This window comes from Hevea brasiliensis, chromosome 5, assembly GCF_030052815.1.
Source record: "Hevea brasiliensis isolate MT/VB/25A 57/8 chromosome 5, ASM3005281v1, whole genome shotgun sequence".
In the NCBI taxonomy this organism is placed as follows: Eukaryota; Viridiplantae; Streptophyta; class Magnoliopsida; order Malpighiales; family Euphorbiaceae; genus Hevea; species Hevea brasiliensis.
Window position 1 is genome coordinate 114090050 of NC_079497.1, and position 72089 is coordinate 114162138.

At 34.3% G+C, this 72089-nt stretch overlaps 4 protein-coding genes and 2 long non-coding RNA genes across 6 annotated transcripts; 4 read left to right on the top strand and 2 right to left on the bottom strand.

Moving 5' to 3' along the window:
* Positions 1 to 1536: 1536 nt before the first annotated feature.
* On the bottom strand, positions 1537 to 3212 carry LOC131179988 (uncharacterized). Its single transcript, XR_009148998.1, has 3 exons — positions 3110 to 3212; positions 2311 to 2367; positions 1537 to 1730 (listed from the first exon to the last, which is right to left on the bottom strand). It is a non-coding gene; the product is annotated as an uncharacterized LOC131179988 (long non-coding RNA).
* A 12741-nt stretch (positions 3213 to 15953) lies between these two features.
* LOC110665887 (60S ribosomal protein L12) lies at positions 15954 to 16749 on the top strand. Its single transcript, XM_021826187.2, has one exon. It carries the CDS (start codon positions 16116 to 16118, stop codon positions 16614 to 16616), a length of 501 nt encoding a protein of 166 aa, XP_021681879.1. The 5' UTR covers positions 15954 to 16115; the 3' UTR covers positions 16617 to 16749.
* Positions 16750 to 25272: 8523 nt separating this feature from the next.
* On the top strand, positions 25273 to 26844 carry LOC110665889 (aquaporin PIP2-4). Its single transcript, XM_021826188.2, has 4 exons — positions 25273 to 25722; positions 25824 to 26119; positions 26210 to 26350; positions 26443 to 26844. Exons 1-4 carry the CDS (start codon positions 25413 to 25415, stop codon positions 26560 to 26562), a joined length of 867 nt encoding a protein of 288 aa, XP_021681880.1. The 5' UTR covers positions 25273 to 25412; the 3' UTR covers positions 26563 to 26844.
* Positions 26845 to 30861: 4017 nt separating this feature from the next.
* On the top strand, positions 30862 to 33647 carry LOC110665890 (serine/threonine-protein kinase-like protein CCR1). The gene has a single exon (XM_021826189.2). It carries the CDS (start codon positions 31103 to 31105, stop codon positions 33398 to 33400), a length of 2298 nt encoding a protein of 765 aa, XP_021681881.2. The 5' UTR covers positions 30862 to 31102; the 3' UTR covers positions 33401 to 33647.
* A 17212-nt stretch (positions 33648 to 50859) lies between these two features.
* LOC110665892 (uncharacterized) lies at positions 50860 to 54374 on the top strand. Its single transcript, XR_009148999.1, has 4 exons — positions 50860 to 51664; positions 51767 to 52550; positions 52759 to 54147; positions 54243 to 54374. It is a non-coding gene; the product is annotated as an uncharacterized LOC110665892 (long non-coding RNA).
* On the bottom strand, positions 52472 to 54737 carry LOC110665891 (putative serine/threonine-protein kinase). Its single transcript, XM_058147516.1, has 6 exons — positions 54598 to 54737; positions 54327 to 54442; positions 53867 to 54083; positions 53463 to 53700; positions 53213 to 53363; positions 52472 to 53086 (listed from the first exon to the last, which is right to left on the bottom strand). The coding sequence occupies exons 1-6, from the start codon at positions 54683 to 54685 to the stop codon at positions 52769 to 52771; spliced, it is 1128 nt and encodes a 375-aa protein (XP_058003499.1). The 5' UTR covers positions 54686 to 54737; the 3' UTR covers positions 52472 to 52768.
* Between the last annotated feature and the right edge of the window lie 17352 nt (positions 54738 to 72089).

Here is a 72089-nt window from a genome sequence, read left to right on the forward strand (position 1 = left end):
CGGGCACCCAAACCCGTCATCCAATTCAAAGGATTTACATCCATCGTGATCTGATTATATATGATTCCTATAATGAAACTTGTATCCTCTGCGGGATACCCGAGCCAACTACTCTCTACCACACTCTACAGTCCCATCCAGTACTATTTGGTTGGTCACCATTATTAGTAATAACTTTCGATCCCTTCTGAAAAGATAGGACTACACCCTAACTTGCTGCAACAAAGGTACTACATTTACCACCTTGCCCAAACCATGTCAAATTAATGACTCTACTATCATATCATATCTCTGTGAATCATCAATTCATAGTTTTGACCTTCCCTAGGTAGTAGGGTTGCACTTTACACCTTGCTAATACACACAAGGTATCCTATTCTCACTAAGTTCTAAGCAAAACGTCTGTCATTCTGCAAAAATCATCCAAAATTCCATACCGAAGACTAGATGGTCTCACTCTATAGGTGTCACTTTTACTTTGCAACTAGTCCGAAACCTCTGGTCTAATGGCAACTCTTAATGCAACTCTAGCTCATGCTAGGGTAACCGAGTCATTGACTCTAGTTACTACCTAACTGTAACCTTTCGATATTCTAGCTCTAGACTCTTAACCAGGAGTTCCCAACTCCTCTGCAGATATAGAACTCTGTTCTGGTATTGCTGTACCAAAACAGAGGCCATCAGTAAACACCCTCATTATGGAGCACCACGGGGATGCACGCAGCTCTACACAATAATCTCATGTCGATACTGTAATCTGCAGCTTACAGAGCAGACATTGAGAACATTGTATAGTTACTACGATAAGTCCTGACAGACTAGGTCTCCTAATCTCTTATCTCTCTTGAATATTCTATTATCACAAACCTATTCTAACTGGGTCATCCACTGATGACTGCCAGCAGTGGTATCCTCATCCTTATCTAGGGCAATTGTACTTTCAAGACTCACTTTTATGTACTCGTGCCTTGCACGAAATGGGCACACCATTTAAACCCATACTGACAAAAATATAGTATTTATTGGAGTACGTATCCTCATGATGGACCTCACATGTCTACTAACTCTATTTCACCTTTCTATGCACTCCACGAAAATCAAGACACTAACTGAGGCACTTTTATAGTTCCTGAGGTATAACGCAGAATCTAGAAACAAGGAATTACAGAAAAAGACGAAACAGAATCCTATACTCCGCATGTAACATCCTAACAAGACTCCTTTTACACTCCCAATTATATTATTTCCCATGAATCTAGAGCCTAAGCTCTGATACCAACTTTGTCACGACCCAACCTATGGGCCGGACCGGCACTAGGACCTGGGCCAGCTTAAAGCCCCCGAGGCCCGTAGTAAGCCTAACTATTCCTCAAATCCATAACCAGGCCCACAATTTAGACCCAATATGCATATAAGATAATTTAAATTAAACTGTTATAATTTCATTTTGGATCAACTTAGCCCAGAACTTTTCAGAAAACTAAAATCAGGGGAGCCCAGCTCAACCCTATTACCTCATTTATAACCATTTAAAACTCATAAAAATTTTTTCTTTTCATTTATTAATATGAAAACTTGAATTCATACAGTCTCTGATAGGCTTAATGCTACTACTAGCACATGCGGAGTCCTAAATTACAAATTTAGAGAATAATAATACAATTAAGTAATCTTTTCATAACCTGAGAGGAAAGGGACAGGTTATTCTGAAAAATGTCTCCTCCTGTAGCCTGGAAAAATATGGTGAACAGGAGTGAGCGTTCGACTCAGAGAGTAAAATATCAATTTTAACCATAATCTCTATAACTATCTAAAACTAATGCACCCTGTAGAGTGAAATGCAACATCAACATCATTTTCACATCATAACATAAAAAAGGTAATTTGGAGCACTCACGCACCCTGTAGCATCAATCATAACATATGGGAGCTGATCCCCTATACAGCTCTCTTAAATCCAACCTGGTGCCAGCGAATTACTCAAGCTCGGACTTCCACTTAATAACCAAATCGAGGGTCCCAGCGAATTACTCAAGCCGTGACTACCCCTCGAAGGATCGGGTCCCAGTGAATTACTGAAGCCGTGACTACCCCGTCCTATCCATAGTCCACACCACATCACACGCACGCCAACGCACGCACACTGCTCCAAATTACCACAACAACATCCATGGCACATCAACAGTTATGAATGCAACATAAATCGTGCCTAGAGTTTAACTACATAAATATATGCATATAAGTGATGCATGGGCATGCTTGAACATATAATAATATCGAAATTACAATTAAAATTAATATTCTACTCACAGTACACCGTCGACTATTGTGGCTGCTGGATGCAGGAAAATAGTTGATCTCGATCACCTAATAATTAAATTATAAATTTATTAGTACTAACTCAAAATAAAACTCTAAAGAGGCAATAGACAGCCTAATTCATGCCGGAAATCCGGCAGAGTTTCCCCTATACCTGGGACCTACCCAACCTGCAAAGAGGCTCAAATAACACTTCTAAATTCTCAATTTCCACAATCACATCTCATTAATATCACATGGCCCCTCCTGGGCCCTCCAAATCAGACTATACTCAAAATCTTAAAAATTACGTTTTAGTCCCTATAATTGATATTTTTCAAAAACCCACTCAAACAAGCTCTAAAAATTTTAAAATTTTGCCCCGCGGTCTTTAATAATATTTTAAGGCTATTGCAAAAGGAATTATAATTTTTTAATCACCCATGATTATTTTATTCAAGAATTTTACTCGATTCCATAAGTTTCCAACATCTAACGTATTCTTAATCCAACCCAATTAAATATTTACATATTTAAACTTCCATCCTCAAGCTTCAACCAATTATATAAAATTTAATTATCTTAATTTCAAATAATCTTATATGCCCATATGCTAAAATCTAACTAAAATCTATCTATATTTTTCAAAAATATTCTACAATCACTCAAAAATTCAACAAATACCATAGAATATCTCCAAATAATTTTACTTTCATCATATATTTTTATTAGAATTTTTCTCCAATTTTTCCTGTTTAAGAAACACTGTATTTATGCTCCACAGACAGAGAAATAATGAAAATTGTCTTACCCGAAGTTTATCTGTGTCTCAAAAATTCCAAAAATTTATGAGGAAGCCTCTGGAAGTTGAACAATCTCCATAGCTCACCGGAGCCACCGCCGGCACCGCCACGGTGTGGCCGGCCGATCATGGCGACATTTGCCGGGTCTGATCATACCACCATGTTCCTCTTCTCTTCCTCAGTCCATATGTGGTCTCGGATCGTCGATCCAACGGTTGGATCGTCGTAGATCTGACGAAAAAGCTTGAAAAACCCGAAACTTCTCTCCTCCATATCTCACTCATCCGACCTCCATTTGCTTCAAAATTGGTATCAAAAGAAAGCTCTCGGAACAAGCTTTCCAACGCCACCGGAATCGCCTCGATCGGACGACGGATGAAGCCGGAATCGCGCCGGAAAGCCGCTGCCCACTGTGCTCGCGTTTTCTCTCTCCTCTCCCTCTCTTGCGCGTTCGTGGTCCGGTGGTCGCCGGAGGGTCGCCGGCCGGTGGGGAGCTGCTTGGGACGTCGCCGGCCGGTCACCGGAGAAAGGAAGAAGAAGAAGAGAGGGAAGGAAAGGGAGAGAAGAAAATTGGGGGGGGGGGGGGTTCCTCCTCCCGTTTTTGATTTTGATTTTTTTTTTTTTAAAAGCTGCTGTGACAGTGGGAAACCCACTGTTACACGCCAATCCCATTTTTCATTTTTTTTTTTTTAAATTTTCTGGGTTGTTACAGAAGCTGTAACTTGGGACTTCTTTCTTTCAGAATTTAAGAAGAAATATGTGGGTACTGTATATCTGGAAGAGAGAAGAAGAGAGTTTATTAACCTGAGGCAAAGACAGCTGTCAGTGGCCGAATATGAGAAGGAGTTTGTTCGATTAAGCCTTTATGGAAGGGAGATAGTCCCTAATGAAGCTGAAAGGTGCAAGAGATTTGAAGAGGGACTGAATGACAATATCAAGATACAGCTCACTGCCTTGGGAATCACAGAATTTACCAAGTTAGTAGAAGCTGCAATAAAGGTGGAAAAAGTGAAAATCAGTGAGCAGACCAGAAGGGATAGACAGCAGAAGAGGGGCCCGGGTCAGTCTAGTTCAGCTCCTGCATTTGGGAAGAAGTTCAAGGGTCCTCCTGCACGAGTTCGGCTCGACCACGAGTCGAGTCGATCTCGGGGCCCAGCCACGATTCACCCCTAGGAGAGGTCGGTCCACACCATCGGTGGGCGCTCTCGAGGATGGGTTCGAGGACCAGCCCCAACATCTTACGCATGTCCACATTGCACGAAATGGCACAAGGGGAGTGTTGGAGTAATCGGTGCTGTTTGAGATGTGGGTCGACAGAGCATCGGTGAAACCGCCCACGCAGAACTACTACAAGCTGCTCCAACACAAGCGATGGACACTGCTCTGCACTACGAGAGGTAGAAAATCTGGTAAATCTGGTGTTTGACCATCACAGAGGCTGCATCGAGCTAGCGAGAGGCGGATAATGGACCACTGCCGAAATTATGCCACGAGCTCGGGAGGAGCAAGATGCCGGGCGTCATCGAGTGCGTTCTCCCTCTACACTACACCTGTGCATGCATTGGTGGATCCAGGATCCACTCATTCATACATCTGCATCAACTTACCCGTAGAAAGGGGGATACTAGTCGGGGAGAGTGACCAAGACATTCTGGTCACTAATCCATTGGGCCACAGTGTGGTAGTGAACAAAGTGTACAAGGGTTGCCCGTTAAGGATTCAGGGGTATGAATTCTTGGCAGACTTGATTGAGTTGCCCTTTCATGAGTTTGACGTGATTTTGGGAATGGACTGGTTGTCACGTCATCAGGCAATGGTTGATTGCAAATTGAAGAGAATTTCTTTGAAAACTCCTGAGGGTAATGAAATTACAGTTGTGGGGGAAAGGACAGATTTCTTGTCCAATGTCATCTCAGCCACAGTTGCAAGAAGAATGATGAGAAAAGGCTGTGAAGCCTACTAAGCACATGTAGTGGATACTAGGCAGGCTAAGCCAAACCTGAGTGACATACCCACAGTGAGAGACTTCCCAGAGGTATTTCCTGAAGAGTTGCCTGGTTTGCCACCAGAAAGGGAAGTTGAATTTGCTATTGAGACACTGCCGGGTACAGCACCCATTTCCATTGCTCCTTATAGGATGGCACCCACTGAATTGAGGGAGTTGAAAACTCAGTTGCAAGAGTTGCTTGATAAGGGGTTCATACGCCCCAGTGTGTCACCATGGGGAGCTCCAGTGCTGTTTGTGAAAAAGAAGGATGGGACCTTGAGGCTATGCATTGATTACCGGCAGTTGAATAAAGTGACAGTGAAGAACAAATATCCGTTGCCTAGAATTGATAATCTGTTTGATCAGTTGAAGGGAGCAGGAGTATTTTCTAAGATTGATCTCAGATCAGGGTATCATCAGTTGAGGGTGAAGGATGTAGATGTGCCCAAGACTGCATTCAGGACCCGGTATGGGCATTATGAGTTTCTAGTGATGCCCTTTGGCCTAACAAATGCACCAGCGACATTCATGGACCTTATGAACCGTATCTTCCATCCATACTTAGATCGGTTCGTAGTGGTCTTTATTGATGATATTTTGGTGTATTCCAAGACCAAGGAAGAACATGATGAGCATTTGAGGATTGTTTTGCAAACCCTGAGAGAAAAGAAGCTGTATGCTAAGTTGTCCAAGTGTGACTTTTGGTTGAGTAAGATTGCATTCCTTGGACACATAGTGTCAGCTGATGGGATTAGGGTGGATCCCAAGAAAATAGAAGCAGTGATGGAATGGAAGCCTCCCAGAAATACAACTGAGGTCAGAAGCTTCTTGGGGCTAGCTGGGTATTACAGAAGATTTGTGAAGGGATTTTCCTTAATAGCTGCTCCAATGACCAAGCTGTTACACAAGAATGTCAGATTTGACTGGAATGACAAGTGTCAGACCAGTTTTGAGAAGTTGAAGGATATGTTGACAGAGGCACCAGTGTTAACACAGCTAGTATCAGGAAAGGACTTTGTGGTCTATAGTGATGCTTCTCGTAATGGGTTAGGGTGTGTACTGATGCAAGAGGGGAAGGTGGTCGCTTATGCTTCCAGACAGCTAAGGCCACATGAACAGAACTACCCTACCCATGATCTAGAGCTTACAGCAATTATCTTCACACTGAAGATATGGAGGCATTACTTGTATGATGAAAAGTGCTACATTTACACAGACCACAAGAGTCTAAAATATTTACCAACCCAGAAGGAGCTCAACCTTAGACAGAGGCGATGGATTGAATTCTTGAAGGACTATGATTGTGTAATTGACTACCATCCTGGAAAGGCAAATGTAGTTGCTGATGCTTTGAGCAGAAAGTCCATCACAGCTTTGAGATCATTGAATGCCCGTCTCACTTTGATTCGAGATGGAGCTATTTTGGCTGAGTTGCAAGTGAGGCCAAACACCTCTGGCAGATTTTAGATGGGCGAAGGTAGATGAGAAGCTAATGGCTATTATGAGCAAAATCTCGGAGGAAAAGCAGCGACTATGAGGTGAAAGCAGATGGGTGTCTGTATTACAAAGGAAGACTGTGTGTACCAGATAATGGGGAATTGAAAGCCAGTATTCTAAAAGAGGCACACACCAGTGTATATGCTATGCACCCAGGAAGTACAAAGATGTATCATGATCTGAAGCTCCAGTATTGGTGGCCTGGTATGAAGAAGGACATAGCTGACTATGTGACTAAATGCTTGACATGTCAGCAAGTCAAGGCAGAACATCAAGTTCCATCAGGTTTGCTCTGACCTATACGCATACCGAATGGAAATGGGATCGGGTCACCATGGATTTTGTAAGTGGTCTACCTCTCACCGGAAGAAACATGATGCGGCATGGGTGATAGTGGATGATTGTGAAGTCAGCACACTTTCTGCCAGTTAGGACTGACTACTCACTGGAGAAGTTAGCAGAATTGTATATCAGTGAGATAGTTAGACTGCATGGAATTCCACTTTCCATCATATCTGATCGAGACCCAAGGTTCACATCGAGATTTTGGAGGAAGTTGCATGAATCCTTGGGTACACAACTCCATTTCAGCACAGCTTTCCATCCTCAGACGGATGGGCAATCAAAAAGAGTAATCCAGGTAAACAATTGAACCAATTGAATTAATACAAATATTGAACTGAAATGATAACAATAACATGAAATATATGTCAGGTCCTTGAGGATATGCTGAGGAGTTGTGTCATTGAATTTGAAGGAAGTTGGGATAGATACCTCCCACTGGCAGAATTTGCATACAACAATAGCTACCAAGCTAGCATCCAAATGGCCCCATATGAAGCACTGTATGGGAGAAAATATAGAACTCCAGTGTGCTGGACTGAATTGGGCGAAAACAAACTGGTAGGGCCAGACCTGGTGGAACAGGCTGAAGAGAAGGTAAAATCAATCAAAGCCAACTTAAAGGTTGCCTCAGACAGACAGAAATCTTATGCCGACCTGAAGAGAAAAGAAATAGAATATGTGGTTGGCGACAAAGTGTTCCTCAAGGTGTCACCATGGAAGAAGGTATTGAGGTTTGGAAGGAAAGGTAAGTTGAGCCCTAGGTTCATTGGCCCATATGAAATCATCGAACGTGTGGGTCCAGTGGCCTATAGGCTAGCTTTACCACCAGAGCTGGACAAGATCCACAATGTGTTCCACGTGTCTATGCTCAGAAGATACCGCTCAGATCCTTCACATGTCATCTCCAGAGAAGAAATTGAAATACAACCAGATTTGACATATGAAGAAGAACCTCTACGGATCCTAGCTCGGGAAGTAAAAGAATTGAGGAACAAGCAGATTCCCCTAGTGAAAGTGCTTTGGAGGCACCACAACACTGAGGAGGCAACTTGGGAAAGTGAAGAGACGATGAGGCAACAGTTCCCTCAACTGTTTGCATCAGGTAAATTTCGAGGACGAAATTTAAATTAGAGGAGAAGAGTTGTAACACCCTCCCTTTAGCAATTCCGTACATTCTACTGTTCCGGTGACCGGTGTCAGTACGGACAGCTAGAAAGTCCGGAAAAATATTTAAACTAAAGTGAGGAACCATAATTAACTCAAATATTGATAAGAAAAATTTAGTAAAAATTTTAGAAATAAAATACAAACAAGTTAAACGAGCCGGTGCCCTAGCGATGGGTAACCAGAGGGAAGTTGCGGTTCTCGCAACGAGGAGCCCTAGACCCGGGGAAAAATTCATAAAATAATTTTTGGAACTCCAAAGAAGGGTTATTGAGGTTCCCATGGCATTAGAATGCCAAGAAAATACCTAAAAAAATTTTTCAATCGGTACAGACAATTTTGACCCGTTCAGCCAAACGGAGGGCATTTTGGTCATTTCGCCTTCAGAGGTGATTTTTGGCCGACTTGTCCAGTTGAGTAAATAATTATTATGACATAAAATATGAAGAAATATTGCTAGAAATTAAATTGAAAATGAGTAGTGAAAGAAAAGAAAAGAAAATGCAAAATAATGCAAATAATGACATAGTATGATGTCATTCAAAGTTTCCAACCAATCACCATTAAGCTACCATTTGACTAAACTATTAAAAGACATAAAAGAAGACCAAAATAAGAAAGAAATTGCAGCAGCCATCCTCCCCAAAAGACCAGCCGAAACTCATCTCCATAGCCACCTTCCATTCAAGCTTTTTCATGCTTTAGATTTCCACCATTTTCACTATATTTCTCTAACCTCTCTTCATTAAAACTTTACCCCAAATCTTAAACAAGCTTTGGCAGCCAACAAGAGGAAAGAAAGTGAAGTTTAGGGCTTTGGAAATTCTACCCAATCAAGGTTAGTGCTACACTTTTATTCTCACTCTTGTAATCTTAGTTAGAACATCATTTTGAGCTAAGAGATTTTAAGAAATTGAAGTAAATTACATGTGTTAAGGGTACCTTCAATTTTTGGAAGCCCTATGGAAGATTGAGTTTGATTGTTGAATAAACTTAGAGTGGCTGGAAATGAGGGTTAAGGTATTAATATGCATGGATATTGAACTAAGTATGTTAATTAAGGTTTATGAGTAAATTGATTTGGACATTAGGGTTTGGAAAGGTGAAAATGTGACTTGGCTTAGGAAATTGTTAGAGAACTTGTTAATGGTCAATTAGTGACTATTTTAGGTATGTTGAGCACAATTTGGACTAAAAAATGGGATTGCAAATAGAAGGAGTAAGCTGCCCTAGGACAGCAGAAATGGACTGAAATTTCAGTCCAATTACACAGCCATAACTTTGGCTGTGTTAGTCCAATTGATGTTTGGCCAATTGGACATGAAACTAGGTTTATAATGGCACATTTTTGCTGAAGAAACCATGCCCAAAAGACCAAAGCAAGAGGACCAAAACTTGGCCCCAATCCGGACACCCTGCACTGATTCTGCAGAATTGACCAAATGAACAGTATTTGGCCATAACTCACTGTAGATTTGGTCAATTGACCTGAAATTTTTACAGCAACAAGTTGAGACATAGACAAACAACTTTCATGAAGGAACCTACCCTAAATTATGGCCAGAACCTAACCCAAATGGCTATGGCAGTCACTATTCATGCTACTGTAGATATGGTATTTTCTGCAGAATGCAAATCCGGCCAGCTTGGGTTTTTAGACCATATCTAGAGCTACAAAACTCCAAATGGAGTGATTCAAAAAAGGAAATTCAACTAGACAAAATAAGAAAAAACTTTCATGTTTTACATTTCTTCAAATTCCCACAGCAACAGTGTCCAATGGAACAGTGAAGTTGACTCACAAAAACTGAAAAATCTGCTCCTTTGGTTTAATGCTTAGAAATGGTATTAACACTTAATGCCAACAAGTTTTGAATGCCAAATGTGGTATATTGGGAGTGCCAAAGTCAATGTACATATTTTCTATCCAAAAGTCAACATTTTAGTTGACCATAGAGATGAATAGTAACACCGAAACTTGAAATTTAAAGATTGAAGAATTTAAAAGTTTCAAATGCCCTAGTATACCTAACATGATTGGTTTGGATAGTTTGGCATGCCAATAGGGTTCAGTTAGCAGTACTGCACATGGCAAAAATGTCATTCTGTGATTTCATGGCTTTTAGCCATTCTGACTTTGCATTGAGACTTGGCCTTGTGCCTGAGATTATTTACTGACTTGGTAGTCGTTACACTGCCGGGTGATGCATATGCGATCGATGGTGTGACGGCCCGATGTATTAGATACCCAGTGCGGTTACCGTTATCCATCCGATGCGTCTAGTGTAGGTTACTTGGGGCAACCAAATGAATAAAAGTGGACAAAGTAAATAATATACAAATACCAAGCAAATGAAACATATACATTCACTACACATTTAAATTCTTGCTATTTTCTTTTATTATATTATTGCACCACTAAGCATTATTGCTTAGCGCGTTGCTTTTGTCACGCGTAGGTACTGGAGATACCGATCGTGAGCCCAGTAGACCACAGACTGGGTGAGTCCATCCGACAGTTCTGCTCAGTATCCGTGTTACCTCAATGTCTGCTGTGCATTGGTAGGACACTAGGTGTCATTTTGACATTTTGTAACTTAATTTTGTTTTCTCATATGTAATTAAACTTGTGTAATGTACATTTATGTTTATGTAAATTATGAAAATTGTGTTTGTGAATGGAAATGTAAATGTTTACTTGTGATTTATATGTGATCATCACATGTGATGGATGATTGAGAACTGGAATTGAAATGTTGTTGAGATCTTAATGTTGAGAATTTGTTGATAAATTGAGGTTGGGATTGTTGGAAATTATTTGGAAGTGTTGGAAATTATTTGGAAGTGTTTTTAAACAGGTTCCGAAGAACTGTTTTCTCCATTTTTAGCCGGTACTCCGCCGGATTTCCTTTAAAATTTTCGGAACCCCAAATAAATAATAATTTCAATAAATGGCTTAAATAAATCATATTTCATAAATTAGCTTCAAAAGCATGACACAAATTAAGTAAGGTATATTAGAGTGTGCCAGTACACCGTGTGGCATTACTTACTCGGGTATACTATACACGGGTAAGGGGTGTCACAGATCGTGAAAAAACTTAATGGAAATAGCATACTGGCAAAGCAAACCACAAAGATCAAAACCAATTTGATGGCTGGTGATCAAGAATTCAGCTAATTGGAGAAGGAAAGAGCAAACAATGGGCAGTGTGTTTATGAGTGGTGAGTTGAACAAAAAGAAAAAGAAAGGGAGAGAAAGGAAGACGAAGGTCTCTTTAAATAATGAGTATGGAAATTGAAAAGATAACTTTGCAATAATTAAGAGGTTTGCAATAATTACAATTTTATGAGAATTATGATTTGTAGTGATTAGAGTTCTATAAGAAATTAAACTCTTATGAAATATAGTTAGCTTAAATTTCAAATTCCTAAAAAGATCATAACGGATACTATATTATTTTTTAATTTTAAAAAGTAAAGAAACGAGTTAAAATCCGTCATTGTTCACCCAAAATGGCTTAGTCAGCCAATTCAGGCGTAGGGGGCAATTGTTTACATTAAAAATAATAATTTATTTATTAATTATTTATGGGCCTAAGAATTAATTAAATTATTTTTGTGAAATTAATTTAATTAATTTTATTTTATTAGTTTAATTAATCTATAACATGAGATAATTAATAATTAAATATTTGGTGGTTATTTGATGGTTATCTGAAAGAAGAGAGTTGGTAGCAGTTCTAAGTGATTCCAAGCAGTTCCAAGGAATGAACAGGTAACTACTGCAAAACATAATAAAATATCTTTTAGAGTATTCTAGGTACCTTCAAGAAAAGATATAAGAATTAGATACATTGCAATGCGAAAAGCCCCTAACGCATCAAATAAACAACAACAACTCAATCAAACTTTAGAAGTTTTTTATCTTTATTTTATCAATCTTTTATTTTTTTCACAGCTCTTGTATTTAATTTTAAACCTTATACTTTCCTTTTAAGCAATCAAGACATTCAATTATAGTTCACTTACCGTTAATTACTCATCACTCGTAAGATTGATGAAGCTGCATACAGTAGAGTTTGTTCCCATAATCGTTTGATCCGATAAGTTAAAGTGCAATCCTATATGATATACTTAGTATCTGGTACATCGTGCAATTGTAAGCTATGAGACAGCCAAATTATTTTCCAAAAAGAAAACACCAACTTATACTTAATTTCAACTAAATATAAAATTTGATAAGAATTAATCCACTGAAACAAGAAATTAATAAGTAAAAAAATAAAAAAATATAATTAATTTATAATATATCTATAATCTATAGACTGTGTAAAAGTAGAAGGGAGGAACATTAGAAATGCTAATAAAACCCTTCATTATTTATATTATTTGCAATTACATAAATTTTTTATTATTTAAATAATTTTAGAGGCAAATATATAATTTTTTTATTATTTAAATTAATTTTAGAGTTATTATAAATTTAAAATTCTCACTCTACTTTTATTTAGATTCTACTTAATTCAAATTAAAAATTTGAGAAAGAAATTCATATTTTCTAAACACAATTGTGTATAGAAATTTAAAAAATAATTAAAAAAATAATAAGTTTTATGTTTATATATATATATTTTGAATTGAAATAACTATGTTATAAAAATAAGGTTATTTATTATTCTATTTTATAAAATATAACTATTACAAAATAATAATATAATATTATAAAATGATTTTTGTAGGATACATATTTAAAAATACAAAATATTTTAAACATAATAAGAATATTCTTAAATTAGGGGTAAAATATAATAATTATAATTTAATAATATAATAATAAAATATTAAATTTAATTGATAATTAATAATAAATATATTATGATAATATTATATTATATATATTAATATATGTGTGTACGTTTAGTAAAAACTAATATATATAAATATATGAAGGGGATATTAGTTTTGCTAAAAACGATCTTAAACCTTTATATTATTTATGATTTATAATTTTGATTATTTAAATTTTATTTTTTTAGGGTTTAAATCAATTTAAAATTGTTATTTACTCCTATTTGTATTTAGCTTCATCTTAATTAAATATTTTATTGTAATTCGAAATAAAAATTTTGTAAAAAAATTAAGTGAAATCTGTAATTTAAAAAAAAAAAGTATATATTACTCTATTTTAAACTGTTAAAATATTGGAAGAATATTATGAGTATGAATAATAAGAATATCAATAGCTGTGCATATATCATAAGAACTTGAGTAAGCCTTTGCAAATTTATTATTTCTAAACTTTTAAAATAAATAAATTTTACTAAAATAAGAGTCATAGATTAATTTGTATTAATAATAAAATTAAATATAATTAAAAATAAATATAACAATTTATTTAAAATGGAAAAAGACTATTTTGAATTTAGTGCAACCACAACTAATTATTTTTAATGCAGTGCAATTATTTAACAAATTATTTATAATTGATTGGAATTTAATCAATGTACCATACAAAAATTTTATTTATTTGTATTGAACCCTTTATTTATAAAAGTTGAGATTTACATTGAAATAACAAAAAAAAAAAAAATTTAAAACAAAGTAGGGAAATATTTTAAAAATTAAATTCTCAATAATTTAAAACTGATATCAATGAGAATTATAAATTTAAGATATAAAGAATGAATTAAATATAATAAATATAAAAAATGAAATTGATCAACTTGTTAGAATAAAAGCTTAGAAAATATATTTTCAATTCTCCCCACCACAAAAATTAAATTTTCAATTACCATATTATATTATTAGTTTAATTAAATAAAAAAAATTAATAAACCCACATTCTAATAATTTGAAAATTTTTTATTAGATCAACTTATTTAAAAAATTGATATTAAAAATTAAAATATGAATTCATTAATTTTTTATTTAATTAATTAGATTAATAAAAAATTTTAAAATTATTAAAATATTGACCCATTAAATTTTTTATTTTATTAACTAAATAAAAAAATTAATTAATAATAATTATAATATTTAGATATATTTTCAGAAATTACTAAATAATCACAAATAATTTAATAAGTCTAGCATTAATTTAACATTAGTCCATTAAGAACATATTTACTATTGGGCTAACTAGCCAATTGCTATAATAAAATTATTTATAAAATGTTATCAAAATTTACACCGGTAATTATAGGTCAATAAAAAAAAATCAGTTAATAAATATTAATCTGTTAAATATATAATTTATAAAAGTAAATGAAAATTACTATTGACCAATTTTAATAACGATTTTGGGCCAATTTTTTTAAAAAATGTCTAAATATTGTATTTAATTATTATACTTAGATATAAATATCAGTGATAAAATTTATTTTTTTAATTAGGTGAATATTTTACTTTTGAATTATTAAAATACTAATCCATTAAATATTCTATTAAATTAATGATGTGAGGTTATTAAAGTCAAATTTATTATATAGTGTATGAATCTAAAAAATATTATGTAAAATATATTTCAAAATATTCTTTTAATATAATTAGCCCAACATTATTATTGGCCATAACATTGGTTCTATATTAAATAATACAACCAATTAGCCATATATTTTTTTTATATAGTTTTTAATAAAACTAACTCATAATTGACTTAGGTCTGTTATAAAAAAAATTCTTGGACCAATAACAAATTCAACATCAATTACTTAAAAATAATTTCATAAATTTAGCCACTAAAAAATTTCAAAACAAAATGTATATTAGTTTTTGGTGCAGGTTTTAATTTCATATTTGAACAATATAAAATTAAAAATCAGCCCATATGTTAACTCAATATGGCTCACATTGTAAAATACCATATAATAACCTAATTGAATATTTGAAATTATCTATAATAATCACAATAATATTTCAGATAAAAAAATATCAATGTAAAATTAAAAATCTTATTTTTCAATTTTAATTGGTCTCAATTAAATTAAATTAGTAAAAAAAAAATATTCTTTATAAATTACTAGGTAGATATTTAATAATATTTTAATTTTTTAAAAAACTTGAAAAAAATTATGAGTAAAATACTCTAAATTTTTAAATTATACAAATCGTGTATATTGGACTATAAATTTATTGGGTTAGTATTTAGTAATTAATACTAAGTGGATTTTATATTATCCCTAAGTTATTGGTATGTATTTTTAAGTCCATATATTATATTTAGATTAATCTTTTTAAAATAAATTTACATATTGTATAATTTTTAATACTAAAATAGATAATTTCTTTACTTAATAAAATCTTATGGGGTTAATGAGTGTGGTCCATATATCAACCTTATGTTTAATTTTTATATCTAATAATTATAAATACATGAAATCACTTTACAATTATTAATTATAAATGTTTTAATATATTACATATATGTTTAATTTTTAATTAATAATTATTTCCTAAAAATTCTTAATTATATATATTATAATTGTAAAATATATAACTAAAAATAATTTAAAAGATATATTTATATATTTAATTATATTAACAACTAATTTTAAAATTTAAATAATAATAGAGATATAATTTTCACAATAATAATTATATAAAATTATTTTAAATATTGAAATTCAAATAAAATTAAATTGAATGAAAATCTAAATACTAATAATTAAATTAAATTAAATTAAAATCATAATATTAAAAATTAAATTAAAATACTATAAATTTAATTTGATTTTAATTTTTAAATAAATTAAAATAAAAATCAAAATAAAAAAAGAAAAGAAAAGAAAGTACAGGGATTGAACTGAGCAGATAGTAATAAGGCCGTAGCTCCTGAAGAAACCATCGAAAAACCCCAGGATAACTTTGTCATTTTGCATTATCCGCAAACCAAAACCCTAGCTCAATCAGCTTATATGTTAAAGAAACTCTCTCTCCCATTTTGCTGCGCCTCCACTCTATAACCACCTTCGTTTTTGTAGCTGTCTTTATCCCCTTAACACCCAATCTCAGGCCTAACCATGCCGCCAAAGTTCGACCCAAGTCAGGTGGTGGACGTTTTCGTCAGGGTCACCGGAGGTGAGGTCGGAGCAGCATCATCTCTCGCTCCAAAGATTGGTCCTCTTGGTCTCTCTCCCAAGAAGATTGGTGAAGATATTGCCAAGGAAACGGCCAAGGACTGGAAGGGTTTACGTGTCACCGTCAAGCTTACTGTCCAGAACCGTCAAGCTAAGGTCACGGTGGTTCCTTCCGCTGCTGCTCTTGTGATCAAGGCATTGAAGGAGCCTGAGCGTGATAGGAAGAAGACGAAGAATATTAAGCACAGTGGGAACATTTCGCTGGATGATGTGATCGAGATTGCTAAGGTAATGCGGCCCAGATCGATGGCTAAGGACTTGAGCGGGACCGTCAAGGAGATATTGGGCACTTGCGTGTCTGTTGGGTGTACAGTTGATGGGAAGAACCCGAAAGATCTTCAGCAGGAGATTACTGATGGTGAGGTCGAGATTCCTCTTGATTGAGTGGACTAAAGAAATGGATATTTGTGCTTTTTTTTTTTATGCTTCTCCAGATTCTGGGTTTTTGTTTATGGGCCTTATCAAGTTCTATGAATTATTGAAGTTTTACATGAATGAGGAGATGTAATGTTTATTATTTTAGCCTTTTTTTGGATAATGCTTTGGATTTTAGCTTTATATTGCATTTTCTTATGCAATAGAATGAATGATTTTGATTTTGTGGCTAAGGCTTTTAATTAGTTTGTGATTTGATTACTCTAGCCTGTTTGATGTATTGTCGGGCATTCTAGGATTACTAGAATTTGACGAGGATCTTACTGTAGTTTTTAAGGTGTTTCCCTGCTCAACCTGTGTGATATAATTAGTAATTTCTGATGTGCAATGATAATGTTCATTTTCTGGATAATCCAAGTCTAACAGGTTTTTGATTTGTTGATTTTGAATTGATGCTGGAAATCATATTAATATCCTGTTTTGCTGTTGTTTGTAGGATTTTATTGAATGTTTATGAAATTAAGATCTTATAAATATATTATTAGCTTTGGATACACATGAAACGGTGCTGATGAAATATGATTTTATATTCTGTTCTATCTTATTCCTTGCTTATTATAGGTTTTACTAAGTATGCATGCCATCAGATTCTTGCGGTTGGTTCTGGTGGGTTCTTATTCTGTTTGCCTGGTTGTAATGATTTGGTTGAGAAGGTTTAGGTTATCATTAATGGTTCCTTTTTTTTTTTTTAATAGTGGGGGTGGGGAATTCATTGATGGTCCAACTTTGTTATTATATTTTTTTTTTTGGACAAAGGTTAGTGGATTGTTTGGGATTGTGGTTTAAATGTTATTAGTGGAGTGTTTGTCAAATTTGAAAATGTAGAGATTATGGTTTATGCTAGTGTTTCGGAGGTTGATTAGGGTTTTGGGTGTTCAATTCATGATATGATTCCATTCAATGATTTACTCGGTGTCTTTTTATGTGAATGACGTAGTCTTTCTTGTAATTGTGTATATACAAATTTAGTATATTAAATATGTTGCAATCAGTGTCAAAATGAAGATGACCATAAGGCATAATAATCTGTTGTGTATTACAATACATTATGATTATGTTATCTGTGTTACTTTCTCAGAACTCTTTAGTAAGAACTAGTTCACTTGTTTGCCTCAGAAATTAGTGTTATGGCATGTTTGATAAATTAGATTTTTTACCTTTTTCTTTTATGAAATATTCTGTTACGGAAAATCTTTAAGGAGTAATGAATACTTATTGTGGAAGAATCAATTTTGGGTTTTGATTAGGTGTTGGCATAAATATTGTTGTTGTTTGGCAGGATCGCAAAATAATTTTGAAGCATATTTTGTTTCCTGGTGTTGAATCATAGTTCTTGGATAGATCTCTGTTTGATTGGTGCTGTAAGGCAGTGCACACGGCTTGCCAAAGCTGAATTGAGTGTCACTTTAGGCTCTTGAAATGCTATATATATGGTTTTGCACAAATTATACTACATATACAAACATGCTATTATTTTTGTAAAAAAACTGCGAGATAATTATAAATTTTTGAGATCCACATATGTTCACTTTTTAGAACCCATAACACTCCCTCCCCGTTTGTTTTGATTCCTAGTGCCCTCTCCCTGTCCGTTCTTCCCTTTTGGCCAAAGGATCAACACGGGTCAGCCTTTGACCTTCTCCAGCAATGATCGGTGACTCTAAATGCTAGAAGCAACAAGGTAGCCATCGTTGATTGTGAATTCTTCCTTCACAAATCCTACTGTCTTGAGATACCGTGAGAAATACAACATCCATTTCACCTGCAACGCGCCCTTCTTGTCTGCAACTACGAAAGAATGCGCAAAACACATGAAGTTCCTTTCAGCTCCAGAGTTTACTTGTTCTGCTCTAACAATTCCTCATCTATCCGCTTCTAGTTGTGAGCGTCATTTTGACCACACAACAGAGATGGCAAAATTTCCCGATCCCGTAGGGACCCGTCCCATTCCGATTGGGGCAGGTTTTTCAGCGTTTGACCAGGCTTTGGATCCGGTTAAAAATAGTTTATTGGGACGGTGCAGTCGGTATTTAAGCACTCCGTCTCAAAACTCGCCTAAAATATATATATATATATATATATATATATATATATATATAAAAAATAAAATAATAATAAAGATATGAAAAACAAAAATTAAAAGAAAAGGGGTTGGCGGAGACGGGGATTTGTTTCAATGAGACAGGGCTGGGTAACGATTTTATTGCTTCGACGGAGTATGGAGCGGAGTCAGAAACACATTTATTAGTAATGGAATGGAGACAAAGATGGTAAAAATCGCTATCGATCTGTCTGTTGCCATTCCTACCACACAGCACAAGTTCTCGAATTTAGTGCGTTTTAATTGCTGGTTGGATTTTCACAAATATTAAAGATAAGTTATTGAAAAAAATATTTTTTAAATATATTAATTTGAGAATTAAAAATTAATTAAGAAATGTCCCCTGCAAGGCTTTATAACATACCAATAATTCTATCCTTGGTCATATGGATTCTCCGGCCACCGTCAGTTTTCTCTTTTCCAATTTAGATATTTTTCTGTTTCCCGTTCGTGATATTTTTAGTGCCCCTTCCCCGACAAAAATAATAACCCTCACATTTCTTGTCTCAACCAACTAGGTTTCTGCTCTCTTCTTCCATAACATATTAAGGAAGAAGGGGGAAGTCATAGCAATAGCTTTCAGAATTTTGTTTTAGGTCAGAAACCATAAAAAAGCTTCAATGGCAACGAAGATCACAAATTTCCATTCTTGGATTGAAGTAGCTCCAGCTCCCATCATTTACCCTCATAAGGCTTCAAATTCTCCTGCCCTGGAGACCATCGCTGAAGAGGGCACCGATGAATATGAAGATGATTCATCATCTCAGGTGTTTTTTATTTTCAATGCTGGATTCCATTCATTGTCTCTGCAGCCTGTATTGCCACTGCCATGTTAAAATATCAGAAGGCAAAAAGCTTCACTAGGGATCGCTTGTAAATGAGATGATAGATGTAGCAACTTCTTTATCTCTAACTTAGATATCCTGATGTTGTAGATCGATTTGTGTTTCTTTTTTATGTAAATATAATTGAATATATATACATTAAAAACAGAAAAAACTTCTTTTTTACTGTGAGAGTATCACACAAATCCTTTTAATTTTGGTCGTTACTTTCTTGAATGTAATGTCAAATTACGAAGACATTGATAACTGTCTTTTCTTTTTTTTTTTTTTTAATAATACATTGATAACTTTAGAGACCTTAAATGATTTTATTCTAATCACTAATCATGATAAACATATTATAATTAATAATTCTAATGATAAATCATATTAGTCTTAATAATTCTAATGAAACCATTATAAATACATTAATTTCTCACAATGACTTCTTTCATTCAATATCTCTCTCAAGAAATTAATATCTTATTGTCATACTTATTCGATAAATTATTGTATACATCACCTTATTTATAAATAAATAAGCTCTATATGAAAGAAAGCTAGTGAATTTCATATCATATGAATGTGATCCAGGATACTTACCCATCAGACACATTGAATAATTTCCCCGTATGCTTCCAATCATGCGTAGGAAAGTGTGTGGTGAGCTACTTTTACACGTCTCACACGATTTTCCCACTCCATCTTTCCCACGTGTGTTTAGCTTTTAGACCAGTGACCAAACTTATGAATTCAGCAAACAAATATTTAGGAATACTGTTAAGATCCAACTATCAAGGCCTTATAAAAGGGAAGCTCCACTGAATTCTCTTCCATTCCCACTCCCACCACCATAGCCAAGGTCCTACGGTGTACTGCATAATCTCCCATTCAACTCTCTTTCTTGAAGCAGCAGCAACTACCATCTTCATTTGGAACTTTGCTTGTCTTCTTGGTCTTGAAAGTGTAGCAGGGAAGGACTCTGTTTCTGAAATGGCAAAGCAGATTAAAGATTTGAATTGTTGGGTTGAAGTTGCACCAGCCCTTTTCATATCTCTGCACAAGACTGCTAATTCTCCTGGGCTGGAGACCATTACAGAAGAGGAGATTGAAGATAGGGAAGATGACTCAGAATCTTAGTGCTCCTCTGTCCCTATCCTTCTCAGACTTTTATTTTGGGGGGGGGGGGGGGGGGGTTCACTTCATTGGTATTGGCTATGAAATGATGTCTGATCCATTGAGTCATGTAATAGCTAGGCCTTCAATTAACAAATCGTTCATATGTTTTGTGCAATCAAATTAAATGGAACTTTGATTGTATTTCTTCCAATTTCCTTTGGTTGAACATTTAACTACCGGCATATGTAATATCCTTTGAAAACAACTAAATAATAACTAATTAATTGAAAATTAAAATGATTGTAAAGTGTTGTCTACCGGGAAAACGTGTAAACTGTAAAGAAATAAAGCAAACACATAAAACACTAATATTTTATGTAGTTCACCCTCTCAACATAGGGCTAAATCCACGAGCATGTCATCTTTCACTATCAACAATAAATAAATCATCGTTACAAACTCATAACTATACTATATATCAATCCAATCACACCCAAGAAAACTCATACAATATCAAACTGCTCATAATAAATATATTATTTAGTCTCTCTCAATCTCTTCTAGACATAACTCAATATATTTACTATTACAACGCTACGGCACAAAAGATGCTTTTAATTATATGAGCAAGAGCCCTCTTACAAATGGACAAGAATTCATTCCTCTTGAATTCTATGTCTTTATTTTACCTTAGTTGAAGCATCTCTCTACTGTAATGGACAAGTGCCCCTCATCAATGGGCAGAGCCAAATAATCAGTAATTGAGCTGAAAGCCAAATAACCTTTTTCACTATTCTTCTATTTATAATGTTAATTCCCTCAATCCCAATCTAATTAGGAGTCCCACTCAATTTAAAAATAAAACTAAAATAAGAGTTTTTATCTATATAGAAAATATTCTTTTATCCTATTGAGAAATATTTCTCTCACTCAAATTAGAAAAAAATCTCTCCAAATCCCATTAAAATTTTGAGTCATAATTCTAAAATAAAAATTCTTAATTAATGGAGAATGTTCTCAATATCTCACAGCTGGGGCTATCCTAATTGAGAATTAACATTGTTGACATGAAGGCCGGCACTTAACAACAATTGGCTCCATGGATCAGATCTGTTTTAATGTGTAATTTCACATTTTGAACTTGAGTTCTTATTGTGCCTTCAGCCGACAAGGTGAATTGTTTCTTTCAGAATTTTAAATCTCTAACTTGATGTTAAAATTTCTCTTCAAGGCTTTCTTTTATGGAAATTTGTTTTTCATTAGATGCTTTTATTACAAGAAAATAATTAAAGCTTCTTAAATGCGACTGAAGTGAATTAATGTGTGAAAGATCAAAGAACATGTAAGAATTTGTATCATGGAGAGAGAAAGAAACACACATACAAGATTTTACCAGAGGAGGCAACCTCTCGTCTCCAAAAAAACCTCTCGCTTCTCCTTTCTTCGACGGACCCATTTTAGCTTAGTCTGGGGGAGAGGTTTGGCTGCTTGGCTGTCAACCCCTTTCCCTTACCTCTCCTTTGTTTTGCTTTATTTTTGTTCTTTCTTTCTTTTTTTTTTTTTTTTTTTTTTGTTTAAGTCTCTTCCTCCCCAACTGAAGAGTGATCTTTTCTCTCTTTCCTCTGCTAGGTGATGTCTAGTTTTTGTTGGTATGCTGAGTTGCAGATCTGTGCTAAATGAGAGGGAAGCGATTTGATCTGCTAATGGATGGTCAATGCATGTTCCAAGGGTCTCCCTTGCTGGCTGGTGTCCTCAGTTGGCTACTGGTTCCGCAAGGGCTATAGGAGCTCGTAACTATGCCATGCCTTTCCCAGCTTGTTAATTACTGCACTTTTCACCTTTCATTTTGAAGGTTGAAGGCTGTGTCAAAAAGACCTTTGGTTGTGGCGGGAAATTGTGTTTTAATTTGAGCCTGCCTTATGTCTAAGAAAGTTGTTGTGCTCTGTTCGTTTTAACTTCTACAATTTCCATTACAGTTAAGATTCTTAACTAACAGTGCTAATATAGTTTTGAGGTCATGACCATTGGAATTTAAGGTTTGGGTTATGCTTGGTGGTTTCTAGGGCTCCATGTAGTCAGGTTTTTAGACTTTTGTTATAGGCTTGGAGTTGAAGTTGTTTTGGGCTAGAGTTTTATTCTAATATTATTTTTCAATGAATTATATTTTTTCTAGTTAGAAAAAAAAAATTGAAAAGTGCATTTTAGCATTAGTTTAATTGTATTAAGTATAATTGAGTTCTGGAACAATCATGTCCATTCCTTGCTGTTTCTACATTTTTCTGATAATAAGCATGTTAGACTCAGGATTAATTATTTAAAAAATATATTTTTAAAAACAATTTATTAGTGTGAAATTTAAATTATTTATAATTTTAGTATTTATTTGAAAAAGCACAAATTGAAAATGTGTTTTTACCGTGTAAAACGTTAACAAAAAAAATCTTTTAAAAGTAAAATATTGTTCTTATGTCACATTATTGGAAAGTATGTAGCCTTGAACATAAGAATCACTACTTGGATTAGCGATTTTTAGAAGCAAAACTTCGTGTTAATTGGTGGTTTCAGTGGCAAAAAGTCATTGAAAAACACTGAAATAGGACAGACAAAAATTATTATTTAAATTAGCGATTTCAGAAGCAGCACCAAAATTATCAAAACTCGTTGGAAATGAAAAATTGATAAAAAATTTATTCATTTCTTACAATACGTGTGACAGTAAATAATTTGAAGAGTCTCAACTAATTTTATAAAGAATAACTCTTTTTATCAAACTTAGAGTTTTACTTTTCTTAAATACAGATTTTCTCTTTTTTTTATTCAAATATATTATTTTCTTAATTTAGCCTTCTTTTATATTATATATAAGATTTTAGAGTTTTACTGTGATTAATTTTTTACACTAAGAAGTTTTATTATAATTAAGGTAAAATTTTAAACTTTAATTTAAATTATTATTGTGATTATTGTTGTGATATATTGTTTAATATTTTATTTTTGGTAATTTTATTAATGCATATATTAAATTAAGTGATAAATTTAATGGTGTACGTGTAAAATGTGATACTTAGTTAAAAATAAATTAGTATGTTGAATAATTAGTTAAAAATAAATTACGATTAATATATATTTTACTTTTTTATGATAATTTTAGTGATATATTATATTAATTTTTTAATTAGTAGTATTGCACCCTTTTTATTTATATTTTTATGATGAGTGTAATTATTTTTCTTTACTGCATGAGTGGAGAGAATAAATTCTTAATATCTCTGTAATCTATCTTTTACAATATTATATTAGTATTACTATTGAAATCATCAATTCAAATGATATTTTTTATGAACATAAACTGAGTTAGTTAATTAATGTGATAAGTTATAAATATTACTCTTAAAATCATCAATTAAAATGATATTTTTGATATATATAAATTAAATTGATCAATTAATATGATAAATTATAAAGGTTGCTCTTGAAATTTATAATTAAGATATTATTTTTAATGTTAAATTGACCTCAATACTTAACGTGGTTAGTAAAAATTATTATTTTAATTAATAATTTTTATTATATTATATTATTTTAATAAATAATTTATATTTCATATTATAATGATAAATTATTTTTAAAATTATATTGTTTAAATAATTAATTCTCAGACGTAATCGTTCATTAGAAAAGCTATTTTTAATTCTATATAAATTTTAATTATTATTTAAAAAATTATATTTTAATTGTAAATACATTTTGATTTATGGTAAAGCAGACAAAATCGACAACTTTATTCATCAACCCTTCAAAAGACAATACATGTACATTTTCCTCCACGATTAACATGTGACGGACACGTGGCTGAAGTGCAACCACGATTTTTTTATAATAATATCTTCTTTTATTTGTTCATTGGATACTGATCGATTATTGATTGCAGCGATTGGTGGCTGCTGTCGGGACGCACAGACGTGGCATGAGGGAAGTGGTTGGGGGAATCAACGGTGGTGTTATAGTTGGACTTGAGTTGAATGGACGGTTATTGGTGGCCATATGAATGGTGATATTGTTTATGGACGGTTTTGTCGCCATTACCCACCACGTCATTCCCTCACATTAGTCAATAGAATGGTGGGTCCACCCGCATACCATCTTGGAGATACGTGCTATCTCATAAGCTACTGTACTTGTTCCGCCCAGAGTAAAACGACGTCGTATTAATACCAGCCCACGGCACTTCATTTCTTGGAAAATTGCATGTGTAAGTTGGATTATGCAACCATTCATGCGGAATGTTAGGTTAAAAGTTCTCCAATGTTCGCAAGAAAATGTGGCCATAATTTCTTGGCGATTGGAGAATGCAAGTAAAACCAATCACATGGAAAGGCCACAGCAGTAGCCAGAATTGAGAGACTAGTAGAACTTAACCGAACAGTCACTACTCTTTAGCCGAATCAGAAGAGGCCAAAGGAGCAATCACATGAAGTGTGAGGGTGGGGCCACAGAAAGCGCAAGAAACCATTTGTTAAGTTAGATGGGGCGGCAAAGCTAAGTTAAATTAACACTCACTCCTCTCAAAACTCTCAATGGTCAATACCCGCATATCCCATAAATACCCCCCTCCACTTCCACACTTCCCACTACAATAATCAACATCTCTTAGCTCAGTCGTCTCTTTCCTTTCTCTTGCCAAATTCTGTCACGGTACCTATGGCCAAGGACGTTGAAGTTGGAGGACAAGGCGGTGAGTTCCAAGCCAAGGACTACAATGACCCTCCACCTGCACCACTGATCGATGCCGAGGAGTTTACTCAGTGGTCGTTTTATAGGGCTATCATTGCTGAGTTTATAGCCACGCTTTTGTTTTTGTACATCACTGTTTTGACTGTGATTGGTTACAAGAGCCAAACCGACCCTGCCAAGAACGCTGATCCATGTGGTGGTGTTGGGATTCTTGGTATCGCTTGGGCCTTCGGTGGAATGATCTTTATTCTTGTTTACTGCACTGCTGGTATCTCAGGTAAATATCTTCCTGTGACTCCTGTCTTGTAAAAGCTTGTGTTCTAGCGACTACAAATAAAAATAATTTTTGGGTTCTAATTAAATTTGTTAAATTTACAGGTGGGCATATAAACCCTGCTGTGACTTTGGGTCTGTTTTTGGCGAGGAAAGTGTCTCTGGTGCGAGCTATATTGTACATGGCAGCTCAGTGCTTGGGAGCCATATGTGGATGTGGGCTCGTGAAAGCATTCCAAAAAGCTTATTACAATAGGTATGGTGGTGGAGCCAATGAGCTTGCTGATGGGTACAGCAAGGGCACTGGATTGGGTGCTGAGATCATTGGTACCTTCGTTCTTGTCTACACTGTCTTTTCTGCTACTGATCCCAAAAGGAATGCTAGAGACTCCCATGTTCCTGTATGTGCTCTGTGTTACTTATAATCCCTCTTTTTAACTGGTAAAACATCAGTTGAGTTGAACTAATTTTGTGTATTTTTGGATTTGTAGGTCTTGGCTCCACTTCCAATTGGATTTGCTGTGTTCATGGTTCATCTGGCCACAATTCCAGTCACTGGCACTGGTATTAACCCAGCTAGGAGCTTTGGAGCTGCTGTGATCTACAACCAGGACAAGGCATGGGATGACCAAGTATGTTGTTTTCCTCTATAATTAGTTCTTATTACCTACCATGCTACGCTTAGCCCGATGAAATTATTAGCTAACTTAAATTTTGTTTCCAGTGGATTTTCTGGGTTGGACCTTTCATTGGTGCCGCAATTGCTGCATTCTACCACCAATATATCTTGAGAGCAGCTGCTGTTAAAGCTTTAGGATCTTTCAGGAGCACGTCCAACATATAATTGAGAAAAGAAATTCCTTTATGCTACTAAATTTGAGAGTTTCATCTGGTCCTTGAGGCTTTGGGACCTTGGAATATGTACATTAATTATGTATCTTTGTGTGCTTGGTGCTTGGGTTCATGGTTTTATTTGTGCCCAAACCGTTGCTTCCACTCTATTTTCTTTTTCCCCTTTGTGGCCTTGCACTCATGATGATGTAGACAAATTTATGAGCCTTGTGTCAATTATATGATTTCAATTGGAAAATAAAATTCTTATATATTAATATATGCCATTGATGAAGACATGTTGATCATATTCAATAGATTGAGAGAATAAAATTAATTAATAATTAAACTAACCCTTGATGGTGGCTTATGTCATTGGAATAATGATAATTTTTATTTATAGTGTAAATTAAAATTGAGGAGATGAGTTTCAAATCAGTATGGAAATTCAATGGTATCATAATACTTCCACCACTATCTGTTGGATAAGTGGATTGAAGTATTTTAATAAATGATGATAATATTATTTAGTGGGTAGGATTTTGATTGATTGGCTGAAGATAGGATGATGAGTCATTGCTTTGTTTTGTTTCCTTGGGTTGAGGTTTGGAGAAAATGTAACCCATAGTGGGGTGATTCACCACTCACGATTAAACTTGCATTTCTGTGGAAGTCACCACTCACCAACCTCTCTTAAAGAAATTAAAAAGAAATTCTTAGCTTTGATTAAGAATCTATTTTGATGCTCTTTATGCTCTCTAGAGTCATTTTTCGCATTAAGTACTTTATTATGGTTATTGTATTTCACTTGGATGTTCACTTGTGAAGTCTATTTCCTAATTGCTTTTCTTGTTTCTGGCTTTATGCATTTAGCAAAACTGGTCAGATTAGAACAAAGCAAGCAAGATTGTTACACTTCGGTAGGAAGATCCTAGTGGAGTGTGACAATCTTGCTGTGGTTCCATTTTTATCTGGTACGAAGGAAGTTCCTGGAAGTGCTTGTGCGCTGGTTAATTAAATTAAGAATTTGATGAGTAGATGTTAGGAAATGCAGGTTTCGCAAGTCTATCGGGTAGCGAATTGCAGCGCCGATAGTCTAGTTGGGTTGGCTGACTCTTTTCCGCTGGGTACTCATATATTCAAAGGCCACCGGATTTGCAGTGGTTAGCTCATGATAAAGCTGGAGTTGCTTACCCAAGAGCCAGTGCGGTTGTTTGGGGTCATTTTGTTAGTTTCCTGTTTTCATAAAAAAAAAAAAAAAAAAAAAAAAAGAGATTAGTGAATATGGAGCATGAGTAAAGCATGAATTTTAATTATTATAGATTTTTTTTATTTAAGTTCGATTCTGCAAGATAAAGGATATATATTAAAATTTATTTATTAAATATATGAATATTATATATTTATATTGAATCTGAATAAGAATTTTCTAAAATTTATGTTAAGTCCTAGACATTTCTTATTTTTTTTAAATAAATTAATTTTTTTTATTTTATTTTATTTAAAATATTTTTTAAAAAAATTAAAATATTTTTTACAAATATAACTTAATTTCAAATGAAGATCAATTTTCCTTCAATTTTTTCTTCAAATCGCTTTTAAATCATCTTGAATTACCCTTTAAATCATTTTAAACCAGAAATCAAATCAGAATTCCCACAACAATTTTATTTAGGTTCATAATTTACGATTTAGGGACTATAATCAGTGATTCCTCAACTGTAACCACTCCTAGATGGACTTGCAGAATGGTTACAGAATCTGTTTATTTTAGCTTGTTTCTTCTTAGTCCTGGACCTTGGACTTCTTCTATGATAAGATCCTTGAAGGTTCTAAGCTGACCATGTCCTTTGGGCCAATTGATTTGCTAAGCCTTCCTTATTATTTTCTTTGTCCATGGGTTTTAGATGTTGAAGATATATATTCAACATGATTTCACCTACTCTTTATGTATTTGCGCTTTAAAATTTTTCTTTTTACAAGTCATTAATGAGAAGAGCATCATCAATGCAGAATTGGCTCACCTATATCTAAATATAGGCCTGGCTAGGGATGGATTCGATTTCTCAATCGGACCAAAATTGGCTCAGGTCAGTTATTTAGTGAATCAGATTAATCTTGAACTAAATTATAGGAGGCTGGTTAAGAGCTCTCTCTCAAGATTTTGAATCAAAATTGCATTAAAATTAGTGGTTCTAATAGTTAGTTTTGTCATGATTCAAACAATATTTTTTAGAAAAAAAGAGTGCAACTTTAGAGAGTGCCACATGGATTAAACAGTTTTTGAATCAGAATCAAAATTGTAAAAAAATTGAAATCAGAATTGCCTTTGAACTGGACCAAAACCAAATTGATCTAATGCTGATTTTCGCGCAGAGCCAATCCAAACCGTACTATTAACCAGACCTATCCAGAGTAGATACAAACAAATATATAATATTTTAAGACGATATATCTTGAAAGGTATTGGTATGCAATGTATCTTCCCCTTGCCTCGTACTACACATTAGATTTTGTAAATATATATATGGAGCTAACAAACAAAGCTGATTGCAATCTGCATCTTCTTCCACGACATGCCACATGCAGATTCACTGAGCAGTCAGCAATGCAACCCCATCATTCATTAATCCTTTCTTTTCTAGTTTTGCCTTTGATTTCTTTCTCGTTCCTTGTAAGGTCATGCCAATTACATGTATCCATCCCCTTAAATTAAATGTTTGAACTTTTGCATTTCATTCCTAAATCAGATTAATCAGATAAACAAATCTTGATCAATTTCCTTACACATGAAAAGTTAAAATGATGTTATCCTTTGTTTTCTAATAAGGTTGAGAGTTAGGACTGGCGATGTGACCATACACGAGGAGATGAGTCTTGTCATTTTCATTCATGCCTAACAAAAAAATTAGCCTACAAGCCATACACCCTCTTCTCTTTTGGTTAAATTTGGCACTTTTTAAATTTATCAGATATTTTTCTATATTTATTTTATAGTTCACAAAAAATTGATTATTTCATATTCATGATTACTCTCTTGATAATGTCTTTTTTAGAGATTAAATCTGAATTCTCTTTTTTAAAAGTACAATTAGTCTTACCATTATATTTAACACTTGTTGAAAGTATTTTTAGAATATGATTGCATATATTTTCATCCTAAATTTTTTTTAAAAAAAAAGACAATTTTAATATCATATTAAAGACTTGAATTCAATATTAAGATTTAAATATTAAAAAATTAAAAAGTTTAATTCTAATTTAATGGTGTTGAAATAGTTTATGTAATTATAAAATTTGAATTTAAATTTTAATTGTAATTAAATTAAAAAAATAATATGTGAAAAGAAAAGATCTAAAGTAGAACTTAAATTGGATTTTTTTTTTTTTTGGGTAGCTAAGAACATGATAAGGCACAACCTTAACCTAGTTGCATAATTTAATATCGTATGAAGGAGGTGGGCAGCACCGAAAATCGCATTTGCAAAAGGAAAGGGTCCCATTAGATTGTAATGAGATGTCTGATTCTTGGAGGATTAGGCTAAGGGCAACCCATTTTGACGTTTGACTAGGGCACTCTAGAGTTGATGCAGACAACGATTAGTTTCTGTCTGATTTCGAATCAGAATTAATAGTTTTGGTTCACTATTTAAGCTAAAAAAAGATTAAATTGGTTCGATTTAATAGAAGAATTGAGAAAATGATATGCTTTTAATCACAAAATTAAATTAAGTTGAGACTGACCTTATGTTAACAAAAATTTAATTTTAATCAATCTAAAATTTATTGAGCAATTTCAATTTTAACCGACAATTTTTTATTTCAGACCGAACCTGATCCATGTGTGTCGTGAGCTAAAGGTTATGGTGTAGTGCTGTTGACCATAATGTTCTTGTAATGTACCCAATAGCGTCAACACGTCCAGACAAGCAGTCACATGCTGTAAATATGATCGGTGGTTCCGAACCCCTAGGACATTTTACCTCAAGCGTGACGCCGTATTAATCCCGGAAAATTAGGGGACGAATTATTGTAATCTTTTAGATTTATATTTTAAAAAATTATAACATTTACCACTTAGGTATTAAATTATTAGTTTGTTGATCTTATAGTAATCATTTCGGTTTGATTTCTCAGATTAAATTAAATATTATTTTTATTTAAAAATATAATTAAAGAAAATTACGGATTATAATAATTTATCTCATTAAATTAATTATGATAGTTTCTAGATTTTATATTAATGCTGCAATAAGTCATTAGTATTTATTCGTCAGTTGTGGAATCTAAATCTAGCAGCCGATGACCCAAGGCTAAGGCCAAATATTATATTTCGCGGTAAAATTATTTCAACTTCTAACGGTCCATTAACAAACTGTAAAAATGGCGACACCCACGTTCTTGCGTCGTCACCCACAACATCATCATCACAATCACAGCTCTCTAGCTCTACTAGCAGCTATCTACAGTTCAAGACACCACCGAGCTCCATTATTCCAGTCCATGACATCCCTGATCCAAACCCACTGTCTTAGCCTCTATCAACTTCAGCGATGCAATCTTTCTTCTTTCTCCTCCTCCTCCTCCTCTTTTCCTGCATTGGCGCATCTGGGTTTGGATCCATGGGCCCTATCTCCGCCGCATTTGGAGATAACGGCTTCTTCTGCGCCATCGACGCCAGTGGCAAGCAGGATGTTACCTGTTGGACAAAAAACACCACTTTACCATCACCCTCCTTTTCCTCGCTGGCTACATCCTCTGGTTATCTTAGCAGCATTCCCGCCATGTCGTCCCTCTCTGGCGGCGAAGGATTTCTATGCGGCATTTTAGCAAACAGCTCACAAGCTTTGTGTTGGAGCTCAATTTACTTGGGTCGAGATCTTGTTCCTTCTATTTATAGTAACACTGCGTATTCGCATATCGCTGCAGGGAAGGATCATGTTTGTGCTATTAGAGGATCTTACTTTTCTGATCATGAATCGGGTACAATCGATTGTTGGGATATCGTGAAGGGTGCAAATAATAGTTTAACTTCTACACAAAGCAGCCAATTTTATGATCAGTCCATTAGTAATCTTGTTTTTAGTAAGGTTGTGTCTGGTGAAGGGTACAGTTGTGGCAGGGTCAGAGAAGGAGGAGCAGTTTGTTGGGGACCAAACTCAGCGAGCTTGGGCGTTTCAAGTGTATTAGACAATTACAGAGTTTTAGCTTCAGGGATGCGTTCTCTATGTGGAATTTTGGAAGAGTCTAATGAGGTCAAGTGCTGGGGCATTAGTAATGATTCATTTTCGAGCCTTCCAGTTGGGACGCAGTTTGTGTCCTTAACTGCTGGTGCTAACCATTTTTGTGGAATTAGAGAAGATAATCATGCTGTTGAGTGTTGGGGAAGCTTTAATTTGTCATCTGTTCCGAAGGGTGGTGCTGGGTTTACTGCAATTGCATCGTCTGATTTCACTACATGTGGAATCAGGGAAGATGATTTGGTTATTGATTGCTGGTTTGCCAGTGGGACTTCACCACCAGAGTATAATCCTCCTCTGGAGTTGTTCAGTCCAGGGCTATGTGGTCCTGGCTCTTGTGGTGAAGGGGAGTTTGTTTTCAATGCAAGCTTTCTAAATGAGCCGGACTTGACAAGCTTGTGTTTTAGGAAGGATTTAAATATTTGTTCCCCATGTGGATCGAATTGCTCTCAAGGTTTTTTCTTGTCTAGTCCCTGTACTGAGAATGCCGACAGAGTATGCACAGCTTGCTCTCTTTGCCAGAACAGTTCTTGTTGGGGTGTTTGTGGGATGCAATCATCTGCACAGAAACAATGGCACCACTTGCGTAGATTAGTAATTATAATCGGGCCTTCTGCATTGGGTTTCTTATTGATATTAATCAGTTGCTGTGTTTTTTCACGTTCGATGGTCACTCGAAAAGAAGAAGGATCAAAGAAACAGTTTAAATCTTGCATAGGAAAACCTAAGTTGGAAAATGACAATGCTTCTGATTCACACCAGCTTACATCCACGACTTCTTGTCCTGGTATGGCTCAAGTATTCCGACTTTCGGAGCTAAAAGATGCCACCAACAGGTTCAAAGAATTCAATAAGCTTGGAAGGGGAAGATATGGTTTGGTTTATAAAGCAGTCTTAACTGATGGGAGGCAAGTTGCAGTCAAGAGGGCAAATGCTGCCACAATAATCCACACTAACAGTAGGGATTTTGAAATGGAGTTGGAAGTTCTATGCAACGTTCGACATTGCAATATTGTGAACTTGTTGGGTTACTGCTCAGAGATGGGAGAGAGGCTGCTTGTTTATGAGTATATGCCTCATGGCACACTTCATGATCACCTCCACGGTGAACTTTCTCCTTTGAATTGGAGCTTTAGGTTGAAGATTGCAATGCAGGCTGCAAAGGGGCTTGAGTACCTTCACAAGGAAGCTAAGCCTCCAATTGTCCATAGGAATGTCAAGACTTCAAATATTCTTTTGGATTCTGAGTGGGGAGCAAGAATTGCAGATTTTGGGCTTCTTACTGCAAATGAGAAGGATATTGGTGGAGACATGAAAACTGATGTTTACAATTTTGGAATTATACTTCTAGAGATTCTTAGTGGAAGAAAAGCATATGATAAAGATAGCACTCCTCCAAGTATAGTTGATTGGGCAATACCATTAATTAAACAGGGTAAGGCAGCTGCCATAATTGATCGATATGTGGCTCTTCCAAGAAATTTTGAGCCATTACTTAAACTTGCTGATATAGCAGAACTGGCTGTCAGGGAAAATCCTAATAGCCGTCCTACTATGTTGGATTTGGCAACTTGGTTGGAGCAAATTGTGACGGATGGATTGACCTTGTAATCTTCAAATGGGATCCTTAGAAATTGAGCAAATTCAAATTGGAAAAAGGAGGTATATGTGACAGCACTTTAAGTGAGCAATGCTATTTTCCAACTGTATATCTATTTTGTTTGGCTTGCTTGTATCCTTTAAGCCCCAGAAACATGAAGGGATTCAAGTTTGACACCATTCTACATTTGTTCTTTTTCAAGAAATTTAATACAATAAATTTGTCCGGATGAAAATTCTAGGACAAGCTGATAGACAACTGAACGGGATAATGTCTAGAATAATATCTTATTATTTTATTACAGTTGTCATTGGTGAACAGAAAACATATCAGAACTTGCTGTGGCCAGTTTTCTAACTGTAAAATGCTCTAACATACCAAACTTTCTAATATGCAACTGTAAATGACCTACTATAGACGTCACTTTTGAGGGAGACTTCGACATTAATGTATGTATTATTTATACTAATTTATTGACTACAAACACGCCAGTATCAATCGATAGTCTCTGGAATTGAGGTCCAGCCTTTCAGATAGCTTCTGGAGAGACTTTGGATGGCTTGTGCAGGTGTCAGGTGTCTACAGGTGAAAATGGCCTGGGATTTTGGCTATTTCTGATATATGTGACTGCTGATATGCATGTCCAAAATGAGATTGAAGAAACATAGGTTTCACACAACAGGTCTTTTAACCCCATTGTTTATTTGGTTATATTAATGATGAATTAGTTGTGCTGGATTTGATGAGTCTCAATGTGTTCTGTTTCTGCTGGCTTTGTTCGGTATTTTCAATATTCTTTGAAGACTGATCCATGAAATCACAATGCTCTTTCTAGGCCGTATTCATGAAATGTGAAACCCAATATTTATCTATTTAATTAATTATTTATTTTAATTATCTAACAACAATTTAAAATATTTATTTAGAAAAAAAATAAAATAAAGAATATTTTATTGAATGACTTGTTTATTTATATATATATATATATATATTATTTTCGAAATTAAATATATATCTGTAATCTGAACAACCCAATTCAATAGTAACTCTTATTCCATTTTATACCTAATAGAAATCTTAAAGTATATATACTCTAGTCATCTCTTCTGCTAAACTTTGCTCTCAAAACCTGTTTGTTACCTCTTTTTCTACCAAATACTCTCAACAGGTATTTTCATCATCTTTTATTTATTGTTATATATGTATACATATAAATATCTAAAAATTTACGATTTATAATCTGATATGCGTGGAAAATTCATAAATTTTTACTTCTCTATTCATTACCTTCGATTATGTTTTCAAGATAAAAATTCCATTTCTTTGTTCAATAATAGGTGAATTTGATTTTCTTTCTTAAATTGTTATAACTACTCTAAAAATTTATTATTATTATTTTTTACTATTGATATTGAATTGGGTTGATCATGATTATTGTGAGATAATAATATTAAATTTAGATTATATATATATATAAATGAGAGGGGAGCTGAGTTTCGTCTGAGTTGTCGTCTATCTGAGTTTCGTCTGGATTGTTTTATATATATATATATATATGTAAAAAAGTATATATAAAAGAGGATTTCGTCTGGTTTCGTTTCATCTGGTTTCGTCGTGTGTGTATATATATATTGATTGTTGATCAAAGTTATTATTATTATATTATTTTCTTTTCTTTTCTTTTCCTTACTTTACTTTTACAATTTTCTAAAAATTGATTTTTTTTATTTCATTATTATTATTATTATCATTATTATTATTATTAACTTTGGTTTCAAAATAAAATATATTTTTATATATACAATGGATCTGTCATATTAGTTTAGTTGATCAATTTGTTTTGCTATATATTGAGTATGTAGGAGATTCGAATATTCAATCTGTCAGCTAAAATTGTCTCTCTTTCATTGAATATAACTATTATTTCGGAGGTTTTAGGTGATTGGTAATTATAGTACATGACACCATTGTGATCCCTTTTAAAATTTCTTAGCATTAAAATTATTATTAAATGAAATTTTAAATCAATATTTTAATAATTATTTTACATGTGATTTTCTAGAGTTTTTGTTTTATTTTATTATTGAATTTTATACCGATTTTGATTAAATAATTGGTTTTGTCAATTATCTCTATTAGGATTCCGGAAACAGGTCTTTAGTGTCTTTATATTGATTGATATCTGACTATAAAATTTACTGATGTGTTACACTGAATTTATTTGAAATTGATTTGATCTTATTGACTCCTGAAATTATTGAAATAAACTACTGGAATTGCACTATCAGTTATTATTTGATATCTGAAATTTTTTATTGATTTTGATTGATTTGTACAAATTGATTTTCTGTTTTGAATTGGTACCTGTGCCCAGTATCTGTTTATGTTATCTGGCCCAACCGTATGGACTATCACGGTATTAAGTTGCATTGTCGAGTCATGCATCATTGCAGTTTATGGTTTGCATTAGTATCATATGCATTGATATCTGTGAAGGAGGAGGAAGGTATCTAATATCTGGTAGCTCACTTACCATCTAGCCTTTGGTGATGTGGGGTATTATCATCCTGGTGTACTGTACCATAAAATTTTATTGAATGAATTTCTTGTATATATATGCTTTATGAAATTATTTTATTAATGATTTTGATAGCATGAGCATGATTTTATTGAATAGAAAATTTATTACGAAATTAATCAAGCGTCTGCCTCTTCCTGTTCCATTGTGTGCTATAATTATCATTCACTGAGCATTAGCTCAAACCATATTTTTCATGCATTATCTGTTTGTCGGATCAGAAATTCTCGGTGATCCAAATATTCAGTCCATTTTCTGGAGAGGGACAATATTTGATTTGTTCTCATGGTGTGCCCGAATTCATGTTTCCTCGGACTAATAATTAGTTTAGTTTATTGAACGGTTTAAGTTTTTATTTGAAATCTGTAAAGACTCCATAGTTTACTTATAGTATATTTATGATGTTTATTTAGTATTTTGTTTATTTGGATTTTGTCTAATTTTTGGGATTAGTAAGTGACAATATATTTATTCAAGATACTTTGATAAGGCTTGCATGATTTAGGAATACTTAAATTATGCGCCGGTCATGGCTCAGAATTTTGGGTCGTGACAAAGTTGGTAGCAGAGCCCGATTGAGGTCTAGTAAACTTGCGGAGCATAGGATCCTTAACGTCTTTTCAGTTTATCATTACTTTAGATATCTGCGTCCTTCCTACTTTTTCACCTGTTTTAATTTGGCTCACATTTTCAGATTTAATACTTTTTTATTAAAATGAATAGGTGCCTGAGTCTGTTAAACGTAAGAGGAGAGCTAGGGCCAAGGGTCTTAATGGTGTAAACCTTGATCCAACAAGGGAGGTACCACCTCAAACTATTAATCAGACATCCGAACAGAGGCCTATGGCTAAGACTGGGGCACAACCATTCTTTTGTTTCTCCATATTTTTCCATGATATTTAGTACACCACCTACTTTGTTAGAGTATCCTTTATCTGTATCAACACCTATGGGGAACGCAATAGACACTGATATGGTGTATGGGGGATGTATAGTTCACATTGGAGATAGGGAATTAGCTACAGATCTTGTTTCTTTGGATATGTTTGAGTTTAATGTGATTTTAGGCATAGATTGTTTAGCTACTTATCACGTTTCATTGGATTATCATAATAAAGTCATACTCTTTAAAATTCCTGAGGAGGCAGAACTTCAATTTCAGGGAGATAGCAGTATAGCCTCTAGTAATCTTATCTCAGTAGTGAGTGCTAGCCGATTATTGCGAAAGTGGTGTAAGGGCTATCTAGCTTATGTTAGAGACGTTCAGGTAGAAGGTGCAGGTTTGGAGAATGTTGCAGTGGTTAAGGAGTTTCGTGATGTATTTCTAGAAGATTTATCAGGTTTACCCCCGGAGCGAGAGGTAAAGTTTGGTATAGACTTAGTTTCAGGAACTGAGCCCATATCTATGCCACCTTATCGTATGGCACTCGCAGAACTTAAGGAGTTAAAGGAGCAGCTACAGGACCTACTAGATAAGGGGTTTATTCGCCCTAGTGTTTCTCTATGGGGTGCTCTTGTGTTATTTGTGCAGAAGAAGGATGGATCTTTGAGAATGTGCATTGATTATAGGCAATTGAATAAGGTGAATATGCATAATAAGTATCATCTTCCATGTATAGATGACCTGTTTGACCAACTTCAAGGTGCAAAGTATTTTTTCAAGATTGATATTCGATCTGGGTATCATCAATTGAGGGTTAAGAAAGAAGACATATTCAAGACGGCCTTTAGGACTAGGTATGGATAGTATGAATTTCTTGTAATGTCTTTTGATCTAACCAATGCTCCAGCCGCTTTTATAGATCTCATGAATAGAGTTTTCAAGCCTTTCTTAGATTAATTTGTTATAGTGTTCATCGATGACATTCTAATGTGCTCAAAAAGTAAAGAGGAGCATGAACAACATTTGAGAATTGTCCTTCAGACCTTACGGGAACACAAGCTATATGCCAAGCTCTCAAAATGTGAGTTCTGGTTAGATAGTGTGGCTTTTCTAGGCCATATAGTATCTAAGGATGGGGTGTGTGTTGATCAAAAGAAAGTTGAGGTAGTGCTTTATTGGCCTAGACCCACAACTGTATTAGAGATTCGTAGTTTCTTAGGTTTAGCAGGTTATTATAGATGGTTTGTTCATGACTTCTCTCGTATTGCAACACCTTTAACTAAGTTGACACAGAAGAATGTGAAATTTCAGTGGTCTGAGGCTTGTAAAAAAAGTTTTGAGGAGCTTAAGACTCGTTTAACTACAGCACCAGTGTTAGCCCTTCCGTCTGGATCAGGGGGTTATGTAGTGTATTGTGATGCTTCTAGGATTGGTTTAGGATGTGTTTTGATGCAGCATGGACGAGTTATTGCATATGCTTCTCGTCAGTTGAAAAGGCACAAGCAAAATTATCCAACTCATGATTTGGAAATGGCTACCGTAATTTTTGCTTTGAAAATCTGGAGGCACTATCTGTATGGTGAGATGTCACGACCCAACCTATGGGCCGGACTGGCACTAGGACCTGGGCCAGCCTAAAGCCCCCGAGGCCCGTAGTAAGCCTAACTATTCACTTAACCCAACTCTAAGGCCCATTTGGGCCCAATTTCAAGAAATCAACCGGACAGAGTCCGGCCATAAAATGGACCTTTCAACGGGGAGTTTTTGACTCACCCGACCTGTAAACACAATAAATACTCAATTGGGGAGCTCAGCTCACCCTCCACATACTCATCAGCATAAAAATAAATGGGAACTCAGCTCCCTCATCCAATCCATCAAACATGCATAGAATATTAAGTTTACAGGTCCAAAATAATAATTTAGTTTACAGACCCATATCAAATAAATATTTCTAACACATGCGGAAATTCTAAGATTTAACAAGTTTATACAAACGTTAATAATCGACCTGCGAGGAAGAAAGCAGGTTAATCTCAAAAATATCCTCCTGTGGCCTGAAAAAATATTGAACAGGAGTGAGCGTTCGACTCAGAGAGTAAAATATCAATTTTAACCATAATCTCTATAACTATCTAAAACTAATGCACCCTGTAGAGTGAAATGCAACATCAACCACATTTTCACATCATAATATCAAAAAGGTAATTTGGAGCACTCACACACCCTGTAGTATCAATCATAATATATGGAGCCGATCCCTATCTGACTCTCTTAAATCCAACTTCAGTGCCAAGAACTCAAGCCAGACTTTCACTTAATAAACCAAATCGAGGGTCCCAGCGAAGAACTCAAGTCGTGACTACCCCTCGAAGGATCGGGTCCCAGCGAAGAACTCAAGCCGTGACTACCCGTCCTATCCATAGTCCACACCACATCACACGCACGCCAACGCACGCACACTGCTCCAAATTACCACAACAACATCCATGGCACGTTAACACTTATGAATGCAACATAAATCGTGCCTAGAGTTTAACTACATAAATATATGCATATAAGTGATGTATGGGCATGCTTGAACATATAATAATATCGAAATTACAGTTAAAATTAATATTTTACTCACAGACTTGACAACAGTTACTGTGGCGGTTGGGCGGAGGAAGAAGGCTGTCCCGGCTCACCTGACAATTACATTACAATTATTTAATACAAATGACTCAATACAATCAAGAAAAGACCAAATATGTCCTAAATCGTGCCGAAAATCCGGCAGAGTCTCCCCTATACCTAGGACTACCCAACCTGCAAAATGGCTCAAAACACACTTCTATATTCACAATCCATATATCCACAACTCAATCACATCACACAGCCCCTCCTGGGCCCATCAAATCAGTCATCCATCACAATATGTAAAATTTTAATTTAGTCCTTATAATTGATCATTTTTGCAAAAACTACCCAAACAAGCTCTAAAAATTCTAAAACTTTGCCCCGCGGTCCTTAGCAATATTATTAGGCTATTGCAAAAAGAATCATAATTTTCTGAGCTATCACGAATATTTTATGAATTTTTAATCCTATTTAAGCACTAGAAAATTACGAAAAAGCAAGGTTCGGGTTTACCTTTGCCGATTCCGACTTCGGGAACGCGCTCGGGACGTCTGACAATGGGGGGGTAGCCAAAACCTCGGTCCAATTCGGAGACTTTTCCGGTAACGGGTCTGTCTAGCCCGCAATTTGCAAACTCGGTCAACTGTCGAATTTCCGCGAATTGAGGACACCTACACGAAGCCCACAACACGGGGGTTAGTACATAAATTTTTCAGAATTTTCTAAGCTCATTTAATGCTCGAAAAGACACTGCGAAGTTCCGTGGGACCCACCGAAAAACGGTGTCGGAAAAATTCGAAATTTATGTCTCCGCGAAGCTCTCGACGAGTGGAGCGCTCTGGTACTCTCGGTTTTCTCGTGGGATTCACGGTTTGCGAGAAATCTAGCCAGAAAGTCAAAATGGGCTAAAACTTTCTGGGCAAAAATTGGACAAACCGCTCGATGGATTTCGGTGTTCTTGGTGTCTATGGAAAGCTCTCGACGAGTAGATGATTTCAGACACAAGACTCGGTCCAATTGGTGGCCGGATCGGCCGGATTTTGGACGGGAAGCCGAGGAGGCGGCGGCCGGCCATGGGGGAGGGCTGAAGTGGGGCGCCGGCGAGGTGGGGAGGCAGGGGAGGTGGCGGCGCGGCAAGGGGAGGAGGGAGGAGAGAGAAAAGAGAGAGAGAAGGGGAGGTCGGGACGCGCGGAAGAAAAGGGAAGAAGAAAAAGGAGCCGGTCCGATTCGACCGGTCCGATCCGGTCCGGTTCGATTTGGCCGGTTCCATTCGGAATACAAAATTTTGAATTTTTGCTCTACTTCGGGATCGAAAACGAGGTCCAAAAATTCCGAAAAAATTTCAGAAAACTCAGAAAAATTCGTAGACTCCAAATATATTTTTAGTTTTGCCACGTGGTTTTTAAATTAATTTTTAAGAATCATCAAAGTTTATATTTTTGGAAAATCGAACCCGATTTTTAAAATCCGAAAAATCTCAAAAAAATTCCTAAAATTTAAATAAAATTAAAATACCAAAAATGCTCACAAAATAATAAAATTTAAAATTTTGGGGTGTTACATGAGACTTGTGAAATCTTCACTGACCACAAAAGTCTCAAATACATCTTTGACCAATGTGATTTTAATCTTAGGCAAAGGAGATGGGTAGAATTGCTGAAAGATTATGATTGCACCATACAGTATCACCCTGGAAAAGCTAATCTGGTGGTTGATGCTCTAAGCAGGAAGTCTTCTGGTAGTTTAGCCCATACATCTACCAGGAGGAGGTCTCTGATTGGTGAATTACACGAGTTATTAGATAAGAGAGTAGAGTTTGAAATCGTAGCTGGATTATTCTTAGCACATTTTTGAGTTAAGCCTATCTTGATTGATTGAATTAAGGCTACTCAAAAGAGGGATTCTCAGTTGTGTGAGATTATAGATAGTATTCATCAAGGCCAAGCTCAAGGGTTCATGTTAAATAATGATGGAGTTCTTCGTTATGGCACTAGACTTTGTGTTCCTAATGTTGATGAGTTGAGAAGAGAAATCATGGAGGAGGCACACCATTCTGCTTACACAGTACACTCAGGTTCAACTAAGATGTACCGTGATTTAAGGGAGCATTATTGGTGGGGTGGCATGAAAAGGGATGTTGCAGACTTTGTTGCTAAATGTTTGACTTGTCAACAGGTTAAGGTAGAACATCAGAGACCATCTGGGTTACTTCAGTCGTTGCCTATTCCCGAGTGGAAGTGGAAGCACATTACTATGGACATTGTTGTGGGTTTACCTGGTACACGAGTTGGTTATAATGCAATCTGGGTGATAGTGGACAGATTGACAAAATCTACTCATTTCCTTATGGTGAAGACTACATACGACTTTGCTAAACTTGCATAGTTGTATATAGATAAGATTGTTAGTCTTCATGGTGTTCCAGTTTCCATTGTCTCTTATCGTGGTACTCAGTTTATTTCTCGATTTTGGAAGAAATTCCAAGAAGCTTTAGGAACACAAGTAGACTTTAGCACTGTTTTTCACCCTCAGACAGATTGACAGTCAGAAAGGATCATACAGACATTGGAGGACATGCTTCGTGCATGTGTTATGGATTTTGGTGGCTATTGGGATCATCATTTGCATTTAGTGGAGTTTGCTTATAATAACAGTTATCAGGCAAGTATAGATATTGCTCCATATGAGGCCTTATATGGTCGAAAGTGTAGGTCACCGATTTGTTGGAATGAAGTTTGAGAAAGAAGGCTTACTAGACCAGAGTTGATACAATTAACTTCAGAGAATGTTTGGCTAATTCGTGATAGACTTTTGACTGCTCAAAGTCTATAGAGAAGTTATGCTGACCCTAAGCGTAAAGACGTAGAGTTTATGGTTGGTGATCATATATTTCTGAGAGTTTCACCTATGAAAGGAATCATGAGGTTTGGGAATAAAGGGAAGCTTAGTCCTCGTTTTGTTGGTCCATTTGAAATTTTGGAGAGAATTTGAGCAATTGCTTACCGTTTAGTCCTTCCACCTGGTTTTGCACATATACATCCAGTTTTTCACTTCTCTATACTTAGAAAGTATGTATCAGATCTATCTCATATTTTGCAACCTTAGACCATACAATTTAGGGATGATATGTCATATGAGGAGCAACCAGTAAAGATTTTAGATAGACAAATTAGGAAACTCCGGTCTAAGGAAGTGGCTTTGGTAAAAGTTTTGTGGCATAATCACTCAAATAGTGAGGCCACATGGGAGGCAGAATCTGAAATGCAAGCCAAATATCCCCACTTATTTGATTCTTCAGGTTAGAATTTTATCTGTTTAAATTCGAGGACCGAATTTTTTTTAAGGGGAGAAGTATGTAGAAACCCAATATTTATCTATTTAATTATTTATTTATTTTAATTATCTAACAATAATTAAAAATATTTATGTAGAAAATAAAATAAAATAAAATAAAGAATATTTTATTGGATGGCCTGTTTATTTATTTTTATATATATATTATTTTCGAAATTAAATATATATCTGTAATCTGAACAACCCAATTCAATAGTAACTCTTATCCCATTCTACACCTAATAGAACTCTTGAAATATATATAGCCTAATAATCTCTTCTGCTAAACTTTGCTCTCAAAACCTGTTTGTCATCTTATCACAAGGTATTTTGCGGTCGCCTGGACGAAAGCTCTTCACCGAAGTGGAAAAAGTAAGGAGTCGCCACTTTAATTTTGAGGTAAATTAAAGAAAACCATTTGTGAAAATAAATTAGAAAGAAACCACTTCGAAAATAGAGATTCTAGGTTCGGGGTCTGAATAAGGGCGGGGAAGGTGTTAGGCACCCCGCCTCATCCCTCAACGAGGGTAAACAGATTTAATGTTATGCTCTTTCATAAATTAAAAGGGGAATTAGGGGATTGGGATAGTGATGGTGTTAATCCTTTGTGTAAAATAAAGGAACGTTTGATATTTCACTTATTTTGGGTTGCCTCAGAACACGAGTTCTTGAGATGGCCCTTTAGTGAATAGGTGTTTGAGTGAAGTTGTCTCGTGTATTGGAGTTGTGTCATTTAGTTTGGATTTTTATTAAGAGAGTTCGGATGGGGAGCTTCTTCCGATCTCTAGATATGTTTTATCAAGGGTTGTAAGCGGGAGATTTCGGATAAGAACTCTCCTCCGATCTCCATGTTTGATTTAAATGAGAATCAGGTAAGAACTCTCCTCCGATCTCTTAGAGTGTTCGGTTTAAAATTTTAATGAAGGGTCTCGGATAAGAACTCTCTTTCAATCCCCGTTTCTTTATTTGAATGAGGATCAGTTAAGAACTCTCCCCTGACCTCTTAGAGTGTCTAAAATTTTAAATGGAGGATCTCGAATAAGAACTCTCCTCTGATTTTCGTGTTTTTTATTTGAATGAGGATCAGGTAAGAACTCTCCCCCGACCTCTTAAAGTGTTTAAAATTTTAAATGGAGGATCTCGGATAAGAACTCTCCTCCAATCTCCGTGCTTTTTATTTGAATGAGGATCAGGTAAGAACTCTCCCCCAACCTCTTAAAGTGTTTGGTTTAAAATTTTAAATGGAGGATCTCGGATAAGAATCCTCCTTCGTTCTCCACGCTTTTTATTTGAATGAGGATCAGGTAAGAACTCTCCCCCGACCTCTTAAAGTGTTTGGTTTAAAATTTTAAATGGAGGATCTCGGATGAGAACTCTCCTTCGATCTCCGCATATTTTATTGAGGTTTTGGTTGAGAAACGGGTAAGAACTCTCCCCCGATCTCTTAGAGTGTTTGGTTCAAAATTTAAATGAAGGATCTCGGATAAGAACTCTCCTCCAATTTTCGTATTTTAATTAAATGAGAATCGGGTAAGAACTCTCCCCCAATCTCTTAGAGTGTTCGCGATATAAGATTGAACTTTTCATCGATCTCCTAGGTGATTACCTTGTCAGAACTCTTTGGCTAGCTATATCCGATCTCTTTCGGTTACTCATCTGGGATCCGATCTTATCTCAATTCCTGACCTCATAACTTTTTCTCTGAGCTACTATTCAACATTTGGTTATTTTTACTTGTTCGAAAAAAAACTTTCATGTTAAGATACTTCTACCAATATTTTATTAAGTTAAGTTGACCATAACCAAAACACCTATTTTCGAAGGAAGTGAAAGCTAAGGAGAAATAGATAAAATTCACGAACGAATAGAAGAAGTAAACATTGGGAAATAACTATCGGCCTGAATAATCTACATTGGGCTTTTAGTGCTACTGAACTTAATGGAAATTTGAAAAATAAAAACAGATAAACTGAAACACGAGCATCCAGCGAAACAATAGTCTAGACACTTACCTGTGGGAGGTTGAGACTCTTGAGCTAACTCTCGTGTCCACGAATCTTGTAGAGGTGGAAACCGATGGCCAAAAGACTAAAACTTACTCGAAATAACAGGAACCAGGTCAGAATGCAGTTGAGCCTAAGTGACGGTAACCGGGTCGGAATGAGATTAAGCTTGGAGAATAATATGCTGGTATTAGGGTGATGAAGATCAAAGAAAACAAAAAAATGGTATCGCAGAGTAATGAACATACTGAAAATGAAGAATTTCAGGGTCCAAGACTCCTTTAATGGAGATACTTAAGAAAACTAGTTTCTGAAGTTTCTCGAAAGCTCAGAATGGCAAAGTAGCAAGACTGAATTAGATTTCAGAGCCTTTCCACTATAATCACCACCATCTTTTATTGCCTGTCCCTTCTACAATATTGCATGCAGGTATTTATAAGGAACAGGTGCTCCTAATGAAGGGTCAGAATCTCTCCTGGGGAGACGGAAGGTTTGGATTCAAAAGTACATAATCCGATGTCTAAGAATTAAAGAGAATCAAAATGGACGGCTGAGATCCTATTCAGAATATCCGTCCTTTTTCTTCTTAATCCAACGGCTCAGGATCTTGCCTTACAAGATGAATTCAAGGGCTGGGAATGAAAAGCGCCAAACCTGCCGTCTGCTTTTGATCCAAGGGCTCCGAGTTCGTCCTTACAAGTATGATCAACGGTGGAGATTGAGATGTACAGGACTGCCATAACTGTTTTGGCGTCTGTCAGTAATGTGGGCGATTCTGCAAATGAGGCATGCGGTGAAGATTTGATCACGCCTGTAATGCTTTAACTAACTCGGCTTTGATTATGAAGAGAGTTATTGGAAGTCATTTTGTCCTCTTCGTGCTTTCCGATCTCTATTCCTTCCGATCTCTCTATTATTACCCTTTTCCGATCTTTCTCATATCGGGTCCCTCATCGCTTCCCGATTTGAGATTGCCCACATGATGAAATTTGATCTTTAAAGGTTATCTCCGATTTCTTGGGATAGCCCAAATGATGTAATTTGACCTTTTGGAACTGCAATGAAATTTTATTTGAAGGTCATTATTTAATTATTGCATTGGTTATTTTTCCTATCTCTGATGTGCATATCCGATCTGGTCTCTAACTAAATCATCCTTAGCTGATCTATGACTCTGAACATTTGCCCAATCCGACAACCCTAGCTAACTGATCTCATTTTATTTTATTTATTGTGTTTCTGGAACCTTCTCACGACGTGTCAGGAAGGCGGGTGGATTCTGCTAACCGATGCATTGCTTGGGACTCTGTGAGCATTGAATGCTCAAACGGGTATAAATAGGAGGAGGATCCATCAGTTGCTCCCCTATGTCACTTTCAGCATTCTACTAGCAACTTCAACATTATCTCATTTCTTCAAGTGTTTTCGGCACCGTTCACATTCTGGTAAGAGTTTTGATCCTTTTCTTAGTTAAACTTCTTTTGTTTTCTGTGAAAATGAGCGGCGCCGAGGGTCAGAGAGCGGCGAGCCCCCCCTCCGTCCATATCTCGTGGACGTCGGATGAAGTTGAGGTGGTCAGGCCAAGTGAGCGATCTGAGCCTCCTACGACCTCTGCTTCAACCCACGGTTGAGTGACCCAATTAAGACAAACATCTTCCTCAGGGAGAGAAAATCTTCCCATGGATGAGTTGCCGTCAGTCCTCCAGGAAACCGATCTGCAGTTCATTAGTCAAGAGTATAACCTTCGGACTGACTCTTATGAGATTATCAGATGCCATGGCGATCTCCGAGCCGATCACTTCTTTGAAGAAAATGATGTGATCATGGAGTATGAAGAGCAATTAAAAGCTGGGCTTCGGTTCCTCCTTGATGACTTCTTTAAGGACGTTCTGAAGTTTCACCACGTATGTGTAGCCCAAGTGCATCCGAACTCATGGTAAATTCTGGTGGCTTTTAGAGGCTTATGCCAGGCCAAGAAGCTTGAGCCTACAGCGAAGATTTTTACCAAGTTGCATAGGTCACTCGTCGAAAGGACGATGAGTACTGGTTCTTCCAAGCCAAACCGCACTGTGGGCTTTTTACCGACCTCCCCTCTTCACTGAAGAATTGGAAGAATCACTTCTTTATGTTGAGGAGCAAGATTCCGAACAGTTTTGAGGGTTTCCCATGTAGTTGGTAGTATCTGGTCCCATCAATTCCAAAGAAGGTCGCCCTAAGTAGGGACGAGGGTGCCATGGTAATGGAATTGAAGGATCAGGCGGCCACTCACAAGTATTCATGCTTATATGCCGTTATGGCCGAACTGAGATAGTGGCTAATGCAGATGATCGCCAATGAAGATTATGAACTGTAGCTCTCTGACCTCGGACCCAAGATCGGTATAACCTAAATCTTTAGTCTCCTGACTTAGGTAATCTCACTAACTATTTTTCTGTGCTGAAATGGCTAGAAGCGAAGGTGCAAAGGAGAGCCACAAGTGAAAAAGAGAGGTCTCCTGGAAGGTACGAGAAATGAAGATTGCAGCGGTATCCCAGACGCCAAGGCGAGATTCGGGAGAAGTGCTGGGAGACTCGTCCCGACCTTCGGGACAACCGATCCTAGAAGTAGAGGTAGCTCCTTCCCCTCCTCTACAAGAAGAACCACCACCTCCACCTGTTTCCTCAAGTGCCGAAGGGGGGGGTCTTCCTAACCTACTGTGAGGACCCTTTCTCGTGGTGCCCAGGTCCTTATTCATTCTCTAGAGAAGAATCGATCAGTTCGGGGGACTCCGGGCTTGGCCAAAGTTCTGGGAGCTTCCATCTGCCTTCAGGATGACCGGAACAGGCTGACCCCGGACAGCATCGATGATCTCTTGGCTTAGACGATGAGTCTGAGCGTAGAGAGCTTGGTGAATCAGCATATAATCAGGGAAAAGGCTCATCTTCTGAGGCAGGAAATTCTGAAGGCAGTCCAGGACGCAGCTTTCACCCTAGCCCAACTTTCATCTGCCCAGGACTATATTGCTGAAATCGAGGGTCGGATGAAATCCTATAAGGATAAGTTGACCGAACAGGATCGTGAACTTGGATAAGCTCAGGCGCTCCGAATTGCCGACGTCGCTCGCCTTACCGAAGAGCTCAAAGTGAAAGAAGAAGAGACTGTGACGAGGGAAGCTGGTGCTTGCGTGAATGCACACAGCGATCTTTTGGCCGAGCTCGAGAGGCATTATCCTGGGGAAGACTTCTCTTGGATGGTGGATCTTGCTCCTAGAGACAAAGAGGGGAGCGAGGAGAAACCCGAGAAAGAGAGAGAGAATGAGCGAAATGACGTTGTACTTGGAGAATAGGCTGGGGGAGACCCTCCAGCCGAATGACTTGTAAATTTTATTTTGAGATGAAATGAAATCCCTTTTGTTCAATTTCTTGATGAGATCGGAAAGTGTCCAAATTGTATGAGTGCTTAATTATTTGAACGTATTAGAACATCAAACTTAAAAGCCACTATTAATATAAGTATAAGAGGTCAGAAAAACATTGTAAGCATGAGATCGGCCTAAGCTGAGACCAAACACCGGGTAGAACTTTAGAACATCAAAATTAGAAAGACTTAATTTGAATTCTTAAGATCGGAATCACCATTAAGTCGGACTGAAACCTTAACTTTATTTTAAGGAATGTCAGAGACATACAAGTGAGGAACCCAATCTTAGTGTTAGCTAAACGACTTTCGACAATATTTATAAAGAAGAGATCGGAAATGAGACTGGTTGGTACGGAGACCTGATATTGGTTTGATCTCCTTTGTCGAGAGATCAGAAAACACCCGAATAAGTGTGGGATCGGTTTATTTCATGATCGAGTCATTTGTGACCGAAGGATGTCGGTTGAGAGCTGATTCTCAAAGTCCATGGACCTCGGTGATCGTCCAAAATATGGTGTCGACACACCTCTTTTTCTACCAAATACTCTTAACATGTATTTTCATCATCTTCACGATTTATAATCTGATGTGCGCAGAAAATCCATAAATTTCTACTTCTATATTCATCACCTTCGATTCTGTTTTCAAGGTAAAAATTATCTTTCTTTGTTCAATAATGGGTGAATTTGATTTTCTTTCCTTAAATTGTTACAACTACTCTAGAATTTTTTTTCCTTTGACTATTGATATTGAATTGGGTTGATCATGATTACTGTGAGATAATAACATTAAGTTTAGATTTTATATATATATATATATATATATGTAAAAGAGAGGGGAGCTGAGTTTCGTCTGGGTTGTCGTCTATCTGAGTTTCGTCTTGATTGTCTTGATTGTCATGTGTATATATATATATATATATATATATATATATATATATATATATATATATATATATATATATATATATATATGTTGATTGTTGATCAAAGTTATTATTATTATATTATTTTTTTTTCTTTTCCTTACTTTACTTTTACAATTTTCTAAAAATTGATTTTTTTTTTATTTCATTGTTATTATTATTATCATTATTATTATTATTATTAACTTTGATTTCAAAATAAAATATATTTTTTATATATACAATGGATCTGTCATATTAGTTTAGTTGATCAATTTATTTTACTATATTTTAGGTATGTAGGAGATTCGAATATTCAATCTGTTAGCTGAAATTGTCTCTCTTTTATTGAATATAACTATTATTTCGTAGGTTTCAGGTGAGTGGTAATTATAGTACATGACACCGCTTTGATCCCTTTTAAAATTTCTTAGCATTAAAATTGTTATTAAATAAAATTTTAAATCAATATTTTAATAAGTGATTTTCTAGAGTTTTATTTTATTATTGAATTTTATTCTGATTTTGATAAAATAATTGGTTTTTGTCAATTATTTTTGGATTAGAGTCATTAGGATTTCGGGAACAGGCCTTTAGTGTCTTTATATTGATTGATATCTGACTATAAAATATACTGATGTGTTACACTGAATTTATTTGAAATTGATTTGATCTTATTGACTCTCTGAAATTATTGAAATAAACTATTAGAGTTGCACTATCAGTTATTATTTGCTATTTGAAATTTTTTATTGATTTAGATTGATTTGTACAAATTGATTTTCTGTTTTGAGTTGGTACCTGTGCCCAGTATCTGAATCAGTTATCTGGCCCCACCGTGTAGACTATTACGGTATTAGGTTGCATTGTCGAGTCATGCATCATTGCAGTTTATGGTTTGCATTAGTATCATATGCATTGATATCTGTGAAGGAGGAGGAAGGTATCTAATATCTGGTAGCGCTCTTACCATCTAGCCTTTGGTGATGTAGGATATCATCACCTTGGTGTACTGTACCATAAAATTTTATTGAATGAATTTTTTGTATATATATGCTTTATGAAATTATTTTATTAATGATTTTGATAGTATGAGCATGATTTTATTGAATAGAAAATTTATTGCGAAATTAATCAAGCGTCTATTTGTTCCTATTCCATTGTGCGTTATAATTATCATTCACTGAGCATTAGCTTAAACAATATTTTCTCTGTCTGTTATCTGTTTCAGATTAATAGAATTCTGCAGCTGATCCAAATATTCAGTCTATTTTCTGTAGAGGGACAATTATTGATTTGTTCTCATGGTATGTCCGAATTCATATTTTCTCAGGCTAATAATTAGTTTAGTTTATAGAACGGTTTAAGTTTTTATTTGAAATCTGTAGAGACTCCGCAGTTTACTTATGGGATATTTATGATATTTATTCAGTATTTTGTTTATTTGGATTTTGTCTAATTTTTGGGATTAGTAAGTGACAATATATTTATTCAAAATACTCTGATAAGACTTGTATGATTTAATAATACTTAAATTATGCGCCGGTCACGGCTCAAAATTTTGGGTCATGACATGAAACATAATGGAAGGATCACTGTTTCTTTCCAGCAAGTTTTCTATGATTATGCTGGTGTCTGTAGACTTCTAAACTATAGAAAATTTAAAGAAGGAAAAAGGAAAAAGAGGAGGAAGGGGAGGAGGAGGAGGAGGAGGAGGAGGAGCAAAAGGAAATCTTATGATTATTAGAGGACAAAAGGAAGAGCCTAGTAAGAATATGAAGAGAGCAACAAAATGCTAGATTGTCTGAAAAGATATGAGCACTGTAGAGGAGTTCCGTCTGATTTTGTGGAGACAGAAACAGAAAGAGTGTTCTAGTGGAGATCTGCAATAGAGTTTGGTAGCTCAGAAAATGAGGGAAAGAGGAAGAAAAGAAAGAGATGAAGAGAAAACAATTTTAGCTTTCAACATTTCAGGTAAAATCTTGAATTAGTGGTTGGGGTCCAAGCATTCCCTGTGTCGAAAACCTGCTTGTTTGGGCTTAAATATTTAATGAAGTCAAAAGATCTAAAGGACTCTGAGCTCGTGTTATTAATGGTAGCGAAGATGAAAACAAATTCCCTTCTTGTTCTTGGTCTGGTCCACATGACGTAGTAAGGGTTTCACTTTAGAAAATCCAGGTGGAGGGATATGATGAATCCAAATTAATCCAAGCACTCCAAGACAAAGCAGTTTCAGAAGAGGAAAAAAGCCATTGCTTTATGATCTTGAAAGAGGGAAAAAAGACCATAAAGACCATATGGGTAGGCTCAAAAGCATTGCCAACCTCATGTATGTCTCTCTATCTCCATAGAGCTTCTTTATTACTCTTTTTAAGGTCACGCACACACAACCCTACAACCTTCACTAAAATTAGAGACAAAAAGCTATACAAAAAAAGAAGCTTTCAGGTAGGATGATTCCCCTGTGTCTGCTATGTGCCAAATTGCCAACTCAAAAGCTAGCTGGAAGAGGCATGGTGGAAATTGTCACCATGAAGCTCAAACTGATTTTAGCAAGTAGGGTCCTATTTATCCCTGTAGTTTATCAAATTATCTATGTCTTTGCTCTTGCAATGCCCTTAATTTTGCAACTTGAGCTTCGGTGCTTCCAAACTGCAGGCAATTTCAAGTCTCCAGTACTGCCAATTGTGACCATTTCGTATCCACCAACATCACTGTCCATCCTGGTTTGAGCTTTCTGTGCTACAATATATATTTCTATATTTCTTTTCTTTCTTTTTCATTTTCCAATCCACTAAACATACAAAAACGCCTGTTTTTGGATACTTATTGTGTGCCTGGCTCCCTGTATGCCATCTGCAAAGCTCATCAGAAAGTCGGTGGCCTCCGCAGATGGCATGCGAGGAGCCATGCATGCTGCAACTCATTTAGTCCAGGAAGGGAATGTTTCTCTGATTGAATTAAAGTCTATCACATGTAGCCATATAGTCACAGAACACTTTAACCCTAATTCTTTCCATCTAGCTCTAATAAACATTTAGGACATTAGAGTGAACTTGGAATGAACCAGGAAAGATTATTCATAGTGGAGAGGACAGTCAAGCCCATATCCGTTTTCTTTTCCCACACTTTATGATTGTTTTAATTAACAGTCAGCAAGAGAGAGTTCGACTGAATTGGTAAGTGAGAACATTCATAGGAGTTTCATCTTTATTTGTCTTTCCTTTTTCTTTTTTTAACTCATTATTAATGATTTAAAATTATTGAAATTTTCCTGCTATGAAGGTTGCTTTTGTGTCTTATTTACACTGAAGGCATGGAAACTCAACATGGGGCATACAATTCATTACATGGAGATAGCTATTGAAGAGAAAATAAAGAAAGCTTCCACTATTATTTGTTACCCTCCAACGAATGAACATTCAACTATGATTCCTACATGGTAAATTCCTGTGTGTTTGATAAGATTATTTAGTAATCTGTAACACTGAAAAAATCTAAAAAGAAAAAAAAAAAGAAGTTTGACAATATATATATATATATATATATATATATATATATATTTTTTTTTTTTTTTTTTTTTTTTTCCCCTTTTGATATCATACAAGCAAAAACAATATTTTCTTTCCCTTTCTCCGTCTCTATAACAGGCGTAATGGACTAAAAATATGTAGTACTAGGCAAGCTCATGATGGTTGATCCCCCGGAGGAAGTGCTTTCAGATGTGTGTTTCTGAGGTAATCTGATATCCTTCAGATTTGGAACAAGTCCAGGTTGAGAAATCTGAACGTCTCTGATGTCAGTTTCATTAGTCAACATTTTCACGGCCATTGACATATGTGGACGGAGCTTGGCTGTTTCTTGCACGCAAAGTAGGCTGACCATCAAGAACCGAAAAGCTTCTTCTTCTGGAAAGTTCATTTTAAGAGCAGGGTCTACTACCTGCATAAGTTTGTTGCTCTTGTAGGCTTGCCATGCCTGCAGTTATTCACACACACAAAACACTTCATCTAAACAAGAAGACGATGTTGTGGTCAAGAAATTCATAAACCAATATCAAAAACAATCATAGCAATAATTAAACATTTGCTTTAACATTTCCACCTTTCGAACTAGGTAATGTTCGCCAAGTTCCAAGTCAAAATCCACAACTGATCGCCCACTGATAATTTCCAACAACAGTACTCCAAAACTGTAAACATCCGACTTTCGTGTCAAATGTCCTGTAATGGCGTATTCTGGAGCAAGGTATCCTCTTTTTTTGCAATTTTGAGTCCAAGAAACCTGATTAGCTATGGTATTTTTCTTAATTAATAGTGTAAAACAAAGAAACAAGAATGCAGAATCCACTTACAATGTGCCTGCAACCCGAGTACTAATATGTGAAGCCTGGTCTCTAAGTATCCTGGAAAGACCAAAATCAGCCACTTTGGGAGCAAAATTTCGATCAAGAAGTATATTGCTTGCTTTTATATCTCTATGCACGATATGGGGTTGAACTTCCTCATGAAGATAGGCCAGCCCACGAGCAACTCCTAATGAAATATCCCTCCTTGCTTCCCAGCTAAATTTCATCCTGTTTTGCTCTTTGCCTATTAATCAAGCATAGCATACATGACAAAGAACAACTTTTCCTAGTTTAAATTTGCCTATTTATATACAGATGTTCAAGTATTGATTGAGCCCTTTTTCTGGGTTCATTAAGAAGAATTTGATCAAATAAATTAATCATATATAGGAGGAAGGAAAGATTATTACCGAGTAGGGTCTGTGCCAGGCTATTGTTTTCCATGTAATCGAAGACCAAATATCTGTTGGCTCCATCAACACAACATCCTTGAAGTTCAACAAGATTTGCATGCTTTATATTAGACAGTGCAGCTAACTCAGATATGAATTCTCTCTCTCCACGCATCGATTCGATCTCCACAGAAAGAACCTTTACAGCTACAACAGAACCATCAGCCAGGTGGCCCTTCAAAATCAAAGCAAAGTCACACATTAGCATTTGGTGAACATACAAGATATACCCATGTAAGGTAAGTCACACGTTTGCTTCAAGCACTCTAATTTCTTCAAGTCAATTGTTCCGGAGGCACAACCTGCCCAGTTAATAGATCTACATTTCTTGCAGATAGGTGCATACAACAACTAACCTTACCAAAGGTCAAATTATGAGGTTTTCCTACACACATGATGTGAGAGGACCGGAAATTACCCTGTACACAGAACCGAAGGCTCCTTCTCCAATCTTGTTTGAGGAAGAGAAGCCACGAGTAGCGATTTGCAGTTCTTGAGTAGAGAAAATTCGCAGGTTGCCATGGTTCTGTTCACCTGGTTTTTGTTGGTTTATGAACAGAAAGCAATCAACAAGAGAGCTGATGAAGAACAACATATCATATAGAAATCAATATAGGACTTGAAAAGCAGAAGAAAAAGAAAATGACCAGGGAGGACACCATATATAAGGAAAATCTTGTAAAATTTACCTGGACTAGTTGTACTGATGGTGGGCTTTGAATTTGATCTAGAGGATGAGAAACAACTTGAACCGCACAGAGGAAACTTGAACTTCATGTTTTTGGAAGTGTAAACCTGTAGCTAATTGTTTTGGAAACCCTGGAATTAAATTTTGAAATGGGTCTCAATCAAGGAGTACAGGAATTTAGGTGGCTGAGAAGGTAATATAAATGAGGACAAAGCCATGGCAGCGGTGCCGTTGGCCTGGGTTTTGACTTGCTTAATTGAGAATTTGTTCTTTTCCGCCCATTTGTAATTTTATTATTATTATTATTATTATTAAAATGTATTTGGAAGATAAATAATTGAATGAACCCAATGTATATAAAATTATACCTTCAACGTGTTAGTTAGAATCCTTTGAAATATATTGATTTTGTTTACTTTCTTTTCGCATTCCTCATATTCGATTTGGATCTATTTCAATTTAATTTAATTGGAATTGATTTAAAAGTTCATCTCAATTCTAGTTTGATACAAATTTTAATTTTATTACAATTATTTTTTAATTTATTAAATTAGGCTTAATTTTATTTGTATCAAAAAAACTCATTATAAAGATAAAGAAAAAACTCATTATAAAGATGAAGCCCTTCCAATGTAAATTTTATTTTATTTTAATTTAATTAAATTTACTAATTTTTTTTAATAAATAAAATATACGTACATTTAAATTATAATAAAAATTTTATTATCTTCTTTAAATGAGATTAATGTTATGCTCTTATTACTTAAATATTTTATCATAAAAAAATCAACAATTAAAATTTTTATTTTTTTAAAATAAAAACTCATTTTAGTATAATTTTAATTTCAATTTAAAATTAATTTTAATTAATTTAAATTCAATTAATCTAATTTTAAATACAAGGATTTTAAGCTCTCAACTAGAAGATTCTGATTCCATATATCCTTAGTATACGGCAAGATTCTTTTCTTTTTCTTTAAAGAAAGGGAAAGGCAACCTAAAAAATAATTTTTTAATGCATTTTTAATATTTATTAATAATATTGCGCGTGAATTTCAATTTTTTAAAATTGTTACCAACACATATTTGTCTTTTTATCTAACAAAATTAAAAGCTTTTGTCCATGTTTTTCGTTTTATTGTGAGAGTAATTATTTTTTAATCTAATTTTAATAAGGTGACGCTCCAGTCTCATTTCTATTTGATGTATTATAATTTTAGTAATTTATAAAAATTTTTATTTGTTTTAAAAAAAATTAACAAATTTATTATTATTATTATTATTATTGATTAAATTAGATTAATATTTTGATTGGAAATCTTTTAGTCTTCTTTAATTTTTTTTTTCTTGGTCTGGTTCAATATTTAGACATTTTCACTTAATAATGATAATATCTCCATATTGTAATTAATAAAATTGACTAGTTTTAGTCGTAATTTTTATTTTTAAACATTCCATTTCAACCACGTCACCATTAATTATGGTATTAGCTTCCATACCTAATTTGTTGACGCTCTAGGAATTTCCATTGCAGTCGAAGGCCTTGTTTCTCTTCCTAATTTGGATGAAGTTTCTTCAATTAAATATTTATAATTAAGATTTATAGCCATACGATCAGCTATATTATATAGTAGTAAATGTTGGGTATTAAAGGAGTTGTATGCATCTAAAATAAGAGTTACAGAGAAGAGAATGTTAAAGTGGATGAGTAGTCATACTAGACTAGATAAAGTTCGTAATGAGAGTATTAGAGAAAAGGTAAGAGTGATGTCAATTAAGGATAAATTGAGAGAAGGGAGATTGAGGTAGTTTAGTCATGTAAAGCGTAGACATACGGAGAGTCTAATTAGACAAGTAAAACAAATTAGAGGATAAAAAGAAAAAAAATGATAGACTTAAATTGACTTGGAGGAAAGTAGTATAACATGACCTAGAAACATTACACATTTCTGAAGATTTAACCCAAAATCGGTTAGAGTGGAGAAAGCGAATCCATATAGCTGACTCCAAATTTTTGGAATAAAGCTCATAATAAATATTTAATTTAATAATTATTAAATTTATTTTTATATAAAATTGATTTTACATTAAATACGTCTTATTTTTAAATTGTAGCTATAAGTTCGATATTATAAAAAAAAATAATTTTAATAATTTTTTTATTAAATATTTTTATTTAAATTTGCGTAAGGATAAATTTATATGAAATTAATTCTTATAAAAAAATCTTTAAATATTTTTTTTATCAGAAAAAAATCTTTACATAAATGAATAAATATAAGCACATTTGAAATCAATAAAGCTTCCGAGTAAAATCCAGCTAAACAATAAATCTAGAAGAAGATTTATAGGATTTAGAAAATGACCACAATAGCCATCCTCTTCGCAAAAATTTACGGCTATGCCCAAGACCGCAGGTATCTTTCTTCTGCCTGTTGAACGTATGTTTCAAACTTCAAACAGCCATATTGTTCATAGGGATTTCAACTTTGGGTAAGTTATTTTGAATTCTGGTTTTCCCTTATAATTAAAACAATCTTGTATAAGGGGACGAAGAAGGGGAAGTAGAAGCAGAAGTTTCTTGACTATTGAAAGGATCAACAACGGGAACAAAGCAGGCCAAGGGTGCCTTTGATTTGATTTCAATCCGCGGATTGCCTGCAAGACTCCAATGAAAGAGAGTATGCATAACAACGACTGAGTCTCAATTTTAAATTAGTAAGAATCGGTTATATGGATATTTTTCACTATTCAACTTTATAAGTAATTAATTAAAAACAAATGGCGAATACGAAAAGGCAGAGTAATATTGTTGCATGGACTTGGACTTGACTTCCAACCCATGTGTGTATATATAATTGTTGCCTTTGTCTTATATATTTGCTGTGTCGTGTAAGTGCGGTCTGAGATGTAGCTGTTAATCTCATGTGCCGTGAGGACTAAGGTGTGGTTTCGGTCAAGGATTCGACTCGATCCACTTAGATTCAAATTATAAGATATATAATGTGATATATATATTTTTTATTAATAAATTTTATATACTTATATCGTATGATAAATTAAATTTAAATAAAAATATCTCGTAAGACAACATATTATGCTTATGTACGTGCTAATTGGTGCTAATTATTAGCGGATGGAAACATGAGTTTGAAACTCAATTAATTAAGAAAAAAAAGGTGATGAACTAGTCCAAAACAAAGCCATCAAACTCCATGATTGCTGCTTGGGAAAGTTAAATTTAACTATTTTTAATTTTTATCTAAATTAATTTAAAATTTTTAATTTAAATTCAATTTAATTTAAAAATTAAAATTTATGAGTTAAATTTATTATTTTTTTATTAATAAAAAATAAAAAAGATGAATTCTTTGTTAAATTTATTTTTTTTATTTAAGCTCATTATTTAAATAGGTATATAAATTTGAAGCACACACAAAGTTGTGCAATCATACACAAAAAAAAAAAAAATAGAAATATCAAATTTATATGGTTCGACCATAAGGTTTATGTCCACAAGCAATATGAGAGAAAAAATTATACTGTGATTAAAAATAGTAAGATATAATCTTTCAATAAGATACAGTATCTTAGGACTCCCAAACTCTAACTTTTAATGTGTTTTCTAAATTTTTCACAATACTGCCGAATAGATAAAAACTACAATATTTATATTAGCCCATTTATTGGCCCGTGTTATTCGTTACCACCACAGACCTCACGAAATATTTGAATCGGTTTGCAACGTAAAACATTCAAGTCGAGTGCCAAATTATATCCATAAAAATAAATCCAAAATTGAAGCCATATAAAAATAATACTCACAAATTAAGAAGCTCAATTTCTTAATTTTCTTGATTTTTGAACTAAATTAAACTTAGACTAAAATTTATAAACTGACAAAAAAAAAACTTAATTAAACTTTCATACAGCAAATAGAGCTTTAAACCTATTTCTATATCACTTGTTCTTCAAAGTTTTTGCAAAAGTAGCCAAATAGCCACAAAATGAGAGATAACAAAAAAGGAATAATTGGGAAGAATGTTTTTTTTTTGTATTCATTGGGTCACTACTCATGTGTTTGTATACAACAGCGAAGAAAATTCTAGAGGCAGTCTAGACTATATAGCTGTGCTACAACTAACCTATAAAAAAATAAAAATAAAAGAATTTCTATTTCCAGCTACAACAGAATTTGACGCCTAATTATACAAGAGTTTTCATTCCCCCCCCCCCCCCCCCCCTCTTTCTCTCTCAAGCTGGAGGCTAGTGAAGTTCAACCAATCCCAGCTTAGATAAAATGAAATTAAAACTTGTAGCAAAGAGAGACTTTGTGAAGATGTGTGCCAATTGGAGCCGTCAGGGAGTGTGAACTACCATGAGAAACCCATCAGTTATGTGCTGCCAAACAACATGACAATCTATATCGATATGTTTTGTTCATTCGTGAAATATGGGGTTATTGTTGATGTGTATTGTAGCCTGATTGTCATAATGGAGTGAGATTGGAGTTTGCATTGGAATTTTGAAGTCAGCAAGCAAAAATGAAATCCATTTTAACTCACAAGTAGTGCTAGTCATGCTGCGGTATTCAGCCTCTGCAAATGAACCACTTATGGTTGGTTGCTTTTCACTTTTCCATGACACAAGAGCAGAGCTTAAGAATATGCAGTACTCTATGATAGATCTTCTGCTTATTGGGCATGCTGCTTAGTCAGTGTCACTGTATGCATTAAGATGAAAGGATGAGTTAGTGGAGAAAAATAGCCCCTTTGAAGGACATCCTTGCAAATATTTAAGGACTTGTATAACAGCTTGCCAATGAGGAACTCTAGGTGATTGGAGAAACTGACTTAACTGTTGTACTAGGTATGTAATGTCAGGCCTTGTAAGGCCACAGTAATTTTCCAATAATCCTCCTATACTTTTCTAGTTCCGACATGAGGTCACCCATTTCAGCAATTAAATGGAGGGATTTTGCCATTGGGAATGAAGCTGGTTTTGCATTTGAGAGACTAGCATCTTATAACATGTCTAATATGTATTTTCTTTGACTGATAAATAATCCATCAGGAGATCGAGCATGTTCAATGTCATGACCCAAATTATGGACAGGACCAGCACTAGGACTTGGATAAGCATAAGACCTCCAAAGCTCGTTGTAAGCCTAACTATTCTCTAGCCCAACCTTAAAGCACCTATCCAAAGCCCATTTCCAGAAATCAACCAGACAGAGTTTGGCCATAAACTGGGCCACCCAACGAAGAGTTTTTAGCTCACCCGACCTGTGATCACAATATATATATATATATATATATATATAGAGCTCAACTCACCTTCAAAATCCTCTGTCAATCAATTTAATCAAATGGGAGCTCAACTCCCTCATCCAAAATATATATTCATCCCATTCAACCATACATGTATAATATTAAGTTTATAATTTCAAAATAATAATCTTTTACTGTTCCCAAACTAAATAAAATATTCATAGTACAAACAAAGTTCTAGATTTCAAAATAATAACATAAATTATAGATACTGTAACTCTAGACTTGCGGTTGCAAGGAAGAAAGAAGGTTAAATCACAAAGAAAAAATCCTTCTGTAACCTGGAAAAAATGGATGAACATGAGTCAGCGTTCGACTCATAGAGTATGATATTGATTTTAGTTATAATTTCTATAACTATCTAGCACTAATGCATCCCTAAGGAATGAAATGCAACACAGATAAAAATATTCAATCAAATTCAGACAATATTTGCATAAAGAATAATTTAGAGCACTCACACACTAATGTGTCACATCAATATATATATAATATGAGAGTTGATCCCCTATACAGCTCTCTTAATCTACTGTCTGCCAGCGAGATCAACTCAAGTCGTACTTTCGCTTAATAATCCAAATGTGGGGGTCAGCGAGATCAACTTAAAGTCATACTCACCCTGACTTACCACAAAAAGAACTAGGCCCCAAGCAAAACTAGCTCAAGCTAATTTGTCCGTTCTACCCATATCCATTACACCACACCACAGGCACGCTGACATATACACACAGCTCTAAATTACCCTAAGGCGACATCCACATCCATTTTTGCAAATAAGAAAATGCAACATAACGCATGCCTAGTATTTAGGTACATACATATATTTATATGTGACACATGAGCATGCCTTGAATATATAATAATAATATTGAAATTATAATTAAAATCAATATTTACTCACAGTGCTTCACAAGTCACTGCGGCGGCTGGGTAGAGAAAAAAGGCTTGCCCGGCTTACCTAAACAATTACATCACAAACTGATCAATATTTACTTAAAACAAAATTTTAAAAGAGTCAAAGACAACCTAGGTTTTGCTAAAAATTCGGTAAAGTTTTCCATGTACCTAAGACCTACCCAACCTGCAAAAGGGCTCAAATAACACTTCTAAATTATATACCTCAATCCATATCCCATCAACATCATATGGCCCGTCCTGGGCCCTCCAAAACAGGTAATACTCACAACCCTGGTAATACCTGTAGAATCGCCATCCTTAGGAGATGCCGCTATTGGTAAGGATTCTTCATTTATGATGTGGGCTGCATAATCTCGTAGCCAAGCTGGTCGTGTTGCATGTCTAGTGCTCCTCCGTAAGCGTATGGGCTGATCAGTGGGGGGTGCATAGTGAGATGCAGAAGTGGAGTCATTTTGTGGTGGATGAATGGTTATGTTTTCTAGAGTACTATTGGTAGGTGTATAAGTTTCACTGAGGGAGCTAGATGACACAATTGGTAAGGGAGTTTATTCTCAGGAGTTAGATATTGTGACCTAATGGGAGAGACATTTTTGTAAGGGAAGCTGGTTTCATGAAATATCACATCCCTTGACATAAAAATTGTATGCGAATTGATATCATATATCTTATATGTTTTATGGCTTGACGCATAACCAATAAAAACTCCCTTTATAACTTTGGGTTCAAGTTTTGTTTAATGGGGCTTGGTATTTGTGGCGAAACATAAACACCTGAAAACTTTGAGATGCTTGTAACTTGGTGGTTTGCCATTTAGGACTTCAAATGGTGTCTTCTAATCTAAAATTGATGATGGTAATCGGTTTATTAAATAAACAACAGTAAGTATGGCTTCCCCCCAAAATTTCTTAGGTAGATTGGACTAGAAAAGAAGAGCTCGAGTGATTTGCAACATGTGCTTATGTTTTCTTTCAACCATCCCATTTTGCTGTGGGGTATATGGGCAAGACCTTTGATGAAGTATCCCACGTTCCTGCATCATTGCTTGACAAGAAAAATTGATAAATTTCGAGTCATTCTCTGATCGAATAACTTTCACCCTTTTCTGAAACTGGTTCGCAACCAAGTTTAAGAACATAACTAAGTGGGATAAAGTATGTGTTTTATCTTTCATTAAGTAAGCCCAAGTTGCCCTACTATAATCATCAACAATAATTAGGATATATTATGCTCCAGTAAGGGTGTGGATGTGATATGGGCCCCATAAATTGTAACACTCCTAATTTTTAAATTTATTATTTTGTGGGTAAATATTGATATTTTATTTTAATTAAATTTTAGAAAATTATTTGAGATTTTTCGGGTTTTAGAAATCAGGTTTGATTTTTCAAAAACATAAAACTTTGATGATTTTTAAAAATTAATTTAAAGACCACGTGGCAAAACTAAAAATATATTTGGGCTCTACGAATTTTTCTAAGTTTTCTAGAATTTTTTTGGAATTTTTGGGCTTCGTTTTCGGTTCCAAGGCAGAGTAAAAATTTAAAATTTTGTATCCTGAATCGAACCGATAGAATCGAACCTGACCGGATCGAATTGATCAAATCGGACCGACCTCCTTCCTTTTTTTCTTCTCTTCTCCGCGCGTCCCGACCATTCTTCCTCTCTCTCCCATTTTCTCTCTCCTCCCTCCTCCTCAAGCCGGCCAGCCACCCCCCTAGCCTCCCCACCTCGCCGCCTCGCCCTTCCCTCCTCGCCAGCCGTCTCCTGGAATGCCGGGAAGGCGTGCGAGAAGCCGCATGATGCGCAGCGTGACCCCTCGCATTCCCGGTCGAAATCCGGCCGATCCGACCACTGTTTGGGCTGGGTCTTATGTCAAACACCATCTACACCTTGAGAGCTTTCCATAGACACCAAGAACACCAAAATCCATCTAGCGGTTTGTCCAATTTTTGTATGGGAAGTTTTAGCCCATTTCGACTTTTAGGCTAGATTTCTCGCAAACGGTGAACCCCACGAGAAAACCGAGAGTACCAGAGTGCTTCACTTGTCGAGAGCTTCGCGGCAATATAAATTTCAAAATTTTTCGATACCGTTTTTCAGTAGATCCCACGAAACTTCATAGTATTTTTTCGAGCATTAAATGAGCTTAGAAAATTCCGTAAAAATTATATACTAACCCTCGTATTGTGGGCTTCGTGTAGGTATCTTCAATTCAAGGAAATTCGACAGTTGCCTGGGTTTGTGAATTTTCGACCGGCCAGACAGACAGGCTACCGAAAAAGTCTCGGAATTGGGTCAAGATTTTGGCTACCTCACTGTTGTCAGACATCTTGAGCGTGTTCCCGAGATCGGAATCGGCATAGGTAAACCCGAACCTTACTTTTTCGTAATTTTCTAGTGCTTGAATGGGATTAAAAATCCATAAAATATTCGTGATAGCTCAGAAAATTATGATTCTTTTTGCATTAGCTTAGTAATGTTGCTAAGGACCGTGGGGCAAAGTTTTAGAATTTTTAGAGCTTATTTGGGTAGTTTTTGCAAAAAGGGTCAATTATAAGGACTAAACTATAATTTTACATATTGTGATTGATGACTGTTTGGATGGGCCTAGGAGGGGCTGTGTGATGTGACTGAGTTGTAGATATAGAAGTGTGTTTTAAGCATTTTTGCAGTTAGGTAGGTCCTAGGTATAGGGGAGACTACCGGATTTTCGACACGACTTAGGACATCTTTGGTCTTTTCTTAGTTTGTATTGAGTTAAATATACTAAATAATTGTAATAAAATTGTCAGATGAGCCGGGACAGCCTTCCTCCTCCGCCCAGCTGCCACAGTGACTGCTGTTAAGTCTGTGATTAAAATATTAATTTTAATTGTAATTTGAATATTATTATATGTTCAAGCATGCCCATTATCACTTATAAAGATGTATTTATGTAGTTAAATACTAGGCACGTTTTATGTTACATTCATAATTGTTAAAGTGCCATGGATGTTATTATGGTAATTTGGAGCAGTGTGCGTGAGTTGGCGTGCGTGTGGTATGGTGTTGGCTATGGAGAGGACGGGTAGACACGGCTTGAGATCTTCGCTGGGACCCGGTCCTTCGGGGTAGACACGGCTTGAGTTCTTCGCTGGGACCCCGATTTGGTTTATTAAGCGAAAGTCCGACTTGAGTTCTTCACTGGCACAGGTTGGATTAAGAGGGCTGTATAGGGGATCAGCTCCCATATATGTATTGTTTGACATTATCGGGTGTGTGAGTGCTCCAAATTGCCTTTTTGATGTGATTTTTATGAAATTTATGACGATGTTGCATTTCACTCTACAGGGTGCATTAGCTTTAGATAGCTATAGAGATTATGGTTAAAATTGATATTTTACTCTCTGAGTCGAATGCTCACTCATGTTCATTATTTTTCTAGGCTACAGGAGGATTATTATTATGGTTAACCTGCTTTTCTCCTTCGCAGGTCGTCTATTCATGTTTATATAATTCTGTTAACTTCTAGAATTCCGCATGTGTTAGAAATATTCATTTGATTTGGGTCTGTAATATAATTACCATGTTGGACCTGTAAACTTATTATTATATGCATGTATATTAGACTGGATGAGGGAGCTGAGCTCCCATTTATTTTTATGACATATGAGTATGTGGAGGGTGAGCTAAGCTTCCTAATTAATTATATATTATATTTACAGGTCGGATGAGTCAAAAACTCCCCGTTGAAAGGTCCATTTTATGGCCGGACTCTGTCCGGTTGAATTCTTGAAATTGGGCCCAAATGGACCTTAGAGTTGGGTTAAGGAATAGTTAGGCTTACTACGGGAGCTTTAGGCTGACCCAGGTCCTAGTGCCGGTCCGGCCTATAGGTTGGGTCGTGACATAAATCTATATGTATTAGCTCAAAATTGCTTTACTAGTAATGGTGCTGGTAGGAAAAGGCAAACATTGCTGCTTGGATAAAGGACAAATTTCACATGGCACAGAAGTTTTAATAGAGGAATGATCAATACATGGTATTTTAAGCAAGGTTGAATTAGATACATGACCCAAACATTCATGCCATGAAACACTGACATTATCTTGAACAGTATTACATTCCTTATTTTGACCATACGTAAACAAAAAACCATCCAGCTTATATAATCCAGCTCTCCCCTTTCCAATAGCGATAATCTCCTTAGTCCAGCGGTTCTGCAAGGTACAATAAGATGGGAAGAAATGAATAAACACATCTATATTTTGGAGAAGTTTGCTTACAGACAAAAGATTATACTTAAAAGTGGGAACATAAAGGACATCTGTAACAGTAATCTTGGGATGCAATTTAATGGTACCAATATGAGTGACCTTTTGTTGGTTACCATCAGATAAACGTATAGATGAGTGTTTAAGTGTTTTGTGTGCATGAGAAAAGAGTTTCAAATCTGAACAGATATGGCTAGTAGCCCTAGTATCAATTATCCAGGTTGATGTACTCTTACCATCATTACTAAGGAAACACAAGTTTAGCTTGTTACCTACAAAATTTGAACAATTAACAACATTTGATTCAACTACCATCTTTTCCTTCATGTATTTTGCTATTTCTTATAGTATCATAGTTGCAATATTAGGACTCCAGCCAGGTGTTAGTGGTGGTACATCATAATTTTCATCATCCATCGGTGTCTCATAGGTTGCACAGGCCTGGTTCTGGTTTGCTCATTTCTGCTTAAGATCCTTGTGCCAATTTGGGTACATGTGGAGCTTAAAGCATGACTTTCGGGTATGACCCTGAGTTTTGTAGTGATTGCAATATCTGTCTTCCTTTTCCTTCTTAGAGTGTTTCTTATTTTCATAGGCTATTTTCTCCATATCTGGTTCTTTGTTTTTCTTAAGTTCAGATCCCTTCACCATCATAGCACCAGAATGATTAAGTGCATCACATACATAATTTACCTCACGTTGCTTCTGAACATGGAGGACAATATAATACTCTTTGTTGATGGTAGGAAGTGGTTCAATCAGCAAGATTTGGTTACGTACATGGTCATAGCTATCATTTAATCCCATGAGGAATTAAATTAGTTTATCTTCATTTTCCAGATCAAATACTGCTTTTGCAGATCCACAAGTACAAACAGGAAAGCTCATCCCAAAGCTTTTTAAGCTTACTGAAATATGCCATCAATGACAGATTTCCTTGAGCGAAGGAACTAATTTCACGCTTGATTTGATAGAGCAAGGGGCTATTGCTCTCACCGAATCTTTATCCAGGCTTAGTCCATAGCTCATAAGCATTAGTTACATAAATAAATAATTTAACTAGTTCCTTAGAAATTGAATTTAAGATCCAGGATAACACCATGCTTTCGACACGCTGCCATTTCTTGTGTTAGAAGAAAGAATACAAGTAATGAAGGAAATGATTGTGTATTTGTCTGTGTATTTATCTGTTTATTTGTCTGTGTATTTATCTGTTCCTTATTTACAGAGATATTGCATTTATTTATACATGAGAATATGAGCTAATTTAGACAAGAATAATAATTGCTATAATTATGCTATAAATCTCCTATAATCATATTAATTGCTATAATTATGCTAATTGCTATAATTATGCTAACACCCCCCCTCAAACTCAAGGTGGTAGCGCATGTGCCAACTTGAGTTTGCTTAAGAGATCCTGAAAGCGAGTGGGATGATGCGTTTTGGTGAATATATCAGCGGTTTGGCTGATAGAGGAGATAGGAATCAAACTGAACGGGTAGAACGACGAAGAGTAGTGCTAGGAGCAGATGCAGGTGCAGGTACTGGATCAACAACTGGTGCAGATTCAACAGAGACAGTAAATCGGGCGGTAGAACTACGAAGAGTAGTGCTAGGAGCGATGCAGCGCAGTGCTGGATCAACAATCGTGCAGATTCAACAGAGCGAGTAAAGCGGGCGGGTAGAACTACGAAGAGTAGTGCTAGGAGCGTATGCAGCGCAGTCTGGATCAACAATCGTGCGTATTCAACAGAGGCAGTTAAACTGGACGGGTAGAACTACGAAGAGTAGTGCTAGGAGCAGATGCAGGCGCAGGTACTGGATCAACAACTGGTGCAGATTCAACAGAGGCAGTTAAACTGGACGGGTAGAACGACGAAGAGTAGTTGGACTAATATTGAGCACATCACAATCACCTGGATCAGGATTTGGAAACGGCACTTTGGTATAATAACAGAAATAAAAGAATGAACCAGAACATGTTGTAGAGAGAGAAGAGAGACCCCAGAAACTATAACTAAAAGCTTTACGGCTCTGATACTATGTTAGAATACAAGTAATGAAGGAAATGATTGTGTATTTGTCTGTGTATTTATCTGTTTATTTGTCTGTGTATTTATCTGTTCCTTATTTATAGAGATATTGCATTTATTTATACATGAGAATATGAGCTAATTTAGACAAGAATAATAATTGCTATAATTATGCTATAAATCTCCTATAATTATATTAATTGCTATAATTATGCTAATTGCTATAATTATGCTAACATCTTGAATGAAGGAGAATTGATATCAGGGGAAGGACACTTGCCATTAATGAAGCTAAGTTTATCTTTAGCTCTCAAGGCAATCATCATCGAGCGACTCCAAGATAAATAGTTAGATCCATTTAAAGGGACAGTTACCAGCAACATACCAGAATGATCAGAATTATGGTGATAATATGGATCATTGGTTTGATTGGCAACAAGAGAGGTTTCACGGTGGCCACTTCCACTGTCGGTTTTGGAAGAGGTTTCTTCCTCCATGGAATGAGGTCGAAATTATAGTAGCAATTTATCAAACACAAGGAGGCCACTAGAAAGTGGCTCTGATACTATGCAAAAGCAGCAAAACAACTACAAAATAAGAGATAACAAAAAAGGAATAATTGGAAAGATTTTTTTTTTTTTTTTTTTGTATTCATTGGGTCACTACTTGTGTATTTATATATAAAAGGGAAGAAAATTCTAGAAGCAATCTAGATTGTACAACTGTGCTATAACTAACAAAAAAAAATAAAAGAATTTCTATTTCTAGCTATACAACAGAATTTGACACCTAATTGTACAAGAGTTTTCCCTTTTTTAAGTTTTAGGATTCTAGTTGTTGAATTGTAGGTTCGAGAATTGTCAAAGGATTATTAGAATATTAAAATCAAGATATTAGGTGGCTAAATGCAATGTCGTGACCAAGAATTTTTAGCTCCACTTAATTACCTAAGCAATTAATTAATGAGTAAAATTATTGTTCATTATACTATTTTCTTCATTAAAAAAAATCAAAATTTCCAAAAACCTCTTTTTATTGTTTCTTCTTTTCAATTTTCTTTATTATGTTTGTTTATTTATTTAATCATATATATCACCAAATCATTTTCTTTGAAGAAACTTGCTCAAAGGTCAAGAGAGCGTCCTTTTCATTTCATGATTGGCATGCTATGTTATATTACTTGCTTAATTGTCTTACATTTGGTATTCTTTTCTTATAATAGTCGTGGACTTCGTTAATATATTAACCACGATTATAATTGTTTTATTTATTAATTATATCATTTATTTATCTTTAGAATTATAATTTGAGCTGGTGCCCAATACTTTTTTATGCTGCTGTGAGTCCTTCAAATTGATAAAGTATCTTACACAGAAATATATTAAATTTTTATTTTACGCTTAATCTCGATGTTTAAATTGTGAAAAATGAATTTCATATATTTATATGCCAATATAATTTATAAATTATTAATTTATGTGATAAACTCTTAAATTTAAATTTTAGTTAAAGTTAATTGTGAAAAAAAATAATTATTTTATACTGAATTTTTATGAATAAAAATTCTTTAATTGAAAAAATGGTCGAATTAAAATATATTTATAAAACATATTCATAAAATAAAATAAATAAAAATAATTAAATAATTATAAATAATAAATAACTATGCATCTTTTAAGTAAGTTCGAATGCTCCATTCATATAAATAAAAAAAATTTTCATAAAAAGCATCTTAACCTATAATATTTTTTTTAATTTAAATAAAATTAAATTTAATTAATGAATTGAGAGATACCTATTATTTATTAAAATATGTATATATATTGATTTGGAATGAATGAAGGTGACTGTTTTTAGACTTTAGTTACAATGTAATATTGGCATTTGTCAAAATCTTAGAAAAGGACAATGACATATGACAAAACCATTTTCTGCACAAAAATCCATATGTTTTCACATTGAGTTGGCCTATTAGCTTTGATAAATCTGTTGGCTTGTAAGTATCTTTTTCTGTCCAAATCATAAAATGAGATGTTTTATATATGCATATAATTAATTAATTAATTAATTTCAATTAGGATTTAATAGAAAACATCACTCAATTGATTGAAATGTCTATTTAATTACTAATGGTACATATTGTATTGACAAAGCAAATGAGCCATTGTTTGGTTGGGCTTAGCCCAATATATACAAAAATGTGCTCTTTTTAAGGATGCCCAATTGATTAGGATATTTACAGAACAAAGAAACCTGCCTTTGATTTACAGGTTTTCCAATTACAAATTCTATTATAATTTCTATTTCAAAATTAAATAATTTAATTTTATACAATATTTTTTAAATGTATCTTTATTTATATTATATATAATTAAAATTCGCAATCCTAAATTTACAAATATTAACTTTGTAAATTTATTTATTTACATTATAAATAATTAAAATTTGCGATCCTTAATTGCATGTCATTTTAAATTATTTAAACCTTTCAATGAAAGTTGGATAAAATATCAAGTTTTTGTGAGTTATACATTTGATTTTTTTTTTTTTTTAAGAAACCAGTATTTTATAGATGTTGTCATTAGTATAAAAAGCAGATCGAACCAGTAACATCATCTAATTTTTAACGATGTAACATTTTTTATTATAAAAATAAATAATTCTAGGTTAAAAAAAATAATTCTAAATGAGAGTTGATGAAAATTTTTTTAAGTGCAGTCAACATGATATAATTTTCTAATTTTATTGAATCTTTTCTAAATTTGAATTTTTAATAATTTGTTCATCGATTCTAATTAGAGGATTAATTAAAAAAAAAAACCTCTTCTTCTTTTTTTTTTTTTTTTTTCCTTCTCTTTATCTTTTCATTAAATGACCGTCAATATGTATCTCCACTTCAGCAACTCCTTTTTTATTTTTTTTATTTTTTTCAATAATTCTTAAATTTATATTTATTTAAAATAAATTTTAAACATATTTTCTCAAATCTATCTTTATTGATAATTTTTGAGTTTTTTTTTTCTCTTTTCATGAAAATTTTATTTATTTTATTATTGAGATTTTTTTTTAAAGTGCTCTACAAGTTATAGATCTTTCATTCAATAAAAGGTTTAAAAGTCTATTTGGATTAACTGCTGGACTGTTAGCTGATAACTGTTAGCTCATAACTATTATTATTAGCTGTTAGTTGGTACCTGATGATAGCTGATTTATGTTACATGTTTGATAAAATTATGTTTTTGTTGATATGTAAAATGACTAATAAAAGTATATATTATATAATTTAATTTATTATTGAAATAAATATAATATTATAAATTTATTATATTATATTATATTATTTATTTTATTATTAAATTAAATATATAATTATTAATTTAATATATTATATCATTTATTTTATTATTAAAATAATATATAATTATTAATTTATTATATTATATTATTTATTTTATTATTGAAATAAAAATAATTAAATAACTTTAAAATTTTAATTATAAAATAAATAATAATGTAATTATTGTTATTGATAAAGAAAAAATTTATAATTAATTTTAAGTTTTTAAATATAAAAAATATATTTTTTATAATAAATAAATATTTTATATTTTATGTTAACAATAAAAAATATTTTTATAAAATTATAATATGCTAATTAATATATTAAAATTATAAATGAAAATGATAAAATTATTAATAATATTAATTTTTGAGTTAAATAAAAAAGATAATATGATATAAATAAAAAATAAAATTAAATCAGCTATTAGCCGCTGATGATAACTATTAACTGCTGATGAGAAATAACTTTAAAAATGTACCTGATACAAATTGCAGTTAATAGTATTATATTAATTATTTATCAATTTTTAATTTTTTTTTAGTTTATCAAATAATTTAATTACCTATTTAATTACAAATTAACTATCAATTACACCCGATAAGTAAGCTAAATACACCCCAAATTTGTAAGTCATTTGATGCTGATGCAAAAAAATCATGAGTTGAAAAATTGAGCGCATCTAAATTGTCAATTGATTAATCTATGCACTCTATTAATATGATCAAATCTTCTAAATTTTTTATTTTATTTTTATAAACAGATTATTAACTTTGATATATAAAAAATAATATATTAATTTATTCTTTAATTAATAAAATATTTTTCTATTTTTATTAAAAAAAAATTAACGTATTGAAACATATGAAAACAATCAGCATGTAAAAATAAAAATTTTTGTACTTATCCACAAATTAGTAAAACCAGCGTCCAGTTTAATTTATCATATGACAAATGGCAATCAAATAGAAAGCGAAATGAGATAAAGAAGAAAAAGGAAATAATAAATAAATAGATAAAATATTATCTTTTAACCTAAATCTTAACTTATATCCAATTTAGAAATTTAATCTAAATTACTAAAATCAAAAGATTTAAATCTGCATAAATATTTAAAAAAATTCATATAGTTAAATTTTTATTAAATATAATTATAAATTTTTAAATAATTATTGCACATACTTCCAAACTAATTCAGATCAACACAATTTTAGGAGAACAATTGAAAAAAAAATTCCACTAACGAGACTTTGATGCCTAAAATACCAATCAAATAAATTTCAATATTATAATAGCGGAGTTCTTTTATTATCAGCACATTTGGAAATTATACATTTTAATTCTTTCATTATATTTTATTATGATAATTTACAAGTAAAATAATATTTTAAATGTATAATTTTTTAAACATGGGCAACAATTTTATTTTAAACATATAAATTAAAATATCATTTAAAGTAAAATTTTAAAAATTACATATTTAAGAAAAGACATATTATTATAAAATTGAAAAAATAAAACAAATTATTTAATTTATTAAACTAATCAATAAAATAAAAGGAAGAAAAGATGTTGGCTCATATGTAATGTATCCTTGGACCATTATTATTATTAT

What these genes read in the sequence shown, in the direction of transcription:
- LOC110665887 (XM_021826187.2), top strand. Translation starts at nt 16,116, where the DNA reads ATGCCGCCAAAGTTCGACCCAAGTCAGGTGGTGGACGTTTTCGTCAGG.
- LOC110665889 (XM_021826188.2), top strand. Translation starts at nt 25,413, where the DNA reads ATGGCCAAGGACGTTGAAGTTGGAGGACAAGGCGGTGAGTTCCAAGCC. An exon ending in CTGCACTGCTGGTATCTCAG is followed by an intron (nt 25,723 to 25,823) that starts GTAAATATCTTC and finishes TTAAATTTACAG; the next exon opens with GTGGGCATATAAACCCTGCT. An exon ending in CTAGAGACTCCCATGTTCCT is followed by an intron (nt 26,120 to 26,209) that starts GTATGTGCTCTG and finishes TTGGATTTGTAG; the next exon opens with GTCTTGGCTCCACTTCCAAT.
- LOC110665890 (XM_021826189.2), top strand. Translation starts at nt 31,103, where the DNA reads ATGCAATCTTTCTTCTTTCTCCTCCTCCTCCTCCTCTTTTCCTGCATT.
- LOC110665891 (XM_058147516.1), bottom strand. Translation starts at nt 54,685, where the DNA reads ATGAAGTTCAAGTTTCCTCTGTGCGGTTCAAGTTGTTTCTCATCCTCT. An exon ending in CATCAGTACAACTAGTCCAG is followed by an intron (nt 54,443 to 54,597) that starts GTAAATTTTACA and finishes AACAAAAACCAG; the next exon opens with GTGAACAGAACCATGGCAAC. An exon ending in CCTTCGGTTCTGTGTACAGG is followed by an intron (nt 54,084 to 54,326) that starts GTAATTTCCGGT and finishes TTGATTTTGAAG; the next exon opens with GGCCACCTGGCTGATGGTTC.